Source organism: Nuphar pumila, chromosome 4 (assembly GCF_984573655.1).
Source record: "Nuphar pumila chromosome 4, dmNupPumi1.hap1.1, whole genome shotgun sequence".
Lineage (NCBI taxonomy): Eukaryota > Viridiplantae > Streptophyta > Magnoliopsida > Nymphaeales > Nymphaeaceae > Nuphar > Nuphar pumila.
In genome coordinates this window covers 29,367,138-29,439,226 of record NC_143252.1, presented here as the reverse complement: position 1 = coordinate 29,439,226, position 72,089 = coordinate 29,367,138, and the positions used below count along the sequence as shown (strand labels likewise).

Below are 72,089 nucleotides of genomic sequence, written 5' to 3'. Positions count from 1 at the left end.
CCAGTTGTTTTTTGTTTTGATTATTTTTCAATAAATTTTTTTTTATTTTTTCAGCATTTTCTTTGAATTTCATGTTTTCTCAAGATAATTCATGATAGGCTATATTTTCTCATAAATAGGGCTCTATCATTTTTTCATCAATTTGGTATCAGAGCAAGATTCATCATCTCAATTTCATTCGAGAGACGATCCTGTTGGTTTCTTCAGTCTCTAAGCATTCAATTCATGCTAATGGCAGAAACAAGTTCGGAGTTATTCGCACAAGTATGTAAATCGCGACAAAGAGAGGCAACATTGGAAGAGTTGATTGAAGAAGTAATGTGGCATGCAAAGTATTGAAAACGCCGTTCAAAAAAGTTGTGTTAAGTTGTGTTCTGCATCACCGCCGCCATGTACTATTCCGCCACCAGCCAACCCAACACCACCACCCTTGGCCGAACTAGGAGTATTCCCCCACCATCGCCATCCCCCTCTCTACCCCCATCTAACAATTTTCCACAAAACTAAGTGAAATGTATCTCATATTTCAAGTTGGAACTAGTTTGACTGGAACGACCATCCAATCGACCTGCTGGGTAATGCAACCATACTGACTTGTTGGACCCTGTTTGGGCAGATCAGTAGGTTCAAGATCGGACCCATGGACAGCGACCAGTTGGATCTTCAGTATACTTTTCCAACCGGATCAAGTGGGTAGCTTTCTCACTTCCTTCAGTCAGAGGGCAAAAATTATGCCTGCTAGTCTGTTTGGACCCACATTGACCAAGACTCTAGACCCAGTCCTCTCCAAATTCTAAAATAATTGGTGGTTATTGTCATTGTCTAGGACCAATAAATGAGTCAAAAAAACCGATCTTGACCTCTTCAAACTACACTCTTTTAGCCGCGCTCAACCTCCGAGCTAGATGAGCCAAGCTAGACCTGTTCAAGCTACACTCTTTTAGCCGGGCTCAAACTCGTACCAGCCGAGCTAGATGAGCTAAGCTAAAGTCAGCAAACAGCCTTAAGAGATTTGATGCATATACAAATTTTTAAAAAGAACCTATTAATGAGCAACTCATAATACCAATAATCTGAAGAAAAAAACAAAATTTGCATCAAAACAATTAGATCAGTTATACATTTTCTTACCCATCATCAACCCTATTGGTTGGTAGGAACCGTCAGTGCACGTCTCCCTGCGGTGGGACGTTGCAGGTTCAAAACCCCAGTGGTACGATTGAATGATAACTGGTGGGGGTCTGCCTAACCTCAGCTTACCTTTCAAAAAAAAAAAAATATATATATATATATATATATATATATATATACGTTTTCTTATTAAACAAACAATGGGTACACAGTCTGCTTCGTTAAATAATAACTGTAACAATGACTTTACAGTAGCTAGTACATATGTGCAGGTTTAAACTTAATGTTGTCGATAAATTGTACTTTCTAGTAGTCTCGTCAATTTTCTATCCATTGAATATATAACTTAAGGCTGCTCTTTATATATTCTTAACCATGAGTTTGAGTTTGGCCAACTCAAATTTTACTATGGTTAACTTGATATCATCATCCAAGTCATTTGTAACAATTTTTTTTTTTTTAAATAGAAGATGGTGTGTGTGTTAAGTGTTAAAACTGTAGGGTATAATATCCCACAAGGGCTCCGCCCATATGGTAGGGATTACTTGTGAATGTCACCAAGTTGAAGTGATTTCATAATTTTTCTTGTTTTTTTAGGATTATCAAGAGATTTCAGAGAAAAAGTCTTTCTTGTTTGGAAGAGTTGAAAGAACCATACAATTTTCTCACCTTGTATGACTTATATATTTTTCACTTTCAAATGTGTCTTTATGGGCATGTTTGGATAAGTGATACAAAATGAAAATTTTGTACTAATTTTCTGACCCTTCCAAACGAGGCTGAGAGAGTTATTCTAAAGAGCACTCTTTGATAGAAAACATTCTTTAATGGAAGAAGGTCAAGAAATGTTTTCAAAAAAACATTTGTGAGTCATCTCTCCGGTTCACCATTATCACCACCCACTACCATCCATCTTCACCACCACCATCCATCTCACCACCAACCACTCACCCACCTCTTGAAAAACCGTGCTCACCCCCGAACCGGCCCGCCCCATCCAATTTTTCATCATCGATCACCCCCACTACTACCACTCACCTCTTAGAAAACGGTATCGGAGAAGCTCCACCACCACCACCTTATGAAGATTTTTCATGACTATCATCGTCAACTACCACCACTCATTATCACCTACCTTTCAAAAAAACCGCCTTTTTACTATCTATCACCAGCCACTATCACCTATATCTTGAAAAACCGATGCCTAGAGAAACTCCACCACCACCACCTTATGATGATTTTTCACCATCATCATCCGTCTTACCATTACCACCCACTATCATCCACCTTCCAAAAAAGTGTGTGGGAGAAGCTTCACTATCACCTCCTCTTCCTCTCACATTTTTTTGAGATTTTTTTTCCTTTTCATGCTATCAAAACAAGTGAAATTTTTTTATTTTAGAAAATATGTCATAGACAAGTTTTTTTCCTATAAGAGTTTATTTTTTCTATGAATGGTGGGGGAGTTGAGTTCTCCATTTTTTCTTGGTAGAAAACATATGAGATGAATGTTTTCTATCAAAAAAGAGTCCATTTTAGAAAAAACTCTGAAAAAGAAAAAAAAATATTTAAATGGGTCTGTCATAATTTTCTTATATCTTTTTCACTTCCAAACGTTCCATGAGGATTTCGGGTCCATGTGCTTGCGAGCAAGTGCCGTGGTTTTCCAAAAACAGAAAAACCCAATAATAAAAATATATGTCAATTCTTGAAGATTAAAAAGGGAAAAGGAAAAAAAAAATGAAAGAAGCAAAATAAATCACACCCAATTTTTTTTTTTCCTTCCCCTTTTTTTCTCCATTGGCCTCTCTCTCCCTCTCTTGCTTCTGTGGGTGCTTTTACTTTCCCTCTCACCTCTCCTCCTTTCCGCGCTCTCGTGGGCGGCCAGGGATCGAGTCTCGTGATCTGAATGCGGCCCTCATAAAAGCCATCAACCCAAAGCGCAACCCTTTTTCCCCTCCACCCTACACCTACTTCCTCGATCCTTCATTTTCTTCTTCTTCATCTTCTTCTTCTTCTCCCCCCTCTTTTTCTTCCTCCCCTTCTCCCCCCTCTTTTTCTTCCTCCCCTTCTCCCCTCTTCTTTTCTTTTATGGTTCCCCTCTTTCCTTCTTCTTCCACCCGACGATGCGGTCGCCGGAGTTCTTGAGGAACGGGGAGGTTCAGGTGAGCCCGAGCCCCAGAGGGGGTAGCGGTTCGTCCGGCGGGAGGAGAGGGTTCGGGCATCCTTCGGGCTTCCACTCGACGGTGTCACTGCAGAAGCTCCGGCGGTTCAACACCCTCCTTCTGGTCTTCCGCGTGGTGGCGTTCTGCTTCATCCTCGCCTCCACCGTCTTCATGGCCTTGAACTCCCACGGCGCCTTTTCCACCAGATGGTTCAACTACGACGCCTTCAGGTCTCTCTCTGTCTCTCTCTCTCTCTTGATTCTGTGAGATGACCATCGGGTCCCTGAAGGTGGCACCGCGTGGTTTCCACTTCTCTTCGTTTCTCTTTCGGTGTGGCAGAGAGAATGACTTCTGGGTCCCTGAGATTCCGTCAGATGACCATGGGGTTCCTGAAGGAGGGAACTGCATAGTTTCGAGTTCCCTTCGTTTCTCGCTCGGTGTGAATGAGAATGACTTCTAGGTCCCTTCGATTCTGTGTCATGACCATGGGATCCTTGAAAGAGGGGCCGCATGGTTTCGAGTTCTCTTCCTTTCTCTCACTCGGTGCGACAGAGAGAATGACTTCTAGGTCCCTTCGATTCTGTGTCATGACCATGGGATCCCTGAAAGAGGAACCCCATGGTTTCGAGTTCTCTTCCTTTTTCTCTCGGCGTGACAGAGAATGACTTGTGGGTCCCTGCGATTTCGTCAGATGGACCGTGGGGTCCCTGAATGAGAGGCCGCATGGTTTCGAATTCTCTGGTGTAGCTTGTTTCAGGGAATGGCTTTCGGGACTTTTGGGCCCCTGTTAATGTGTTGAATGACATTGTCGTCCCCGGTTGAGGGACGAGAATAGGCTGCGAATGACCAACATGTCCCTGAGTGGACACAAAAGGGTGGGTGCTTGGTTGCTTTGGTTCCGGGTCGGTTCTGATGTATGTTAGACCCTGGTTCATAATCCGATGAGCATTGTCGTATGTGGATTTTAACATGGATTTTAATGTGGTATTCGGATCTGATTTCTTTGGATTTGGGGTTCAATTTGGATTCAAGTCAATGTTTTTTGGTAAATCTGGATCTGGACGTGCATTGAATCCTAATTGTTTTCAATTTTTAGATATAAAACCCTTGCTTTCAAGTTTCAACCTTTTCTCATCGGATTACCAGATTCAATTCTGCAATGTCGGATCCAATTCAAATACGAAGTTGGACTCGGATGTATTTCTTAAAATTGAGATTGGATTCGAATTTATTGGGGCCCAGCCTATGTCGACTTTGCACCCCTAGAGACTGGAACACCTCGACTGACAAAGCTGTTCTTGTGCATGTTTGGTTCCATCTCATGTAATTTGGAGTCGTGATTTCAAATCACATATTCCAACGTGAGATCCGCTCCAAATGTTATTTCAAGTCACATTTTCCCCTCTCATCTTCCTTTTCTGGTGTTTGTTTAGCTGTGTAAATGAGATTCATTCACTCATTTGCATGAGATTCTAAATCTCATGAGAGGTTACCAAACATGGGCTTTATCGGGAATCGTAAAAAAATATTGAAAAGCTACTACATGGTTTGTACCGAGGAAAAGCTACTACATGGATTTTAACCTTCGTCCCCGCCTCGATCCCCGTTTCATACCCTTCATCCCGGTCCAAACGGTCCCCCAGTCCACTGCCATCCCTATTGCCATGTAAAAGTTCAGCAATTGAAACTGCCGGTAAAGATCGTTGTAAGAAAGTTTGACAAATCCAAAGGTCAGTTGTACCTATGGCCGCTGCTGTTCCTACTACACTTTATTTGTGTGTACCATAGTTACCTAAAGTTTCTTGCTATATGGGAAAGCTCATTTTTTTTATAATCTTGCTTCTAAAGCCAGAAACAAAAGGAGGGTAAGCTTTGAGAAACTGCTTTCAAAGTATGGGTATCACAGTTCCTTTTAGTGAGAAGCCCACCTCCTCTTTGTTTCTCAAATCAATTTCCTTTCACTTAACGTTTCCTTCTGGCTTCTTGTCACTTTTCACTAGCTTTCCCTCACTTCTTACATTTTCATATTATAAAATTTTATTTTTTTCAACAAACTTGCATGTTGGTTTTATATGTATTTATATTTGTGCTTATGTTACTTCTTATCAACTTCTACCCACACTTATATTTCTTTCCATGTGTTTTCTTTTAGTTTTTTCATGCATTTACCTTCACAACCGCTTCCTGCTTCATATTACTTTTTAACACTAGCTTCCCCTCTTCCACTTCACAGCATCGCTTCTTGTATCCATTTTGTTTCCTGGTAACTATGGTGTGGACAACAGACTAGGGTAGCAAAACAATTTCTTCTATATCACATACACCAATCTGGTGATCCACACCATTGAATGTGACACAAGAGGCTTACGCAAATGCAATCTTGTCTTTGATTCCCAAGCACTAGAATTAAGAAAATTACAGTTTCTTCCAAACATCACCAAGTGGAAAACCTTTTCAGATACGTTGTCGCGGCAAGTGCGATAATTGGACTCTACTCTTTCTTTGAGATGGGTGCTGCACTCTGGGAGATCCTCAACGGCAGCACCATCATGCCTGAAACGATCCAGTTGTGGTTTGACTTCACCCATGATCAGGTAAAAATAAGAACACACAGTATCCAGAACTTTTTTTATTTGCATTCTTTGGCTGCAATCAGTTCCTGACTTTGGGAGGATTCCTCACTTTCCAGGCATTTGCTTACCTGCTTTTCTCAGCGAACTCCTCTGCAACAACACTAATTCAGGCCTTGAGGAGTGACCAGGTGTGTCCCGGATTGGATGCGCCATGCAGAGGCACCAACACCTTCTGTATCCAATCCTACATCTCCGTCGCCCTCGGCTTCGCCGGATTCCTGTTCCTTGCTGCATCCGCCATGCTGTCCGGCTTCCGGGTTGCGTGTTTTATTATTACCGGCTCTCGGTTTCATATGTAATTAAGGGACTGTCAAACACAGCAAGAAAACTAGTTTTCTGCATTTCTCTCCTGCTAGGATTTGAATTCTTTTTTGTTTTCCCTTTTCTCTGATTGGGTTTTTTGGGGGTAGTTTTTTAATCTGGTGATGGTTTGTTTGAGCTGCTTGCAAGCTTATCCATTCCTGAACCATATATGGCAGTGCAGAGGATTGTGGTAGGTAGATCAGTCTATGTGTGCAGATTATGGAGATATATTCTGGTATTTATTGATCCATAAAATTTCCATTTAAGTGACATCACATGAAGTCGGTGCTCTATAAATGTTCAGAATCAGAAGGATAATAAAAATTAGCAGTAGAAGAATTCCTTATTCGGCCAATAAGAAAGCAAAGTGTCAGTGAATATCACCAAGCTGAAGGGGCGTCACAAGCATAGTGACACGTTTTTTTTTTTCGCAAAATCTCTTAAGTCAAAAATTTGCGAGAAATAAAAAAAAAACATAAATCTCGCATTTTTTTGGGCAAAATCTTGGCAATAAAAAAATAAATTTAAAATTGTAAAAAATAATTTTATAAGAAAATATTAATAAATTTAAAAAAAAATAAAATACATGGTTTTTTATGATAAATAGCCGTTTAAAATGTAAACATCGCGTTTAAATTGCAGTATTTATGTTTTTTTTCATAAATCTTGCAAGAAATTGCTGTTTTAAACTTTCAGGCAATTTCTTGCAATATTATGACGATGGTGATATTTGTTACAGAGGTCAAAAGTTAGAAACCCATGGGTGTGTGTCTCTTGCCAAGATATCATAGCTGGGTATAATCCTTAGCGGGCAAGAGGACCTGAGTTTTTACACTAATGACCTCGTGAATGAATGAGGCAGTTTTCGCCAGTTTTCCCAAGAAAAAAATGTCAACCATTGATGGAAGCTCCAAATGCCTGGAATCTTATATTCTTAATATCAAGGATATGCTGAAATTGCCCCAAGTGGTGGTGGTGGTTGTGGTGGTGGTTGTGGGGGGGGGGGGGGGGGGGGGGGGGGCTTGGCTGCTGGACAGGCAGTCAAGGTTCGATTTCCATGGGTGTCGCCTCTCTGCTCAAGCCAACGCGTAGCATAGGCTCCGGAGGCAGTGGTACTAGTCTTAGAGTTTTACTCTGCTGACACAACAACCGTAGGTATGGCAGGTTGAGCCAGCGTGACCAGGTCATTGTGCAGGGTGTGATTTCTTTAGGTTATAAATCCAAAAAAAAGGATATGCTGAAATTAAAAATCAATGGCTACAAAATGATTTTTCCTTCTTTTGTTTTTTTGCTAGGTCATGGGAAAATCTCTCCATCACCTATGGCACACTGGCAGGCCTTCGATTGGTAAAACCCTTGAGGTCCCCCAAGAACCATAATAATTGCAGTCATATAAAGTCTTGTAAAGTTGACATCCCCAACAACTAGCCAAAGTCCAAGAATAGTGCCTACAAAATCACCATCTACCTGATGGCGCGGGACTGTCCCTAGGGCCTACTTAATATTTACCCACCCATAAATCATCCTTATTTATTAAAAAGTTATTGGATTTTTTATTTTTATTTAGATTAAACTTAAGAACTGACTCATTTATATATAACACCATAGAATGTGATACATATTTCATTCAAAAAATGATATGATAAAAATGATACATTTTCAAAAATGCCCCACAATTTTATCAAATTTGTTAAATGGACAATTCTACAGGTTCTCAATTTTTTTAAGACCTTTTTACCTTTCTCATGTGCGAACCTCATGAATTTTGCAACTCCACGTGAATTTTCTCAAAAATCTACTGTTCTCAAATCTATATCTCAGTCATCCTACATTGAAAACCCACAATTTTTATAGTCGTTGGAAAGCTTGACACAAAAATCTTGAACTTTTTTGTTTTGAGACAAAATCGAAAACTCCTATAGGGTTCTCATTTCAGATATCTAAAACTGGAATAGAAAATTGTTTTGCAGACTGTTACAACCAAATAGTCTGAGTTCCAGAAGACATTTTTTCCAACCGTTTATCAAATCAATGTGATCTTAATGGTATTGGAAAATTAATGTCTTGATCTTCCTCTATTATTTTTTCTATTTTCCAAATTCTTGGCATAACTAGCCATAAAATAGCATATAATCATCGGGATGGGTGCAATCACACATGTTAACGTTCTTGAGATTGTATCTCAGTACATGTTCATTATTTTTTCAGTGAATAAAATATTATTGAAAAGATATTTTCTTCTAAAATCTCTGTTATTTTTTGTATTTTTATGGATTCCCTCATTTTTTGGGTAAAAATCAATGATAAGATGAAGTATCGTCGAAGTGTTGTCGATTTGTATTTCACTGGAAAAGAAACATCACATTTAATGTGGCAGTAATTTTGCATGCTGAAAAGATATTTCACATCATCATATGCAAAATTTCATGAATTCCAAAAACATTTCAAGAATTCTGCAATTTTTTTAGGAATTTCGCAACCAACAATGCAAAACTCTTAACGAACAAGCAGTGTCAATTTTTGTACTATAGATGCAAAATTATGAGGAATTTTGAAACTCCCTTGCGAAATTCAGAATTTTGCATGGGGTTTGCAAAATTCTTTTTTCTCGCAAAATTTTTTATTCGCCTCCACCATTCGTAAGAGATTCACCAAAAAAATTATTGAAGGATGGACGAAATTCAGGGTTTTGCGAAAATAGGGCATTCGAATGCAAAAAAGGGGTTGAGAAACGAAGATTCATTTTTTTCACAAAATAAAGTCGCTCATATATTGCATTCATTTCATTCTTTTACAAAATGAAATTGCTCATACATTGCATTCATTTCATTATTTTACAAAATGAAGTCGCTCGTACATTGCATTCATTTCATTCTTTCACAAAATAAAGTGGCACATACACTGCATTCATTACATTCTTTTACAAAATGAAGTTGCTCATACATTACATGGGGAGAAGACATCATCATCGTCTAACACATCTTAGTGGCTTTCATAATTCATTAGAGTGGAGGCCCTCCATCAATTCTACATCATCACCCTTCACATTGTCTATGATGAGAACAAATTTTTAGCTGATCAACTTTTGCACTTATGAACAACTCACGTACTTTTGGTTTTTTATCCCACTCATACCATAAGAACTCATTGTTGATGCTTTTATCAAAAGAACTCACCATAGATGAAGTGTCATCGATCTTCTCACAACCCATACTTTTACAGGAAAAACTCATCGTCGATAAAGTGTCGCCCATGCTTTTATAGAAAAACCTCATTGTCGATGAAGTGACACACATGCTTTCAGGATTTTCCACTATCAGTGAACAACTGTCGATGAGGGATTTTCGCAAAGTGGAATGTCATCAGAAGGATTATAGTTGGGGACCAAAAGAACCCTAGGGCTGCAAAAATAGAGCATCTGCGTGCAAATAAGGGTTTGAGAAACAAAGCATCATTTATATGGATAGAAATTTCACAAAAAAAAAAAAGAAATTTCATAATACCATTATTTTAGACTGCCATGTTTTCAGCTTTTTGTTTCTGATGTATATACCTCTTTGGCACTCTCTAGTGCTTGTATATAGCCTTTTGGATTAAGAACCCCGTGTATCGGGTCCCTCTCTCCCCTCTTTATGTGTTTTGTTTACAAGTTGCTATAAAAAAGTTTTATGCATCCTTGCCTCCTTTCTTTCTTTCTTTGTACTTGTGCATATGCGTACTCTTGCTTTTGCTCCTTCGCGTGTGTTGCGAGTTTATTTGTGCGCTTAAAAGACCTGCTTTCGGTGTTTGTGACTACCTAAAGCTACGTCGTGGGAGGGGCCTTCACTTCTAAGTCTGTGATAAGTTGCTACCAGAGCCTTGTCGACGTTGGAATTGACAATGGTGCCAAAGAAACATATCATGACTCCTTCAAGTAGTATGGTTCCTTCTGAAGAAGAGTTCATGATTGATGATCATGTGTCAGTTATTGTGCATGATGTCATTGAGCTGACGGGGACAATGACCTACATAGAGAAGTTGGTTAATGAGACTTGTGTTGCTTTTACGGATCACAACCTCGAGATCAAGACTGTAATAGAGAGTGTGAAGGACTTTGTGAAAAGTCTTGCTACTAGATTTGGGGATTCGATGGATGATCTTGACACCAAGTTTGATGATCTCCTAGGACAGTTCAACATCATGGCTGCAAAAATGGATGTTGTCCGATGAAAGAATGATCAATTGGAGCGACAATTGAGGATTGCTCCAATTGGTAGGGCTGCAACGCATGTGGATAGGCCGTGTATGAAGCTACCTAAGCTTGTAAAGTATAGGGGTACTCGGAGCTTGAGAGACCTCGAGAACTTCATTTATTAGATGAAGCAGCATCTTGATGTTGCTAGGGTGGAGGAAGACGCAAATAGGTTATGCACCGTAATGATGTACTTTATGGATGAAGCGACTCTTTGGTGGAGACATTGTTTAGGCGATGTTCCGCATGGGCTTGTCATGGTAGACTCATGGGAGGACCTTAAGAAAGATCTACATGACTTTTTTTTGCCCAAAAATGAAGAAAGATTGGCCTACAATAGGTTGTTGGCACTGAAACAGACAAGGTATGTTCATGACTATATCAAAGCATTCACTTCAATGATGTTGGAAAACGAGGACATGGGCCACACATATCGGTTATTCTACTTTAGGCATGGATTGCAGGGGTGGGCAGCCACAAAACTCATTTGGCATGATCTTCCAACTCTAATTGTGGTGCCTACTATTGCGGAGAAGCTTGACGAGCTTGATAGGTATAACACAAAATTTTAAGGTAGTCAGCATAGAAATGACTGTAACAATAATAATCGAAGGGATAATTGAATGAATGACAATGAGCATAATGCTGACTATGAAAACCAGCAAAATCAGAGCCGACAGGATGGTCATAATAATAATAACAATAGTCAGAGCATGAATAACTTTCAGGGGGTCAACTATTGTCTTCATGATTGTCGTATCCGCCATGGTGATTATTGGGCCGATGCGTGTCCCAAAAGGAATCACGGTCAAGAGAATGAAGATAATCGCATGCCTCAAGTTATGAATGTTGTTCAGGGTGAGGAAGTTCATCAACTTGCAGAAGCGCCAACTGTTGGAGCAATGCAAATAATGAATACAGTGAAGGTGACAATTACCGCGGAACCACCTGTATGAAAAGAACTGATGTACTTGGAACTTTTGCTCAATGAAAGACTCACCAAGGTGTTGGTAGATAGAGGTATTACGCATAACTTCATCTCACATGAAGAAGCAAAACGTTTGGAATTACAGTGAGAAAAGAAGGAAAGTCACATGAAAGCGATTAACTCCAAAGCAAGACCCATTTGCGGTGTTATCCATAACACGCCAGTGAGAATCCATAACTAGTCAGAAGGAACCACATTTTTAGTCGCATCGATGGATGATTTCAAAGTCATCCATGTGATAAAATTTTTTAGAAGTAACAAGGCAGTGTCAATGCCTCACCTTAACGTTGTCAGCGTTGAGGGTGAGAATAGCCTTGCATGGTTATCATGCTACTTACAGAGAAGTGTCACAAGCGCTTAATGTCCGCGCTCCAACTGAAGAGAGGCATGAAAACTGGTCATGAGACTTTTCTTGTCACAATCTGAGCAACGGATGAAGCGAGAGAAGCCGTTGATGTCCCAGGAGCCAGAGTGCCTATATTGAAGGAGTTTTGTCATGTTATGTCTATCAAACTATTAAAGAAGCTAATTTTGAGGTGTGAGGTAGACCATCAAATTGAGTTAGTGTTGGGTGCATGGACACTCAACATGGCTCTATACTGTATGGCAATTCCTAAGTTGCAAGGACTGCACAAGCAATTGGATAACATATACAAATTAGGGATCATCCAACCATCCAAAGCTTCCTTTGAAGTGTCCATGCTATTTCAAGCAAAGCACGGTGGGTCGAAGTGTCTGTGTGTCAACTACAGTGCATTGAATAAATTGACAGTGAAGAACAAGCATCCACTTTGTTTGACCAGTGCGGAAAGGTTAAGGTCTTCTCTAAGTTGGACTTGAGATTAGGTTAATGGCAAGTAAGAGTTGTTGAAGGGGACGAGGCGAAGACCACTTATGTAATGCATTATGGGATGTTCAAAATTCTTGTTATGCTATTTGGCCTAACGAATGCGCTTGTAACCTTCTTAACCTTGGTGAACATGATTTTCTATATGCACCTTGATAAGTTTGTCGTTGTTTACTTGAACAACATAGTAGTGTACATCGACTCTATGCAGGATTATATTCAACACCTTTAGATTGTATTTCAGACTCTAAAGAATCATGAGTTGTATGTCAAGTGGGAAAAGTGCCTATTTGTCAAGGAGAAAGTTCGCTTTCTTGGCTATATTGTGGGAAGAGGCAGATTAAAAATGGACCACAAGAAGGTTGAAGTTATTTAAGCATGAAAGTCGCCTGCTAAGGTTCTTGAATTATATTCTTTATTGGGACTTGCCAATTACTATAAGTGATTCATCAAAGGGTAGTCTCAGATCATCGCTCTGCTCATTGATCTGCTAAAGAATGACAGACCATGACTATGGTTTGATGTATTTCAAGAAGCTTTTCAGAAGTTAAAGTGCACTCTGACAGAAGAACCTATGTTAAGGTTGCAAGATTGTCAACAACCATTTGAAGTGCAGACTGATGTGCCTAACTTCGCGATTGGAGGGGTGTTGCTCTAGGAGGGATATCCCATTGCATTTGAGAGTTGTAAGTTGAATGGCGTCGAGCATCAATACACTGTGCACGAGCATGAAATGTTAGCAGTTGTGTATTATCCCTGCACATGGAGACACTATCTTTTGAGGTCGCAAATTGTTGTACACACTGACAACATTGCGACAAGTTACTTTCAGACTCAGAAGAAGTTGAGTCCAAAACAAGCCCACTGGCAAGATTTTTTGGCAGAATTTGATATGGACCTTGAGTACAAGCCTGTCAAGACCAATGTTGTTGCCGACGCCTTGAGTCGGAAGGCAAAACTTGCAACACTACTCACTTGGGATGATAACGTTAGCCAACCAACAAGCAATCTTCTCAAGCAAGTTTGAGAAGCTTTGAGGAATGATCCGACGATCAATACCTGATCACATTGGTAAAAGAAGAAAAGACACGAAAATTTTGGTAAAGAATGATTTGCTCTGCTCCATGGGAGATCGTCTGTATATTCTGCGACAAGATACTTTACGAAGGTGCTTAATGCATGAGTGTCATGATACCATCTTGGTGGGCCACTTAGCAATAGAGGACTTTGGCGTTGTTGGAATGTGCATTTTGTTAGCATGCAAAAGTGGACTTGCTTGATCTGCCAGTAAGACAAGCTCATAAACCAGTGACTTGGAGGATTATTCGATCCTCTACCAATGCCAAGTCGCTTATGGGAGTGCATCACCATAAACATCATCATAAGCTTGCTAAAAGCTCAAGATTACAGTTCAATCTACATGGTTGTCGATTGGTTTTCAAAGTATGTTATCTTCGTGACTGCCCCTGCCACCTGCTTAGTTGTCGATACTGAAAAATTATTTATGCGGAATGCGATTAAGTATTGAGGAATTCTCGAGAGCATCGTCAGCGATCATGATGCCTGCTTTACCGATAATTTTTGGCAAAAAGTATTTCGCATGATGGGGATAGACTTGCATTTCAGCACAAGTTTTCACCAACAAACTGATGGGCAAACAGAGAGGAACAATGGCATGCTAGAGCATTATTTGCGATATTTTGTTAGTGCCAATTAAAGAGATTGGGTTGATTTACTTGATGTTGCTTAATTCTGCTATAACCTCCAAAAAAGTGAGTTATTCGAGCTTAGTCCATTTGAAGTTACAACAGAACAACAACCCATAGACTCCACGCTCTCTTGCTGCATGAGCACGTGGCAAAGTGCCTTATGCATACTAGTTCGTCAGGAACTAGCAGGATAGGTCAGAGTTGGCAAAGGCGTATCTGAACAAGGCGACCAAGAGCATGAAAAAATAGGTGGACAAGAAACGTCGGCCAATAGAATTTTGTATTGGAGATAAGGTGTTAGCGAATCTCTTTCTCATCCGCACAACTATCTTTGAGGGCCACCATCGAGGCCTCATTCGCTTTCACCTTTTAGTTTTTTTTATGTATATACCTCTTTGGCACTTTTCGATGTCTATATATGTCATTTTGGCTTATGAACCCCATGTATCGGGCCCCTCTCTCCCTCTCTCTATATACTTTGCTTACAAGTAGCTATAAATAAGTTTTATGCATCCTTACCTCCTTGCTCTTTTTGTGCTTGTGCATACATGCACTTTTGCTTTCGCTCTTGCGCGTGTGTTGCAAGTTTGCTTGTGCACTTAAAAGACCTGCTTTTAGTGTTTGTGTCGGCCCGAAGCTACATCGCGAGGGGGGGAGGGGGAGCTTTGCTTCTAAGCTCGTGACAGTGATACTCCTTGAGAATTTTGTAATATAGGACTTTTGCAAGTTTTTAGAAATTTTGCAATACTTCTTGTGATTCTCCTTGAGAATTTTGTAAGGTAAAGGATTTTCACAATAATTTTTAGAACATCACAATATCGGTTGCAATTTTGTTGATGAGTTTGGCAAGTCTATTAACTTTTAGCATTGTGACTTGCAAAAATCAGAAATTCGCAGTTGTGAGGGGTAAAAACATCCAAGAAAAATTGAGAAGCTGAGAAATTGTCCATTTGGCAAATTTAGTAAATTATGGGGTATTTTAGGAAATGCATCAAATTTGTCGTACAGTACGGTCATTTTCATATTTTATTTAGTGGAACTGGTTTTTGAATTGTTAGAATTCGATCTGTATACAGGGTTTTTTTGGGGATCCAAAAATCAATGGCTATGAATGTATTGATGTTTTAGATTCATAAAAACATGTTTTTTCATAAAAAAAAAGATCCAAGAGTGTACTACTAAATGGAGAATGTTGAACACATTTATGGGACAACACTGTCATCATGAGGTTTCAACTTTATTGCAAGTACAATTGATAGCAGCATGCATATGTATATATATATATATATAGGGTTAATCTAATATTAAACTAGTCTTGTTTAACATTAGATAAATTCAACCATATTAAAATGAATAAATAACCTTAAAAATAGCTTTTTGAAAATGTATAATTACTTTTTGAGGTTAAAAATGGTTAATTTAATGAATTCATAAAGTTACTTTTTTGAAAAAGGTATTTGACTTTTCAATTTACTTCAAGTTCAAAAAGACTTGTAATACCAAAAAAAGTAGCCCTAAATTTCTAAAAGTATCATTTTTTAAAGGTATTTTAGTTATTTTCATAAGGTTGAATCTATCTAATGTTAAATACAACTAGTTTAATGCTAGATTAACCTATATTTATAATAAATAAAAAATTTACAAAAACAAGCTTAGGTTACAAAAATAATTCCCAAACACACACCTTTAACTGATGTGGGGTTACCATGATCAAACCATAGTTATCTATGTGCAAATGACCATATTACCCTCCCTTTTGAGGGTTATTTCTTTCATTTCGCTGGAGCAAATCGTCGGAGGTCATCCTCACCCCAGCCCACTTCTCGCCCCTTTTGTTACATTTAGTTTGCAATCACCAACTTGGTTCATCTCTCTCTCTCTCTCTCTCTCTCTCTCTCTTTGAAGCAATGAGACTCCCCTCCCTTTCAAAATGTGAAGACCTGCTCTATGGAGAAGCTTCCAAGAGTCCTCATGATGTACAATCCAAATATATAGAGCCTTTATGTAATGAGTTTATATTTATTCAAAACTCTTGTAATCAAGAGAATCTCAACCAATGTAGGAAGATAAAGTTCGTTGTGAGTCATCATCTGAGTTATAAATATAACTCTCCTCTCTCAAAAGAGCATGAATAGAGAGAGAGATACCTTCATTGTGGATGTAGGCACAACTAACCGAACCACATTAAATTTGGTGCATTGTGTGTCGTGCAATACGTTTGTTCATTATCGCTTAATTATATGTGTCTTGCAATGCTCACATGGTATCAAAGCATGTTTGTGTTTAATGTGGAGGATCCTGGTTAATTATGGTGGACATCCTGACAATGTTGGTCGGCTTTCCTATGTTGGTTGATTATGCAAGTGGTGCACATCAGGTTCGTAATTTCTTGTTTTAATGGCAAGTCAATCATTTGCACCTTTAATGACTCCAAATATAGGCATTTAATGGAATGCCTTTGCAAGTTTAGTATTGATCAAGTTAGATCGCAACAATTATTTGGTATGGCAGTCACAGATAGAGCATGTGATGTACAATCATGATCTTATTAAATTTGTTGATGGATCTCATGTTGCACCACCATAATATGTAGTTGAAGGGAACAATACTTCTCCTAATCCCGAGTTCATGATCGAAAAAGGATCAGATCAATTAGCCTTAAGTTGAATAAAGACTACTATTATTGAGTTAGTGTTGGCTCATATCATTTGTATTCTCTCTGCTCATGAGGCACAGGTAGCTTTTGAGCGTTCCTATGCCTCATAATCAAATCTACAAATCCTTCAACTAAAAAGGGATTTACAAAGCATTAAGAAGGAAGAGTCAAACATGGTTCATTATTTAAATAAAGTAAAAAATTTGGTTGATTCTTTAAGTGTTATGGAAGAGGAAATTTCTGATAGTGACCTTGTTCAAAACATGTTAAATGTGTTGCCCTGTGAATATGAAAGTTTTGTGATTATGGTCACCACGTTTAGGAAACTCCTCGATTTTATTAAAATTTATGAGATGCTTCTGAACCAAGAGAAGCGACTCCAAATTCTTGCCCCAAAATCCAGTTAGCAAAGTGAAAGTTCCAATGTTGCCTTCTTCACTCAAAGAGGAAGGGGGCATGGACAAAATTTCAAAGATTGTAGATATAGTAGAAACAAAAACCTTGGTCATCGGTTTGGTCAGAACGAGGGATACAAAAATGATAAAGTCTCTCACAATCAAAATGATAATCAAGTCATATGTCAGTTTTGTGGTAGAAGGAATCATACTGCTAACTAGTGCTATGATATTCATAAGGCATTTGTGGCCATAGCATTGAACTCTGACAAGGACGCCAACTGGTACCCATATAGTGGGGCATCCCATCATATGACCTCTAATGACTCTAGTGTGATACAAAAATTGGAGTACCAAGGGACATACAATATCATGGTCGGCAATGGAGCCGGTCTTTCGATTGAAAATGTTGGTAATGTGACTCTAAACTCGAAAGAAAATAGTTTTGCTCTTAAGAATGTTTTGGATGTGCCTCAAATTAAGTGGAATTTGATTTCAATAGCTAAGTTTATTAGAGACGGCAATTGTTTTGTTGTTTCACACAAATAGCTTTATGTTATATCATCCCACTTCAACTCTAAAGTCTCTAGATGTTATAACAAACCACATGGCCTTTAGTGTTCTATCTTCACCTTCTGTCAGGTGAGGCATCTGGCTATAAACTCAACGACATCACGCTTCCTTTCATTCCACCAGAAAATATGTTGCAAATCTTTGAACATCTTTGTTCTTCTCGGATGGAAATAGTACTTGGATTTTTGTGTCTCTGTAAGTAACTCTTCTCGCAAGGCCTGATCGCTCGGGATCCACCATCTTCCCATGAACTTAAAAGTTCTATCCTTATCATAGACGAACTAGGATTTAGGATTTTGCATATCAATCAAAAACTTCTCGAACTCTACGTCTGACTTCTGTAATTGGGTGACTCAATCAAACAACTCTGATTGTACACTTAAATTTGAACACTAGATTCGTCTTGACCCTTCCACAAATGGCTGTCAAGCTATGAATTCCTAAACTAGTTCCAACTCTGGCTGATCAAACATGAGGTCATAGCTTTCTTGCTTAAGGCATCTGCGACTACATTTGCCTTCTCTGGGTGATAGGTGATGGAGAAATCATAGTCTTTCAGAAACTTCAATCATCTTGACTGCCTCATGTTTAGCTCCTTTTGAGAAAACATGTACTTAAGGCTCTTGTGATCAGAGAAAACCTCAAACTTCTCATCATAAAGGTATTGGCGTCAAATCTTTAGAGCGAACACCATGACGGCTAACTCAAGGTCGTGGGTGAGATAATTTCGCTAATGGATTCTCAACTGTCTTGAGACGTATGCAATTACCTTACCATCTTGTATCAATAAGTAGCCTAATCGGGTACCTGAGACATCGTTGTACATGATGAAGCCTCTCAATCTGCTAACAATGCTAACACTGACACTATGGTCAACTTCCTCTTCAATTCCTAGAAACTCTCCTCACATTAAGGATTCCACGCAAACTTGACTCTCTTTTTCAATAGCTTTGTAATTGAAGCCGCTATCTTTGTGAAATCTTGGATAAACTGACGATAATACTCGACTAATCCTAAGAAACTATGAATCTCATAGACAGTCTTGGGTTGTTCCCATGACAACACTACCTCCATCTTGGTTGAATCTACTTTCATGCCTTTATCAGAAATGAGGTGTTCCAAAAATATAATGTAATTTAGACAAAACTCGCACTTCGAGAACTTAGCATATAATTGGTGTTCTCTTAGTGTCTTTAGCATGATTCAAAGATAGACTCTATGTTGCGCTTCATTTTCAAAATATATCAACATGTCATCGATGAATACTATGACAAACTGATTAAAAAAGCTCCTAAAAGTATGGTTAATTAGATCCATGAAGGTTGTTGGTGTATTTGTGAGTCCGAAAGGCATCACTAAGGACTCGTAATGACCATATTTAGTCATGATACACAACTGATAATAGTCTAACCTCAAATCAATCTTCGAGAACGCCTTGGTTGACCTCAACTTATCGGACAAGTCTTCAATCTTTGGCAGAGAATACTTATTCATTAGCGTAGCCTGTTTTAATATACGATAGTCAACACACAACTGCATTGAACTGTCCTTCACAAATAGGATTGATGCACTCCATGGTGACACATTGGGTCTAATGAATCTCTTATCCATTAACTCCTACAACTTCTTTTTTAGCTCGACCAACTCAACTAGAGTCATATAGTAAGACAATTTTGAGACAAGAGCTATCTCAAGCACCAAGTCAATGAAGAATTCAATTTTGCGCACAAGTGACAATCCTGGCAAGTGTGCGAGAAATACATCATCAAATTCTTGAACCACTTTTAAACCTTCTATCGCTGCCACCTCACCATTTAAGTCAATTATGCTTGCAAGAAAAAACTGACATCCCTGTTGAACGTAGTTTCGTACATTGAGTGCAAAGATTCTATTTTCACCCTTAGAGTGACTCACTGTGCTAAACTCTATTATTGAGTGATTGAGTCGCTCTAACAAGACCCTCCTTACTCAGTACTTCAAACTGGGAAAGTGCTCATGCAACCAATCCATCTCGAGTATAACATCATAACATGTCATCTGCAGTAGGATAAGATTAACTAACAAATTGTGTCCTTTAATAGACACTACATACTAGGAATATATTCCACACATACACTTGGCAAACTTATTACATCACAGTTTATATCTAACTTTTTTGTTGTTAGACAGAGGAGTTTCACAAACATAACAGAAACAAATGAATGGGAAGCACCCGAATCAAATAATACACGAGCAGAGTGATCGATGACAAAAAATATACATTCAATGACTCTACCACTCAGGCTCACTTCCTCTATTGTGGCCACATAAACTTGGCCAGCCATCCGCTTATGTTGTAGGTTCTTTCAGGGCGGTAGATATCGTAATGACTGTGATTACGGTAGGTATTGTTGTTGCTGTTATGGTGCCCTGTTCTTTAGGCACACCTGAGCGAAATGTCCCATCTCTCCACAGTTGAGACATACTCAAGTGTGACGAAGGCAAAGATGCCCCTACCTTTACACTTCGGGCATACATTCCTAGTAGATTGATCCTGCTTATACCCCTCGTACCATGCACACTACACTTTATGCTACGATGCATTTCCTTTTTCTTTGAAGGAAGTCCCTCTTCTGTCCATCCTTCATTCTGACAGTTCAGGATGCTTATGAGCCCTCTTGGTTAGATCTCAACCATCCTCTAAAGTAGTGGCCACTTTGATAGCCTCAATTAGGATTTGAGGATGACTGGTAAGGACTCGCCCTCTGAATCTATCATTCAAACCATGAGCATATTTCACTGCTTATGTATGCTCGGTCGGATAGGTATTTGGGCAGTAATGCTTCAAATTTCTGAATTTGGTGGTATAGTCGACCAATGTCTTGTTGCTTTATTTAAGATCCATAAAGTCCTGCATCTTTTTCTCACTGACGAATATAGGGAAGTATGTTTCGTTGAACACTTCTCGAAACTCTTTCTAAGGTACAATAGTCACTATCGTGAATCGTACCTTCTTAGTGGTATTCCACCATTTTCGGCACCCTCTATCAATCGGTAGGACCTGAATATTGTCTTCTTTTCCTTTAGCACCTCGAGGATCAAGAATACCATAGAATGCCTATTTATTGGGATGATGTTGACAATCACAATGTTGAGTCATCTATAGCAGTTCAGCATTATACAGATCAAGTGTGAATTATTCATGATTATTTGCGTACAACACAGAACCATCAGAAGAGCTATGCAGATCGTCATCATAGGGAGCTTACCTTCGAGGTATATGACTTTGTGTTCGTCAAAATCTCCCTTAACAAAAGTGTATTTCGTTTTGGCAATAAGGGTAAACTTAATCCAAGGTATGTTGGTTCTTTCAGGATCTTAGAAAAGATTGGCAAGGCAGCCTATCACATGAATACATGAATTCCTCTCATACTTAGTTGGTTATGGTATTTTTTGGTAACACACACACACACACACATATATATATATATAATGTAGGGTAATACATATCTATGTTAAATGAAACATGCTAAATATATATTTCAGATTTTTTGTTATTTTTTCCCCATCAATGTGTTGGGTGTGGTTGATTTATTAGGAATCCACACTTGAATCATGTGTTTTCGATGAAAAAAATGATATTTGGAGGTTGAAAATTGTACTACGATTTTGAACAGTTGATTTTTTTAACCTTATAAAAACCCACTCATGTGTTGGAATCAAACACTTCAATAGCTGATCCCTATAAAATCAAGTACAAAGATCACATGATCAGAATTTAAAAATAAAATGAAAAATCTCAAAAAAATATTTAGCATATTTCATTATATATATAGCGACTTTTAACTAGCTGTTTGTGAGAATATTTTATTTTTTCTAAGTTAGATCAAACATATTAGCTTGAACACATTCAAACACCAAAAAAAACCATATAAATAATTTAAAGCTTAATGACTACTAATCATGTAAAACAGTAAGTATACATGTAGTTCCTTTTGCTTATTCTAATATGTGTTTGATCTAATTTAAACATAGATTTCAATATACATTTGGTTTTCTTTCTTTTGACTTTTCAAAGATATTTGTTATGACATATTTCGTGGGATTTTAACTTGAACAAATGGATTTAATATGGTGTCGTCTTATTGCTATCCCATTTATCATGTTTAGCTATATCCGTTTTTTTCAATATTCTTTTAAAAATAAAAAAAGGTCACGGTGCCATTCCACTTAGGATATTTTTGCAAATTGGTCTCCCCTTGTAGCAGATTTACAAAATAGTTCCTGCCTTATGCTATTATGTAAATCATCCATGCCACATTAGCCTTTGCAAATTCCTTAAAGTTAAGGGCTGTTAGCTTTACTTAGGGTGACTGTTTTTTCAAAGGCAAGCTGGGGTTAGGCAGACCCAAACAACATGCCATTGGGTTTCGAGCTTGCAACGTTCCACACATGGTGATGTGTGCACTGACGGCCTACCAAACACGCAGAGCGCCCATTGCTCTTAGTGTAACTGTTAAAGGGCGGATTACAATTTTGCCCTAAGAGTGAATTTGCAAAATGTGAATAAAGTAGTGACTAATTTGCAAAAGGTTAGTAAACTAACAATTATTTGATGAGGGGCATTTTGGTGGCCAGTTAATCATGGTCAGTGTTTGACCATTGTCAAACTAAGAGAAGAACCAATTTGCAATAATGGTAAGTAGGGTGAGGATCGATTCACAAAATGACAAAAGGTAGGGATTATTTTATAAAATGATTATAAGGCAGGGACCAATTTGCAAAAAAATCTTTTCACTTGTTTGTCACGATCATAAAGACAAATATCACGAGATTTATGAAAATCCTCGCAATAATATGGCGAGAAATTGCCTGAAAGTTTAAAACTGTAATTTCCTGCGAGATTTTCAAAATATCATGAGATTTATGAAAAAACATAAATACTACGATTTAAACGCGATATTTACTTTTTAAATGGCTATTTATCATGAAAAAACCATGTATTTTTATTTTTAAATAAATTTTATTAATATTTTTTATATTTCTTAATTTATTTTTTATTGCTGAAAAAAATGTGAGATTTAATGAAATTTTTTCAATGTCTTGTGAGTTTTTAGAACCAGACCTAGACCTGATTTGAGATGCTGCATTCAATCGGACTCACCATACGTCAGATCCTTTGAGAATTACATGAACCAGACCAGGACCATGCCAGGTAAAAATAATATTTTTTTATCTTTTTTATATTGAAAAATTACGGATCGTAGACATAACTCGGGTCGACGCCCGAGTTTAGTATAAAAATTCACAGATTCGACCCTTTGAGGTCCGATACGGAATTTAATCGGACCTTCTTGTCAATGAGATCAAGCGTACTTAAAGGGGAACAAATTTCCACCGTGCCGTTTCCAACTTCAAGAGGGTTCTCCCGAACCTCTCCTGTATCAGCCTCTCCGACTCCGGTCCCGTCCGGCGGTCTTATAGCAGTGACACCAGCGTCCGCGTCACCAGAACGCCGGAGAATATCACGCCCGTCACGACAACGGCGACTATCCGGTAATTGGCGTCAAACCAAGAAGAAAACGGGCAGATTATATTGCCGGAGAGCGATCGGCAGCCGACCGGACCCCTCCGGTGGCCGATCTACCACAGATCAGAGCAGTAAGAACCCTCAGTTCTCTCTCTGGTGTTTCCCCTTCTTTTTCTTTCTTTTTTCGAGGGTTTCACGCACAAAAACGATTGGTGACCAGCTTGAAGGGTTCCGGTTTTGATGAAGAATTAGGCTAAGTAGGCCCTTGAAGCCCTACCTAAACCTGACCTAATTCGCGCTAATATGCACCTGTGTAATAGCGAGTGTGCATCGGTTGGTGAGTGAGATTGTTGTTATTCAAGATGCGGTGATATCGTCTATTCAGATCCAAATTCACGTCCTCGTCCGATCAGTCATTTCTCTCCGAGTCTCATACTCTGGGATGAATGATTTTATCACAGAAGAAAAGATTATGACTAGAAACCTTATTTCTTTCAAGTGAAAGGTTAATTGACTACTTTCTGCAGCATAAAATGCGTGGCAGTTCATTTGACAATCTCTAAAAGATGTATCTTCCTTTGTATCGAGGGAAAACTGTTTCTAATATCTTTCTAGATTTCAATATGTTCTTATTGCTAGCAATTTGGTGTCTTTCTTGCTTTCATTATGTTGTTATTGTAAGATTTTGGTTTTTTAAAATATTTTTTCTTAGTTTTGTTTATGTATTGTGTTAGAATTTTGCTTACATTTTTTTTTATATATTTCATGCTATTTTGATTAAAAACTTTATGCAAGCCAGAACCTTGATTTTTAAGACTTGAATCAACCTGCTACATCCCAATTAAATTAGTTATAATTATGGCGTTACCGTGTTAGTTTCGTTTACATGAATCAGGCAACATGACGGTACAATTCAGTCTATACAATCATAGGTTTGTAACAAATAAATTTGGAAGCAGCTGGGCGGATATTTTTTGCATGCCCAACAAAGATAAGCTGTGCTTAGGAAGGTGGCTCAAGGCTTAAAACAAGGGATTCAGGGATGGGTATTGATGCCAATGTCTTGGCTAGGTTGCACCTACCTGTCCTGGTTCAGTTGTAGCTGTCAGACTTTGGGGAGCAAGAGGGTTAGATATATAGATGAGGAATTTGTGCGCATTTGTTGGTCACAATTTCAGCTTGATCCTGTGAGTATCTGATGCATATGAATATTTTGAATTTGAAGAATTGGTGCATAATATGTGATAGGAGAGGAAAGGGAGCACACTTAGGCAGCTGTAGCGAGTGGGAGCTGTAAGTTTGAGACTATTGGGTTTCCATTCAATGAGCTTCTGAATTTTTATGTTTGAAGTTTATTGTTTGCCTTCCTCTTTGTTCACTCTTGAATTTATAAGATTCAACAAAGACTTTGCTCAATGCATGTTTTACAGTATTCTATTGCATGGTCCTATCTCTAGTCAATTTTAGTTTTTTTTTTTTAAAATTTTAATGGGCTTTGATGCAATCCATTTACTACTCAGGAAAAAGGTCAATACTTCAGTACTTTAGGATTTCCCAAACTAGCTTTCTCATAAGTGACTTTGTTATTCATCCTAAAATATTTAAACTGTAAAGCAGAGCTATGTTTATTTTGTTTAATCTTTGTTTGTGAGTTAAGTTGTTCTCATAATTCATGTTTGGATCTAGTATTCCAACTGACACAAACTACTGCATACTACAGGTTAAGGTTCACACGAAGCATCACTCAAGCTCAACTTTGTTCCTAACTATTTCCTGGATTCTGATAAGCAGCGCAAGTTGATAGTTGATACACAGGCTTTACCGGATTACATGGAATCTTCTCTGGACATACTTCAGATCTTTGTTGCCATTAATGGGACAGTTGTTTGTTACCGAACCAATTGTTTGAGAATGTGAATTCAGGCATCTAATGTTGGTTATGGAAGATTCTTTGAACATGTCTGGAAATAGGAACTTGGAAATGTCAAATTCTTTGAGGAATAAAAGGGTCTCCAAGCAATGTTTAGTTGCCTCTCCTCCAAAGGCACTGCTGCCCAGTACCTTTAAGCATTTGATGTCATGGAACCATGCTAAATTTGGAAAAGAATCTGCTATCCAGTTGGGTTTATTTTTGTTGAAACTTGCAGCACTGGAGGTGGTTAGAAGAATATCTAAAGCAAGGTGCCCACTCCTTTGGCGAGCTATAGAAGGACTACAATTGCTGACCTATCCTCCACTTCGATATCTGCAACGATGGAAACCTTTCCATTTTTTGGTTGAAGGTTCACAGGTTGGTCATGCACTGGAAAATGTGACAGTTGACAACCAGAATTTACTTTGTTGTATGACTGGTTTTAGTGCCTGACAATCTAACTCCTATTTGCATGCATTCATGTGAACCAATGCACATGCAGAAAGGAAAAATATTTGAAGATGTGCTTTGTGCAATGGCTCTGAATAATGTTTACAAGCTCAACATATGGTCTTGAACTACGATCATATAATTTCACCGGAGAAATGGTCATAGTTTAATTTGTTTTTCTTGTTTTCCTGAAGTTGTAGTTAGCCTTTCTTTCTAAGATGTAAATTGATCTCTTTAGTTGAGAAAAATGATGTACCTAAATCACTGAAGAACACAAAAATAAGAAAACAAATCTGCAGATGACAAGTTGTCCCAATGTCAATCAAAATGGTCAAGCTACAGTGCTTAAGAGTTAAGGCACAATCTACAGTTACTTTGACAGGAAAGGCAGATGGTTTAAGGGACACAAGGTTTTAATTGGTGGGTCCTGAAGAGCATGAAACCCTTTTAGAACTATAATTATAACTGTTTCTTGGCATTGGTTGACATTATCCATTGTTGATAATATTTGTCTTTGCCAAGATTTACACTAAAGCTAACATATAAAAGGCACATTGATCCTCATTATTTTTCTCTTTTTTAACAATATATTGCTTCATGACACTGCTGATTTGCAGTTTTGGGGTTTGTTTTTTCATTTTCTTAAATCTTTGACTGCCTAATCACTGGTCTGCTGAATCTTTGACTGTTGCCTTAACTTCAATGGGTACACTTTTTACTTGCTTTTTGTGTATTCATTCCACTTGTTGTTTTACTTACCAACGTGATAGCTAATATATTAGCTTGAAATGAATACACTGATTGGTCTCCTCCTTTATTTGTTGTGTATTCATTGATTTCGTGCCTACTAGTAATGACTGGATTGTTGTCCTATAGGATGTAATAAATATGTATGGTTATTATCTGTACGTTGTTAATTCTGAGCATCCCTTCAAAGTCATACATGATTTCCTAGCTTGTTTATCAATAAAAAACCATTCAAATTTTTACTTTATATTGTTTTCCTTCATACCATGGGCTTGCGTGTCTTATATGCAAACTACGGAATAGTGTCAGTAAATAAAGGTTTCTAGGTAAGAAAATATAATAAGAGAACCGGAATACCATTAAAGGATCCAAAAATAGTCCATGCATCTCAAAACTGGAAGATGGAATTGGAGCACATTCTGTTTGCTGAGAATAGGTGCCTCTTAGTTGTGACATACTCGTGAGCTCATGGTACAACACCCTTCACTTTGGGTCATAACCATGGTCACCAATATCATTCTCGGCAATTTCTCTGGATTTTTTTAAAGTTCTTTTTCCCAGAAAAATCTCAAGAAAATATTGAAAGTTTTAAAATTAGAAAAACTATGAATAATAATAATAAAAATAAGAAATAATATGTTTTATAGTATTTTCTTGCAAACATATAAAGAAACAATTAGAAAAGTTTTAAAATATTGAAGAAAAAAAAAGAAAACAAAAATATAAAAGTTTTAAAAATTCTCGGGAAAATATCGTGATATTTTATGTTTTGACGATATTTTGAAAATATCATGAAAGTATTGGGAAAATATTGGCTGACCTTGAAATACTGATAATATTCAATATTTTCAAAATATCGGTGATATCGGTGACTGGTCACAACTCGTGAGCTCTCACACCTCCCATCCTGGATTTTGAGTCTTTAGTGTAGTTTGTATCTGAAGAATTTCTTTACCTGCGATGTAAATGCTGAACAAGCAATGTAGAAGAAAACTGGATTAGGACTAGCCCAGTCAAATTAAGTGAGCTGGGCACCAGAAAGGAACTGGGTGATGATCACTTACCACACTATTAGACCTAGGCATGAGGTTAACCAGTGCAATTATTTTCCAAGTTTTTATTAATATTTTTCTCACATTGTTTTTCTGGTTGGTGCCTAGCCTAGTCCAAATTTGTAGGCATCTGTGTAACACAGCGTGGGATGCTTCTAGGTGCTGCCACATATAGACATATTTCATAATATGTAGGGTACACTAAATATGTCCTTTTTGTATTTTTTTTAATATTTTAGTGGATTTTCCATTTCACTGATACGTGTGTGTAGCATGTAAAACCCAGAGCAGTACTTGTACCACGTACCAGCATCCCTACCTATGTAACATGGTTATGCATCACCTCATTTGACTGCATAATAAACAAGTATATTGAGGCATCAAACTGAAGTTGTAATAGGACCTGCAATGATTTGAATACTGTGAATAAATTGTGTCGACAAGGGCTGTTCTTCTTGATTTCAGATCTCTATATTTACCATAAAATCTCAATTCTCGACTTGTAGCTGGTATGGTTGCCCTTATTCTTCCTCATCAAGTACGGAAATTTGTTTGAATGTGTAATTTCTCAGCAAGATTGTAAATAAGCAAGAAAAGCTTAACAGAATGCAAATGTACTATTGCAATTATCCTTAAATTTTGGATGTGTATATGATAACATCATAGCATAAGTGTGGTCTGAAATAGAATTGTCCTTGTATATGGATGACTCTTCCCAGTTACCTCACAGCAATAAATTCCAATTCTTAGGTGGCTGTTTATGATATTTGCTTGGTGCATATGGCATATAGTTGACATAATATCCTTTGTGAGTACTATGCAGTTTTAAAGTTATGAATTGGTCCTTGTTTCAACTGCACTTTGTTTTCCTTGATTGGAAATTACATTGTTGTCTCCTAACTTCTGCTTTACCAAGAAGCTTTATCCATGTGAACAATAGACTCTGAAGATAGCTTCATATAACTATTTTGTGATTCTTATACTTATACGATGATCAAAAGCAATGTTGTAAATATTGTATTCGAACCCATATTGGATGGGCTCGGTATACAAGTTTATTGTACTATATCGTAAGATACTAAAAAGCTGATTTTAAAAATCATCAAAAAATAAAAAAATACACAAAAATAAGAAAAATCTCCAAAGATATATTCAGGAAAAATCATAGAATGCAATATAAAAAAACATAAATCAAATATAAGTATTATGAATAGTTAAACATACACATGCACTAGTAAAACAGTCGAAGCGAAACTGATAACACTACTAACCAATGTTGTCCGTAACATATTGATGCAAGAGATCGATACGAGACACACCCGTATCTCAATACGGGTGTGTCTCGTAGGTGTGTCACATGTATCATCCGATACAGTGCCTGCAGACTTAAAAATGGGCAAAACCATGCTTTTATGTTTTTGGGTTTTAAAGAGCTTTTGAGGGCCAAAACCCTCATTCTTATAGAACATACTGGACAGCTTCTCACCCACCTTAGGAGCCATGAGACCGTTTTGGGAGCCGATCTTTGCGCCAAGGAGAGGGCTTTCATGATTTTTTCAAGAATGCATTTTCACTTTTTTTCACCCAAAGAAGTGGGTTAAGAACTTAAGGTAAAAAAGTGCATTTTTGCCATTTTTTCACTCAAGAAAATGAGTTAAGGTAAAAAAAACTTTATTTTGACTAAAATTACAAAGCTCCTCTCCAAAAAGTTTCCGCCTCGGGGGCGCTTCTCCCTACACCCCCGCCAACTTACCGCAATCCGCAAAAATTAAAGATTTATATCAAGTTAGAAATCAGGCTCCACACTCTCTCCAACAAAGATGACATCAGATGATCCGTCATGACAATGATGCACTCAAGTAATGAGTGAAAATCGATTGAAAATCGAGTGCAAGTATTGCTGTAATATTTTTGTTTATGTAATATGAAAGTATAAGTCTTGTGGCATGTTCTTAATTGCAAGATATTTAATATTTTGCATTGTTCTTGTGAGATAGTTAATGTTTGATTACGTCTTATGTAGCATATAGAGACATAAACACTTCGTATGTGATTTCATGGTCGCATTTTGTGCATTTCATCATTGTTTCGTGTGTTATGATTTTTTAGATTTTTTTTTCTGTTTTTTATAGATTTTTTAATATTTTTTTAAATTTATGATTTTTTACTATACGATACGTATCTTATTTTGGGCTTGACTGATACGGGTTACAATATGATACATACAACCTTGCTATTAACAACTAACAAAAGTAACACGCATGATTATTTACTATTAAAGAGTTACATATTACATAACAAAATAAAAGAGAAAACATCCTAATCTATCTACTCCAATCATGACAAAAAAGATAGTAAAATGATGGATCCTCTTTTTTTGAGTCGTCTCCTCCCTCCTTATTTAACTTTGGGCTAGCATAATCATTATTTTTATCCTCCACCTCAGCCTCCATCTCTGTCTCCAGTTGCCTCTAGTCTTCATCATCGTTCAGGACCCCTGGCTTTTATTCTATGCACCCATCCAATATGTCAAGGTCATCAATGCTAATTGAGTCGTAGCTGCTCCTATGGTGTCTTCTCGACTCTTTTTGTATTTGTTTGCAACATTCAAATATTAATTATAATACATGTTATATAAATTAAATCTAATAACATATATTTTGATGTTACTTTTGCCTCAATCTCACATTATAGGCAACAAATACAAGATCATTCAATCTTGAGTACTCCAACCTATTCATTTTGTTTATGTGGATGTGCTAAAAAAATCTTTAATTTCTCTTGCATACACTCATTTTGCATCTCTGGCTCAATATACGGCAAACATACATCTCCTTCAAATATTCTGCCATTGGACCAAAAAAAGAAAGAAACATATCATGAGAATGAGCCCCTACAACACAAAATATATAATTAAATACAATAAAAATGAATTTCAAATGCATATCTGGCTGCAATGAGCTACACAATTGGATTGCTTTCCCCCTGCTTTGGGTATACTTATTTAACTTTAGATGAATGTTTGCCTGCACACTATGGTCATTATTTAGAGTTTTAATAGAATTTATGATGCCTTTCCTCATTTATCTTCTACGAATGTGGGGGAGAATCTGATGTTGGGTTTAAGTCATAGACAACAACATGAATGTCTTGATGGAGTTGACTAATCCATCTCTTATCAATCACCTTCCAAACTGACATAATATTTTTTTCTTATCCTTAAAGTTCTCTCAAATATGCTTTTCCCCTGTCCTTGTCATTACGCAAATAGGGCTCATTGTCCTCTGTTCTTAACAGTTTCACAAGTGGCATAGTCATCCTTAAAAATATACTGCACCCATTCCAAAACTCTGCAGAGAATATGTCAATCTCAATCAATTTGTTCGCAAACTTCGTTGCTTTCCACTCATCTGAAGCAAACATCTGCTTCATTTTATTTTAATGAATGGCAAGGCTATGTACAGTCACAACGTTCGTAACAAACCGTGTCAATACACAGGACATGTCAACTTGACACCTTTGGTAAACCTCCTTATCAAGTTTAGTATTCTGAAATGATTATGGATGAATTTTGTTACTTTATTGAACATCTTAATGATCTCAGAAATGGCATCCATTTCACCAATGCCTTTAAGCATGAGATCAGTGCATATAGACACCAAACATAACTTTTATATTCATCCTGCTACATTCTTCCAGTATTTCTGAAGTTTACAGAATTTCAGTAATGAATTGGACCACATTATGAGGTTTAATATCCCCCACCTCCTTAAAGATAACAAACAACTCATCTGTCATCTTCGTCCTATCTAACATGTCAACATATTTGAAAACCATTACACCTTTAGGATAAAAAACCAAAATGTTTACCAGATTTCATTGTTTCCTATGCATCCATCCAGCTGCCATGTTGGTGCGACCTGTAGTTTTTCATGACTCTTTGAACTCACCACATCACTGTTTTACTTCTGCGATAACTTGAGAATCTTGCCGGTCAATGCATGATAAGAGGGCATCTTATAACCAGCCCTTATACTAGCCTGAAAATTATATGAGTTTACAACATTAAAGGGCGTGCAAGTCTCCTTAAAAAGACGCCATGGCAGAACGTATATCTGGCTGGGCTCCTAGGGTCGATCTAGGTAGGAAATAAATGCAAATCCCGCATCCTGAACTTGTAAAGCCCCTCCTTCCTTTTTTTCTTTCTCTTATTGCAATTGCCAAGGGGTGATGCACACCCATTACCATTGCTGTTTGTCCCCACTGCCACGCCTTTGCCCTTCTGTTACCGTAGGATCTCTAGCTCTTCTTCAGTAGGGCCACTTGAGCTTAAGCTGTCGGTTACCTCTGCAAACTCTTCAAGAGGAACTTCTAGATCTTCCCATGGCTGACACATATGCCAACTCCCAATTTCTGCCTACTTTTGTTTTCTCATTTTCTTCATTTGGTTCTCCTGCAATAGCTCATTCATCTCTCATTTCATAATGTCTGACAATTGGCTAGAAGTGCATGCAGCCACTTTTTGCTTCGTGTCGGCTGAATGATGCTTGTCCCTATGAATCTTTCTTTTACAGTAATTACATCGGTTAAGCAACCTATTCCTTTCATAAACTGGTGTGCAATGGTCCCATATCGAGTCTCTTGATGTAACCATGCCTAAACACCTTTAATCAAACCCTTAGGGCTCAAATTTGAGGGTAGAAGGCAAAAGAGAGTTGTCTAGGATGAAAATAGGCAGATTAAGTGAAATCATGGTTGGCAAACTTGTGACTCAGGCTCGGATCGCCCAACCCTTGACTTGCGAGTCAGCGGGTTGACTCAGTGACTCAGACGAGTTAGGACACTATATTTTATAGTGTAAGCACATGAATAAGACTTGAAAATAACTAAACTTCAAGCTGTAATATGTCAACAGTTAAGCTACAAAAACATATAAATATCCATGATCATTAACATTTTTCGTTGAACAATATTAAATTCTTCATAACAAGTGCCTTTGTATAAGAATTGTGCATTAAAATCATAAAATGCATGATCAAAAGTTTATAATAGGCATTAGGATTAGTAACCTGAATCAGTGACCCATTTGGGGTCCAATCCGAGTTGACTCGGGCGATTCCCTAGTCGACTCGCCGGGTTTGCCAACTATGGGTGAAATCTCACTTCTAGGGCTCGAAGTTGGCAAAAGCCTTGAATTTTGGGGGAGATTTGATCTCAAAACACAAAGGGTTTGCTTGAAAACGAGGTTTGGGGAGGAGATTGCAAAAAAAATGGGTCAAAATGACCCTTGGGGCCTTAAAAATTAGCCCCTATGAACGGCTGATCACCACTTTTTTTGGTGCTAAAAAACTTATAAAAAAAGAGTTGATTCATACGATATAGGGTGTATCATATCTGACAATACGGTACACCCCTGTATCGTAGGATACAGACTGATAATAGTAGTATTAACAATACAGGGGTATATCTTATCAGTTCAAGAACCGATATTGCGATACAACACATTGTATTGTATGATATGATATGATACTGATAACACTGATCAAAAGCTTTTGTTCTACCTAAAAGAAAAGCTATTCTAGTGCTCATCTAATGCTCATTCTGTTCTATGGAGTCATTCCTTTTTGTTAAGGCTGTCTTATCCTTTGGGAACAATATCTCAAATTATGTTTAATAAATAGAGACAGTCAATGCGTCTTGTCTAAGCACTACAGATTGAAAAACCTCTCTGTTAAACTCATTGGCTTTCAGTGCCTATTAAGTTGTTTGAGAAAGGAAACCATAAAACTTGATAAATTTTTTTTCTAATAATAATTTTCGTGAACTTTTGGAGGTAAGCCTCCTGTAGAAGGTGTAAAAGTATCTTCAACAAGATACTATAATCAAGACCAAATATTCGTGACGAAAGATAAGTGCACACATGCACAATAAGAACACTAACAACACTTGTGCACAAAAGCACAAATCAATCAATCTCACAAATGCACACTAAAAATGAATATGACCTTTATTGAACACCTGGGCTTTGTCCCAAAGCCATGAAGATACAAGGGGGGGGAATGTCCCTATTTATACAATGAGGAGGACCTTGGAGGGGCCAACTCATAGATGTTGGAGCCCCTCCAGCGGTCACAATTGTGAGCGTTGGAGGGGCCCAACGTCTATGAGAGTGGGCCCCCCAAGGTGCATTGACTTGAGTCAAAAAGAAAAGAAAAGATAAAAATAAAAAGAAAATAAAAAACTAAAATTACAAGCATATTCGTAAATTGAATATGCGTAAGAATAGAGAAATGACTAAACTACCCCTACGGCTAATAATAAATAAATATATATTATATATATATATATAATTAGGTAGATACATATATGTATATGTATCACCTTATATATATATATAAATATATATGAGATTACAATATTTGATACATAATTTAACAGAAGGCAGCAAAGAAATGAAGTTTTTTTTATGTTTTTCCCTCTATGCATTTTTTTATAATTTTGAAACATGGAAGCTGTATTGACCTGGTCCTTTATTTTTTCTTCTTCATTTGGTACCAACCTGATTTAGATGATTTACATGTCAGTGCACTCGGGGTTGGTTCAAGTATCTATGCGCAATATGTTTTATTTCTCTCATATTTGTTCACCTATTTTGCCGATTTTGGATATTTAATGACCATTCTGTGCTTTTGTCAGAAAATATCACGACCGTTGTTGTTCCTTTCAATTGCGACAGTTTTTACGGGTCAATCTGATGATTGTATTGAAACTTCAAACAGTGTGGAACCTGTGGATACTTCTCTGCCAACTGAGTCTGCCGATGAACTAGTTTCTCCCTCTGTGAGGTACATTTGCTAACGGATTGCCTGTTTGCTAGGTCCACTATATTGACTGTTTGGACATGAATGATCATCTGGATTCACAAATGTATCCTCTGTTTATCTTCCAAGTAACCTTAATGAACTCCACGGTAAAGTATGCCAGTTATAGTGTACACCTTGGCTTAATCCCATTTGTTGTTACCATCTGGGAAATGTAGGTGTCAGAATTGAAGCTTTTTCATGATCTGGTGGAACTGTGTTTCTCTTTGGCTGCAGCAGCAACACATAAGAGAAGATGGAAGTGACGAGAAAAAGGGAGATAGAGGCCAAGTTTTTGGAAGAGCCCCAAGATGATTCTCTTTGGGAATTCGTTTCTTATTTATAATGAACTTTTAACTGCCCCTCGGCCTGATTAAAAAACCACTTTATGGGTTAAATAAAATACTAATACAGCATTACAGAAAAGAATGATAAAATTACAATATGGGAGAACAAGTGTGGTGCCCTGGAAAAATTATGATTATGGCCCTGGTCAATTCCTCAAGTATTTCTCACAGTAGGATCCCAGACTGTTCTTTTTTTTTGCTCCTGTTATCAGCTTTTCAGCATGGGTACTGGAAACAGATGCGAGCTCCATAATATTTTTCAAGAATGGAACTTCTGGGTCTTACACATGTTTAAATGTGGTGTAAAAGCATGTTTTTATTGTTTGACCATAGTGGCATTTGGTCATTATGCTTGAATCCGATCTATCTATCTATCTATCTGTGTATGAAACAGTGTGAAATTATGCGAAATGCTAATAAATTGATAGATTTAAGAAGAAAACTTTTAGAAAATGAAGATTGCAATCAATAACTATATCATTTTACTAGAAAAAATAAAAGAAAATCTAGATATCCTAACATAATGACATTGTAACTCACTCACATACATTCAACAAAAGTACCAAATAATAAAAGCAACATCTTAAATCTAGGAAACTTCAATTAAGCCTAACAGCATAAGTCAACAATCAACATTGTATAATACTTTTTAACAATGAGAGAGAGAGAGAGAGAGAGAGAGAGAGAGAGAGAGAGAGAGAGAGACCAACTCTCAAGTAGTCCAACAAAGGAGAGGGAGGGAGAGAGGGACAAAATAGAGGAAGGAGAGGATAAACTTGCCCATGAAGCTATGAACAACGCCCCTCTTCATTGCTTTTTAGAAAGGGCATGTTTATCCTTCCTTTTTAAATGATTCACATGGGAGAAGAAAAGATAGAAGCAGAAAATGTTATTTTAGTTACGCTCTTAATGATTTTAATTTAGCACATGCTAAAGTAGTTCATCTAAACTTTAGGGGTTGGAATTCCCATTTATAAGGAATTCAAATTCATCAACAAGGGAAATGGAGTTCCCTTATTTTTTTACCCTAGGAATAAAACTCCTGTCAACCATTCCCATAGTGGGGAATCACAATTTCTATGTTGGGGAATTGGGAATCTCCCGTTTGGGAATTGTGATCCCTGACATGGGAATTATGAATCCCCACCGTTTCCGGTTCCCGCTTCCTGGGAATCACGGTCCCATGTTGCCCAAGCGATTCTGGTATATATGGTATGTATGTATCAGTGTCACCAATATTCTGATATTTTGAAATATTCTGATATTATCGACAAATTCAGGTCAGTCGATAATATCAGAAAAATGTCATGATATTTACAAAACATCACCAGAAATAAAAATATCATGACAATATCACAATATATTCTCATGATATTTTTGTCATATTTTTTGTAAAAATCTTATTTTTATATATTTTAATCCCATTTTTTGTATTTTTCGTTGCTTTTTGTATTTTAATTCTTTTTAAAGTTGTTTCCTTATATTTTTCCAAGAATACCTTTTATTTTCTTATATTTATTATTCTTTTTTATATCTTTATATTTTTAAAACTCCTGAGATTTTCCTGAGAAAAACCAATTATTTAAAATCTCTTAGGGAAAAACTCTGACCGAGAAATTACCTTGAATGATACAGGTGACTGTGGTATGTATGTATGCATGCACACAATTTTACTATAAATTTCCTTTCCATTGAGTATATTTTTGTGTATTGTCTGCTTTCTTTTCTTTTGAAGGCTGTCCTTGTTGGTGTTCTGTAGGACTCCTGAAGGCAACCATGAAATTGTTGGACCAGAGAATTGGTTATCTCAACTTAAAGAAGAACTTCAAAAGCAGGGAGTTGCTATACCAGAAAGGTTATTACTTGTACCTAGTTGAATCTTAATAAGTTGTTATATTCCAATTTTAAATGAGATCCATAGCCATTTGCAGAGAAAGTACCATAATGCGGCAGACTGACATTGGACTTTTATCTCCAATATTTATTTGAATACTAGATAAATGGTCCGTCCTTACAGATGGGTGAAAGACAAAGAAAACATGTTATGGTTTAATTATATAAAACAATAACTAAGTCGTAATATGGATTATGTTGCGAATTCTTAGGTACCACATAATCAATTTAAAAAAAATACAAAACACTTGTTTCTCCATTGTGTGCTATCACATAGAAGTACACCAAAAACGTTTTGGCTGGTAGAGAAATAGGATATATAAGAATGATTTGCAGATGCCAATTTTTCCTCGCTTTAAAAATGGTAATAAATTATTACATTATTGCTAGCTTTTTGCCTTCTTCCCAATGTGAGAGAATGGACCTGGACCCTTCCCCATCTCCTAAATCAAGTAGGATCTCTCTGCAAAACGAAAACAAAAGCACAATTTCTAGACTTGCAAAAGTGAGCCAAAGTTCATAACACATAGAAGAATGGAAAAGATAACCACAAGTGATTACTCCTCCAGGGGAGTAATCACTTGTGGCCCGTTCATCTAAAAAAAATCCTTTTGTAGCTAATCACTTATTAAGTAAAATTGAGAAGCTCAACGTGGAGGAGGAAAAAAGGATAATAGTAACTTGGTCCCGGGCATCCACCATTATACCTGCAATGGTCGGTCATACAATTGCTATTCATAACGGAAAGGAGCATTTACCTATTTATATAATGGATCGTATGGTGGGTCGAAAATTGGGAGAATTTGCACCTACTCTGACTTTCCAGGGACACGCGAAAAACGATAATAGATCTCGGCGGTAATGGTAATATAGTTAATATAGTAATGTAGCAATTCAATAACAGATCTCGGATCTAATCGATATTGATATACCAAGTATCTGTTGATAGGAAGTATTCAAGCGATTCCCACGATCTGAGTCTGAGCTGTTGGAATAGGTTCGGCGTTCGGCAGCGGATCACGAAATCTTGGCGATCTTCTCTATCTAATGAATGGAGGAGCCCATTTTGAAATCGTCCACCCTGCACCCCCCCCGAGTATATGCTTCAACAGGAATCACACAGGGTAGATTGATACGATAGAAACTTCTGGTAAAATGCCCGCCCGTAACCTAGCAGATAAAGTACATTACATAGTCAGTTTTAGGTTAGGGATTGGCGACTTACCCATTCAGTGACTTTGGCACTGGACATTCCCAAAATGGGTACTATCGTGTCGGGTGAATTAGATATGTTGGCATTCCAGGCTTCCTTCTCCTTTCAGGGAGGGCCTATCCGAAAGAGAATCCAGTGCCTCTTGGTCGTGCTGAATAGGACGAACCGGCCTCCGTTGATATCTTTGCTTCGGAACAAAACAATTAGAAGGTCAACTGGAATGTGTATTATCCATATAAGAGATATTCCAATTGAGAAGATCTATCGACCTGAGACGAAGAGAAAGATCTATCTATTTTATTTAGTTATTCAGTTAAATCAATGATTCGTTATTGGAGCATATAGCAACAACCATTTCATCGGACATGCACATTTTTTATTTTCCAATGGATTTACATGTTTCATTAATGGAAATTGTTTGATGTAGTGAGTAATAGGTTCTGGAGATACCATTGTTTCTGGTACAGAAGTTCCTATATCAATGGGAAATGCCCTACCTTTGAGTGCGGTTTGAACCATTGTCCGAGCTGTTGGATCTGACCATTTCTACATCTCTCTTTCTCAGTTTTCTTCTTTTCTTCCCCCTTTGAACTTTCTTTCAGTTTCTTAGTTATAATAGGTGATGGCATTCTTCCTAGATAGCAGACACCTTTAGCATGGCGCGAACAATTGTATAGTATTTTGTGACAAAAAGTGCAAGAATGATTCAGGTAATGGGGTGAAATTAATTACAGTATGACATTATTATCAAGTTATAGCTACATGATATAAGAGGTTTCATGTCTCCAAGTATGACTTATGAGGCTACATAATCATTGTCAATATTTTCTATGGGTTGCTTGTCCTTCATAAACAAAACATTGAGGTGAAAAGAAGGGGAAAGAAAAAGAACTGAAATGTTAGTGCAAGATTATTTGCATTAGATGACTTGTGTCCAATAAGAAATCAGTGGTTGGGTTGCAACCTTAGGAAAATAGAGTTCAGTATTTACAACCATTGACCAATCTATGAATCTCCATACTCATTGTAGATTATGATTTGGATATGAGCCAACAAGTGCTTTTATAACTACGCTAATATTGTAAAACATCATCCAAATTAAGGTTTTACTTTTGAATCCTTGCCCGTCGTGAGGCTTTCCGTATATTTGACAGATATGCAACATTATTGTGAAGGTGATAATTTTTTATAGGATCATTTTGGACACCCAAAGCTGGTGGTTCTTTATCTTGATACAAGGATTTGGCACAACCACACTTCAGTTCTATGCGTATCACTGTAGATTTCAAGAGTATTTCCTATCAGAGCAAGTAGAGAGAGATAAAGATACTATGCAATAGTTGATTATGTCAAGCTTGATAGTTATTTTGGAAAGTACAAGAATATGCACATTGAAGCTGTGCATGGCTATTTTAATTTTTTGAACTAAACCTTTACCATTACAAGAAGTCTATTTATAATTGGATGAAATCTTAACGAAGACCAAAGGGTTAGCCTGAACTCTCAACCACATTTTGATTTTAACCAAGGACCAAAAGAAGAAGAAATTAGAATAAAGAGGTCTTCTAGAAATAATTAGCTGAGATGAGCTTAGCTTAATTTCATTGCTGTTAAGGACAGTTTCTGCTGGAAACTATTACATGTTAACCCCTGCTATTCTTTCTTTTTTGATCTCATGCACACATGTCTGGTTGCATGTTGTAGGTCTCATGCAGAACAGCCTGCAACTCCTGGGTTGTCCATCGTCAGCAAGGGTTTCATGGCTGGTTGCATGTGTTGTAGCTCTCATGCAAAACAACCTGCAAGTCCTGGGTTGACCATCGTCAGCAAGGGTTTCTTTTTTAATCAAGACACAACGACCATTCAGAACCTATTTTGGAAACCAATGCTTTTCTCATCAGCCTGAATCCCTACAACTTGCTACTCACAAAACAAACAGGTATACATGAATATCACTATCACTTTGATGGATCAAGACTACATGGTGGCAGAGAGAATGCCAAATTGTTTCAAGATAAGCATCCTTCATTTGGTGAAATGGTCCATCTGTTAGAAAGTGACTTGGAATACATTGGGTTCAATAATGAACCCATACTTATGCACGTGGAGTGCAAATATACCCATTAAAGGGAAACAACATAAGCACATAATGTGCTAACACATAAAACCCATAAAAAGGGAAAAATATGACATAAAGTCATAAGTTGCATATCATTGAAGAATAATGGAGAAGGGGTAAAAACCCCATTACAATGGAGCATAAGCTCCCTCTAGGATTAAGAAATACAAAGGGGGAGACCCCTATTTATAACACAAGAAAGGAGCCACCTAGGGGGCTCCCAAAGGAGTCGTTGGGAGCCCCCAACGGTCACATTTGTGACCGTTGGGGGCTCCCCAACGACTCTTTGGGGAGCCACCCAAGGTTGCGCAAACCACGAAAAAGGAAAAAATAAAAAATAAATTTAAAAGGAAAATTACAAACATATTCCCAATAGAATATGCGTAAAATAGTGAAATGTCTAAACTACCCCTATGCCTATAAATAGAAAAATATATATTTTATATATATAATTAGGATAATACATATGCATATATACCATATATGAATATGTATTATGCTTTATATATATAAAATATATATATATTACAAATGTTGAATGATACATTTTAACACCCCCCCTCAAGCTTTCCGTGGGGGAACAAAAAGATTGAAGACGGCAAGAAGGAGAATCTCAAAGCTTCAAGAGCCTTCAGTACGAATGCCATTGTAAATGTCTTCCTCCAATGTCTTTATCGATGAGCACCTTCTATCCAAGGTACTTCTTTTCCTCTTATCTTCAGGATCCTGAGAAAAAATAACAAAAGAACAAGTAAACAATATCTTTGCACTTTACTCAAAAAAGAACATTCCTAACAAGGTGCAAAAATTTATGCATAATAAGATGGTTACTTTAGCATGAACCGAAGAAATTTAGAAAACCAAAAGTTTCTAAATCATACATCATGTTAAAACAAAATGAGCGGAAGCAAAAAATATGTAAAAGTAAATTGCAAGAATGCATAATGCATTCATAAGGTCCACCATTGGACAAATATAACCCCATAATGGGGAATAACAAAATGGTCCACTAAGGGACACCACAATAAGCCTACGAAGATGCATGATATACATAAACATTATTGAATGAGGGCCCAAAAAAGCCATAAAGAGCATATGCATATACTTATCATGAAATGAATTAATACTCAAAGAACTCATTAATGATCATGCTTCAAACATGTAATGAAGTGCCAAACAAGAGAAACAAAGTCTCCAAGCATACTTTAGGCAAAATAAACCCAAGAGTTCACAAGGTTTTAAAATCATTTATGAAAGACATACTTAATACACATTTTGCATATAAGGGTGGCAAAAACAATAAGCACTTAATATATAGATTAAATGCTAAGAAATCAACTTGATATGCATATCAAAAATATGATTTGCTTGAAAAACACAAGTCATGAATGAAATTTTGCAAATTTCAACAATAGTTTATCCATTACAAACATCTTCCTCATTAGTCCTCCAAAACCCATAAATCAAGTGTATAAGCTACTAGATCAAGAATATAAAGCCATTAAAGGCCAAAGACACACACAAAGGTGTATAAAAGAACCTCTTGTCTACATATAATAATACTTGAAATAAGTGCATCTACGACAAGAGCAAGAGAATACATGCCAACATGGACTAAAAAGTATCTCTTGTCTACGTAAAAATACACTTAAAACCAAGTATGTTCAGCTACTAGAACAAGAGTAATAAGCCAACCATGGGCTAAAACACAATGCATATCTTGTCTACATAAGATGACACTTGAAATGAGTGAAATAAGCCAACCATGGGCATACATCTAAGCGACTAGAACAAGGACACAAACGCCAACATAGGCTAAAAATCACACACCATGGTGTGAATCAACGTGCCTTGTCTACATATAAAAACACTCAAGTCAAGTGTGTTCAGCTACTAGACCAAGAGAGCAAAAGCCAACAAAGGGCTAAAAACACACGAAGGTGTAATAAAATTCTTGTCTACATATGATGACACTTAGATAATGGGCATAAAAGGAAAAGACTTTTGAGGTAATAAACTTGTAATGAAAATAAACCTCGAATGAAACAATATTCCTTTTAAAAAAAGAATACTCATAATAACATTTTGGAATAAATGCAAGTAAAACGTATCTTCAACAAGATACTACAACCGATAAAATAATATTCTTTAGAACAAATGTGTGAACATACACACCAAGAACACTTGTGAAAAAACACAAGAACACATGTGCACAACGAGTACAAAATACGGAATCACAAATGTGCAAATGCACTCATAAGATTCATAAACAAATAAAAGGTTGGGCTATAATCCCAAAACATCTTGATTTTAAATGTACCTTAAAACATTTAAGGTTTCAAATACCATATGTCCATCACATTTACATAGAAGCATCCATAATATCAATGGCACAAGAGAAAAAATGAGTGTCATACTCATAATTAGAGATCAAATAACAAATCATTTTAGAGTCCCAAGGTGCCCATAACTCACCTTAACAACCATCTATAATATGGAAGGTGGACAATCTAAAAATGATACAACACGAGGTGCCCATAACTCACCTCGACAAACATCTCTAATATAACAATACTAAGGCCAAATAAATGATGCATTAAATAACATGTGATGGACAAACATAAATGCCACAAAAGGGCAATAAACACATAAGGAATCATTTTCCAAATAAAAGTTTTTACAAAGAGGACCGATTAACCAATTGAATCAAAGGTCCAATATAATCCATCAAAACAATTTTGCATAAACACGAATTATGCTTAATCTTCAAAAGAAGTCTTGTACCAAAAAAGACTTATTAAGCAACAAACACAACAACATAAAGAATTCATCAAGACAATCAAGCTTTTAATCAAAGAAATCATAAGAACCGTAATGGTTCACAAAGAAGGCTTTAACACAATACTCAAGGAAAGAATATTCAAAAAACACTTGAAAATTTATAGATTTGGAATTAAATCCCATACAACAATTTTAAAATATTCTTTGATTGTGATGAGATATGCGGACACATACAAAGTGCTATAAGCACTTACAATGATTTAACAAGAACTCAATATCTAAATTCATTATATTTTTCACAAAAAGAAATGTGCATAAAGGCTCCATAATGCAAAAAATGTCTACGAAGAGACAATACACATGTAAGCACACAAGACTTTATAAAAGATGTGCACGAAGGCACTCATACAATACTTGAACAAATACACACCAAGGTGTAAACAAACATGCACTAAGGCATGTATATCATAAAAAAGAGGGAATGCATACAAGCGCAAAATATTTGAGAAACAAATGTGCACAAAATACAAAAATACACAAAAGTGAGTAAGTATGCACTTTATAAAAAGAGCAATGCTTGAAATTCTCAAATTTTAATTATGTAATTACATGCTTGATAAGTGCAATTGAGGACAAAGAAAACCATATTATGGCCAATGTAGGCATCTTTAAAGATATTATTAAGAGGTTTCGAAACCTTATGAAAAATACAAACCAACAAGTTTATAAGGATGAAAAATGAAATCATTTATACCAAAAAGGATGTAATAGATGAACTATGCACTCTATGTGGGAAATTCCTTTTAAAACAATCTTTCCTAATGGTTTATCATAGATAATTTTTCAAAAAAAGAAACATTGAAAAACTTTTTAGGAGTTCTTATAAGTCATCATTAAAAAGAACTACTTTAGGATTCAACAAAGATTTTAGATGTGAGAGATTCTCATATAATGATTATATCAAATTTTTCAAAAATGCACTAAAATCCATAATCAAGAGGGGAACTCGAATCAAATTAGGGTTCATATGAGAGTTAAAAAATTTTAAGCAAAGATCATTATTTTAGCAAGAAATCATATATATAATTTTTAAAAGTTAACTTATAGGTCAATCATGAAATATTTATATAAGAACTATAAATCTCACATAATTGAAGGTAATTTTTAAAAACATAAATTACTATTATATGCGATGAGTAGTTCGAAAAACACGAATTTTATATTTGGACAACAAACGATTTCACCAAATTTAAAAGGAGATATTTTCAAAATATATGAGCACACGAAATGTGAAAAGAAATAATTCAACTATCATGACCATTAAATGAACAAACTATATGCAAGAAACATATTTTCAAATGCATAATACTTTTAAGAAAAGGGATACATACCGAATAACTTCAAAAGCATAATACTTTAGGAAGAGCAATGAATACTTCACCATTTCTTGAGCGACACGCTTTCCGTTGCACCAAAGGACAACCCCATCGTGACCTCGCTCTGATACCATGTTAGAAAGTGACTTGGAATACATTGGGTTCAATAATGAACCCATACTTATGCACGTGGAGTGCAAATATACCCATTAAAGGGAAACAACATAAGCACATAATGTGCTAACACATAAAACCCATAAAAAGGGAAAAATATGACATAAAGTCATAAGTTGCATATCATTGAAGAATAATGGAGAAGGGGTAAAAACCCCATTACAATGGAGCATAAGCTCCCTCTAGGATTAAGAAATACAAAGGGGGAGACCCCTATTTATAACACAAGAAAGGAGCCACCTAGGGGGCTCCCAAAGGAGTCGTTGGGAGCCCCCAACGGTCACATTTGTGACCGTTGGGGGCTCCCCAACGACTCTTTGGGGAGCCACCCAAGGTTGCGCAAACCACGAAAAAGGAAAAAATAAAAAATAAATTTAAAAGGAAAATTACAAACATATTCCCAATAGAATATGCGTAAAATAGTGAAATGTCTAAACTACCCCTATGCCTATAAATAGAAAAATATATATTTTATATATATAATTAGGATAATACATATGCATATATACCATATATGAATATGTATTATGCTTTATATATATAAAATATATATATATTACAAATGTTGAATGATACATTTTTAACACCATCATAGGATCAAAAGTGTTGTACTTGAAGAATCTCCTGCTTATTTAGTAGGCTAAAATTTGGGTTGGGTGTGGCATAATCTAATGTGTTACTGATTTCTCATATATGATGACTCCTTGCCCACACCCACACCTTGTCTTGCTTCTCTTTGTTGTTGATTGCATTTTAGCGTTTTGCAATAATACAAGGAATTAGAGAGAGATAATCACATTAACTATCTGAACTTGACCTTCCCCTAAAACATCATATGGCTGCACCTCTCAACTATTATGCAATTTCATTAGTTATGATTCTATAACCAAATTCTGCAGTGCCTTCTTTTCAAAATTTGTCCCTATTGATTCTAAAACCTTGAAGGATGTTTAGACAGTCCGTAAGCTCTGTTTGGGATCCGTCATTGGGAGCACTGACGAGTTGGGAGACGAAATCAGCAGATTTTTCGCAACATCCTCGTGCAGATGTTGAAATCCGTCTATTTCTACTGCATCACCCATCTTAACTCCTCTCCCATCTCCTTGCCCTTCCCAAAAACATGAAAACAAAAGATGGAGACGGAAGGGGGAGTAGGTGAATCCCTGTCACAGCTCCTGTCATGGGCTTCCAACAAAACCTTAGTGGAAATGGCAATGGAGAAAGAGATGAAGGGAATTGAAAAGAGTGGCTCATGGGAATTAACTTATTTTTTCCCAGGAAAAGAGTTTTTAGGAATAAGTGGATCAGTGCTTAAAATCAGCATTTCCATACAGATTTCTTAGCATAAGGAATCACAAGGTCAAGTAGGAATGTGATATTACAAGATAATTCTTTTTTACTCAAAGGGGCTGGAGTGATGGATGCAGAGGCATAAAGAGTCTGATGTTAAAATCACAAATTTGGAGATGAAAAGGATGACCCACTTGATGATTTTAAGGAGATATCAGAGGTTGTTTGGCAATCTCATTGATTTAACCATCACTAAATGCATAACAACTGTGTTATAGCATACTCTTTGCATCTCCCACTTGAAAACAAGTCCTGATGTACCAAATGCATTGATTAAAGAAACATATATCAAGGTCAAAAGGATATATGGTATTGTCATCATCTTGACAGTAGATAGCTTGAGTCCTCTACATGGGGTCTAGCATAGAATAGATTGAGGACAATTGGAGCTAGTATAAACAAACAAATATTTATAGTTTGTGCCAAAATGGTAAAAGAAGCACCGGTTCACGAGAGGAATCACAAGGTAGAAACAGAAGTTAAGCAAACAATAACAATGGACGTGCAGGGATTAATAGACAGATATTAGAAGAAACGAGATCCAATGTACTTCCTTGCTAAAGCTTTCTTGTGAAAATTGAGAATAAGGTGGGTGAGTGACTATCAAATTCATTAGTGAAATTCTCTCAGATGTTGAATAGAACCAACTTAATCAACACGAGGCTAAAACCTAGACAAAAACAACCAATATACAATGTCAAAAAGGTAAAAGAAAGCAAAGAAATTAGGGATCCATCTAGACTTCTCATTAAAACAATGCAATAGCTCATGCAACACAAAAACCTATGGCCTATGAAGAAACCTATGAACAAACTTGATACTCCCAAGAATATCACATAGACTATGAAGAAACCTTTACCCTAGTTGCTAAGATAACTATAGTTAGAACCTTAGTAGCCCTAGCCTCTGTTAGAAGATGTCCTATATATCAGATGTACGTTAAAAATGCATTTTTTAATGGAAAACTGGTTGAAGAAATTTATATGGAAGCACCAATTGGTGTAACTATTCTTGAAGGAAAAGATTTTCGTTTGGACAAAGCCTTTTATGGTCTTAAACAAGCACTGAAAGCCTGGTATGATAGGTTTAATCAAGTTATGCTTGATATTGATTTTCAATCTTATTTGACTGACACGACATTGCTTGTTAAGATTTCTGATGTAGGTATTCTTCTTCTTCTCCTCTATGTGGATGACATGATCATCACCGGAGGGGACAAACAAAGAGTTGAAAACATTAAAAAACTTCTCAAGAAACATTTTAAAATGACTAATTTAGGTTTTTAAAATATTTTTTTTTGAATTGAAATTGCTTATTCTCTTAGAGGTTATCTATTGTGTCCGTCTAAATTTGATCTAGATATTGTTTCTAGGTCTGGAATCACAAATGATAAGAAGGCTATCAATGTCAATACTAAGATGAGAATCGATGACAGAGGACCACTTGAAAATACAACTCCATACAAACAACTTATCAGAGCACTTTTTTATCTTTAAATTACGAGAGCTGATATAGCGCGTGCAGTTCACACAACCAACCAATTTTAGCATGCTTCTATTTCTATTCACATGGGAACTGTCTTGCATATTATTAGATATGTTAAGACTTTATTTATCAAGGCATTTTCTTATTTGCTTCTTCCACATTAGATTTAATTGCTTATATTGATGCTGACTGAGGATGTGATCCTAATAACAGACACTCAACCACGATTTTTTGTCTTTTTGGGTGAATCATTGATCTCATGGTTGTGTAAGAAATAATAGAACAACACTATACGTATCGTATGATACAATACTATACATATCATTACTCTAAGGAATATTGATATGATACAGACCAATATCGAATGATACGGGGTGTATCGTATGATACAGGGTCGACACACTTAAAAAAGTGCTGAAGCATAAATTTTCAGTTTTGGGTTTTAAAGGCCTCTTGAGGTCCGACTCCTCTCATTTGTGTAGAAGTCATTAGAGAGCTTAGTTGTCAAAGGCGGAGCCTAGGCACCTTCTAGGTGGCCTAGGCGAGGTAGGCGCAACCCCACCGCTTGGGTGACTAGGTATGGGCACCTAGGTTTGGACTACCTAGGCTTAAGCCTAGGTCGGTCCAAATATATATTTTTATTACGCTGAGTATAGATTGTATAAAAGGGGGAAACCTTTTCCCCCTTTTTCTCGTTGTCTCTCGCTTGGTTCTCTCTCCTCTCTCGATAGAGCAGAAGAAGTATGTACCTCTCTCTCTCTCTCGTTCTCTCTCACTCGATTCTCTCTCCTCTCTCGCTAGGTCAGAAGAAGTACATACCTCTCTCTCTCTCTCTCTCTGTCTTGGTCTCTCACGCCTCTCGTCTCCTCTATCTCTCTCTCTCTCTCCTGATCTCTGTATCTCTCTCTCTCTCGCCTCTCTGTCTCCACTTGTCTCTCGCTCGTCTCTCGTCTTTCGGTCTCCTCGCGTCTCTTGATCTCTTGACTGCTAATTTTTTATTTGACTGTATTTGAGTTATATATAATTTGTTTATATATTGCTTGTGTTGTACTTTTGGTTAATATTTATGAGTTATGTTTTTTTCTTTGTGAGCTATATTTTCAAGTTATATATTTGTGTGGCTGTGCGTAGTTCATATGATTTGTTTTATTGTTCTTTTTCAAAATTCACACTTCACAAGTTCACATGCACCCACAGTCCACACACACATAATTCACACTTTACAGTGTTTGACGACATGTTATTATTTGTCTATTGCTTATTGTTGATTGATTTTATGTTGTATTTGTTATTAATTTTATTATATTTTTTAATTTGGAGTATCGCCTAGGCCCTGCCACCTAGTCTTTTTAAGGGTTCACCACCTAGGCTCTGCATAGCGCCTTTGACAACTAAGTCATGCACCCTAGGACTCGTGAGAGCGATTCAAGGGCCTATCTGTGCGGAAGGGAGAGGGATTTTGTGGTTTGCTAAAGTAAAAGTGCATTTCCACAAAATTTTCACTCAAGGAAGTGCGTTAATGTAAACATATTTATTATAAGTAAAATTATAAAGCTACCCTCCATTTTTTTTTTGCCTTAGGGGCGTTGCTCCCGTGTAACTCCCGCCAACTTAGCGCGAAGTTGGATCGGCAAAAATTAGAGATTTATATTAAGGTAGAAATCAGGCTACACACTCCAATAAATATGACATCAGATGATCCGGCATGACAATGGGGCACTCAAGTAATGATTGAAAATCGAGTGCAACTATTGTCACAATATTTTTGTTTATGTAATATGAAAGTACGAGTCTTGTGGCATGTTCTTAATTGCAAGATATTTAATATTTTGCATTGTTCTTGTGAGATAGTTGATGTTTGATGATGTCTTATGCAATTCATAGAGACATAAATGCTTCATATGTGATTATTTGGTTGTATTTTGTGCAATTCATCATTGTTTCATGTGTTATGATTTTTTTAAATTTTTTTGCTAGTTTTCTCTGATTTTCATGATTTTTTTTAGAATTTTTTAAAATATTTATTAAAAAAATATGATTTTTTTACGATATGATACAATACAATACATATCTTATTTTGGGCCCAACTGATACAGATAACGATACGATAGTTACAACCTTGCAACATATGGTCTCTCTCTTCAACTGAAGTTGAATACCGAGTCTTAGCTACAACCACTATGAAAGTGGTCTGATATGGAAGTTCAAATAAAAGAAGCCTCACGAATATGTTGTGACAACAACAAAAGTTTCATCTACATTGCCAGCAACCAGACCTTTTATGAGCGCACCAAACATATTGAGATGGACTGTCACTATGTACGAGGAGTATTTACATGATACTATCGATCTGCCCTATGTTACCTGAGAATACCAGTTGATGGATTTCTTCACCAAACCTCACAGTACTCCTAGATTTAACTGTCTCTTAGGCAAACTTTCGGTCATCCAACTGTAAGTTTGAGAGGGAGTGTTAAATTGTATATATCCGTACATATATTGTAGATATATATAATATATATGTGTGTATATATATATATAAAATGTATTATGTACATATATACATATGTATATATATGTGTACTATATATATATGTGTATATATTCATATTTATTATTGTAACTATCTTTTTTTAATTTTTCTTTTGATTGGTTCTTTTTGAACTAGTCAACATAAAGTTGACTAGTCAATAAAGCCGTTGGACTAGTTCCAACGTCTCTATTGAGTTCTTATATTGTATATAAATAGGGGTGAACCCCCTATCTCAATGTAATACTTCTTTCATATTTTGAACATTAATAAAATATTATTTTTATATTTTGAGAGCTTCTTTTGTGTGCCCTTTTGTAGGTTTTGCGAGTAAGCCTATGTCACATGGGTGCGGGTGCGGCACAATTTCAAAATTTTTGGACACGGGGACTCTGCTATATATATGTATATATATATTTTAAATATATATATATAACAATAATAAGACTCGGTCAAAGTTGTGCCCATTAGGGGACACGACTATATATATATATAGTCGATTTTTTTTTAGTTTTTTGCCCTAAAAAATGGACAAAAATAGATTCGGTCAAAGTTGATTGAGTCCAAAATGTGGACGGACTCGGCCCCACTGCGTTGACCGAGTCTGACACTTGGTTGACCGTGTCTGCCCCGTGTCCGAAGCCGCACCCGTGTCGGGGCGTGTCGACGCGGGTGCGTCGACCCCCTAGCCGAGTCCGTGTGACATAGGAGTAAGCTCTTTTGTGGCTCCACTTTGGTGCTTTGGTGGACTTTGTTGGTGGCTTTCATTTCCTTTCACCAATCACATGATTCAAAACTCATTTTCAACTAAACAAACCTTCTAAATCGCATTTATAAGGTCCGATAGATAAAAAAATCTAAAAAACATGACAAGGTGATTCATACTCAATAGTTTCGTGCCTTCAGTAGTACCAAACATTAAATCCTATATATATATTCCAAGAGAGAGGGAGAGAGAGAGAGAGTCCATGGTCCGTCCAAACCACCTTCGAACATCATTTCTGGAAGTGTTTTTTGTTAAATCTAACTATATGGTTGTAATCTCCATGGACGAAAATCTAGGAGCAGACTCTTGGATCATATTTTTTGACACGTAAATAAGACTTTATAATGTGCTAAAAATCTCGTTTACGAATCAAAAAAATTTGTTCCAAGTTCCTAGGTTTTTGACCTTGGAGATCACATTTTTATGGTCAGATTACCAGAAAACACTTCAAGAGAGAGAGAGAGAGAGAGAGAGAAAGAGAGAGCTGAACATATTAGTCCCAGTTTCTCGTTCTGCCCCATAGTTTTAAAGTGTCCTATGATAGATCTGAACCGTTAGGATGTGTTTAGCATGCTCGATTTAGTGGGAATCGACTCTTGGATCATGTTTTTTGACAAAAAAACATGTTTTTATGACCTAGGAAAAACTGATACTTTCATAGCCATTGATTTTGGATCACCAGAAAAACCTGTATACAGGTCAGATTCTGGTGATCCAAAAACTGGTTCCCACTAAATAAAACCTATAAATCACATCTATGGTGTTAGATGTGAAAAAAACACCAAAAAGCTGTGATTTTGAGGGGGCAGAACAAGAAAGTGGGCTGAACCAGCGCATTACTCATATATATAATATCCGCAATCCTCCCTACATTTATAAATTTACATGTACGCTTTATAGCCACACCCATACCTATGTGACATGGTTTTTATTCTCTTTCAAAAAAACATTTCCTAAAGTAACTAATATTGGGAGTCTTAAGAAGCTGTTTTTGTTGTAGTGCCTGTCCCCTTGCCTCTGGATAATCCGTTTCTGGTGATTCGTTGATGGTTCCCTAGTCAAGGGTTTGAGCATTAACATTCTCCTTATGAATACTTTGAAAGTGGCATATTTGGTACAATGCATTTGAATTATAAGTAATACTTTGGATTCTGATCATGTGATGAGTTGGCTCATATTTTTTCTTTCTATCTCTTTGAAGATGGAATGCTTTTTGGTGATGTTGATTATTCACTATTTTATTAACTTGTTTCTTTGTATTAATCAACTTGCTAGCTCTGTATTTTACATAATAGATCATGTCAACAGTGGATTAAGATTTTCTGCTCTGGGTTGCCTGTGCATGTTGTTTTAAAACTTACTGTGTTTTTCCCTATGAATAGTTCCTGATAGCTTAAATAGCATGTTTACCCCTTGAATTCTTTAAATATTTGTGAAATATTACGGGACTCTTTTCTGGTGAGCATTAATATGTTCTTAATTGACTTATTTGCAGGATTGATGATGATGAGCTCAAAAGATTCTATGCTGCTGCAAACAGTGACTTTTTATGTTTTCTTTCATCAATAAAAAGAACTATTCGGTGGAGGGAAACATACTATATTCTCTCCAAAGAGGAACTTGAGACGTGGTCACATTTGGTCTTTTGGCATGGATTTGATGCCAAGTTAAGGCCTTGTCTTATTATCCGCCTGGGATTTGCTTGCTTGTCTTTGGATACTTCTGAAAGGCCTCGCTTTGCTCAAGCTGTTGGTATGGTTTTTTCTTGTTGCATTGGGCTGCTGTTAAATTGCATGTTTTTGAAGTTACCTTGAAGTATGAAGCTATGTGCCTGTTTAGCTTCAGGTAGACCTGGATGTGTATATAAACAAATGTTGTTGCCTTTGTTACGTTCTTGTGCCCCTTCGGGGCTATTCTTGTCATTTATTTGTTTACTTCTATCATTCTTTAGTATTTAATGTTCCGTTTCTTTGGGAAACTAATATTTAATTCTCCTGTTCACTTTGCTTGCTATATCGTTAATTATGGTTATTCTTTATGCGTTTTACATTGTTAACACGTGTAATTATCCTTTTTCGGTTTCTGAACTCCTTGCATTTATGTCCAGTGTTTATTTTGAAGATTTCTGTGCCAGAAGCTTTTTTATCCATGTTATCGCCTCATGTTGGTTTTGGATCTTATAAAATTAAGCTCCTGTTCTTTATTGGTGTCTGACAAGCCATGTCAATTCTATCATCAAACGTGAAGTAGAAAATATGAAACTCTGCCTGATAACAAGAGATTTACTTGTGTTGCTGTACTCAGCACAAGCGATATTGAAATTACCTGCGTTTGAGACCATAACAGTTTTTTCTTTATTGACTTTGATTTCTTACAAATTCTATTATTTTAAGATGTGACCATTGGGTGTCACTTTTCATCTTTGAGAAAAGTAGTGTACTTCTCTTCATGTCCTTTTATGCAATCATTAATAAAAATGACATCTGTACATTGCTTTTACAATATGTTTTCTGGACTTTATTACTGTGTTTGTGTATGCAACCATAGATGCCTGTATTTTATGATAAATCACATTCTTATCTAAATTGAGCTTTTATATTCTCTCCCGACTTCAGCAATATCTTTAACTAGTAATTTGTCCCTTAAACTTGATGGTCTTCTTGTAACTGCAGCTCTGAAATTTGCATGTAAGCTTCTCGTGCTATAAAAGTTTGCTTTTTTTGCTTCCTTAGTTTAGTATTATGGCACGAGAATTGGGGGCATCTTATTTGTTTTTCCCTATTTCATTTTCTGTTACAGTTTCCCAGGTAGAATATGGAGTAACGAACTTGGTCAATATAGACGACCCTCGAATTACTGTTGTAATGGATTGTGAAGGGATATCCACACTCAGATTTCCAATGCAAATGATGAAATCGTGTTCAGCTCTTATGCAAGACCATTATCCCAATCGACTTGCTTCCTTGTTTGTGATAAGGCTTCCTCCAGTTGTCCGAGTTTTAGCACAAACTTTTATTCAAGTAAGCTGTTTAATTCAATCAACGCTCTGGGATTCTTATGCTTTCCTTTTCTGTTAAGACATGGTGATTTCATAAGTCTTGTATCATAGCTTGAATCAGAGTCTCCAGAACAGCTTGTTCCTTAGTTACCAGAAACTTCTCTGGTTCCTTAATAATAGAGGTGTAAGTGGGCTTGTTTAACCTTGTTGCTGCAGAGACTGAGTCCCAGTCCCTGGAGTTTGAGTCAGGGTTGCCAGGTCTTGATTATTTGGCCGACCCTATACATTTAATTGGTTCATGTTCTGAAATTGTTTTGGTTTTCTCATCAGATCCTGAAACCAGTGACTCGGCAAAAGTTGCATATTGAAGGGGACCGGTACATTAAGATTCTCTCCGAGCACCTACAGGCAATTCCTTCGATTTTAGGCGGCCAATGTGGATGTGCCAAGTGCTCAAAGCTTACTGTTGGCAATGCCCACCACCGAATTGCAACATCGAGCCATGACTTCCCACCTAGTGGTTCTACAGATGAAGTGGCTGGCGATCCATATATCATTGAGGAGTTGTCTTATGATGGTCACTGTGACAAGGTCCTCAGGACTGCTATATTGAGTGTTCTCATGCTGTCGATCTTCATTGCTCTAATTGCAGGAATCTATGATACTGAAAAGTACATGTTGCCATAAAATTTGTATTTTTAGTTTCGCTTTTTATCTGTTAAGTATACACATATTCACTCCTTGCCGGATGTCTCACGTACTCTTAATGTACAGTTTCTGCCCATTTTATTGCTTGATATTAGTACAGTGTTTGCACAAACGACTCAAAATTCGGCAATTGTCTGAATTGAAAAGGTGATGTGGCCCTTCTCCATACTTTCAAGTAGAGGTGGTTCATCTTGTGAGTGTTGTCTTAGGATGTTTTACTTGGCAACTCCTAGCATGACCATCACACACACACACACACACACACACACACGTGTGTGTGTGCGCGGGCAATCCGGACCTTGACTGTCAATGACACCCACAAATGGACAACCACATGCTTATGTTCATGTATGCATGCATGCATGCATTCGTGCACACACACAGACACAGGCGTACACTGTGAGGGGCCTTGTCTTAGAATCGCTGGTCTGGGAGCTGGTGGTAAAGGTTTTGCACAATGGTAAGTTCATCCTGAAAAGGGTTGGTAGAAAGGCCAGTCTCAGGGAGCAGGGATCCAGAGAGCGGCTAAGTGCCATGATGACCATTTCATGTGGGGCCTCCACTCTAACTGTGAGCCACATACAATGCTGTCATGTGATTGGCTATGGCACTTAGCCGCACCTTCGATCTCAACTGTCTCAGGTGCCATGTAGCAATAACCTGTAATGAGGAGGGCTATTTAGTGTATGCGAATATGAGGTTTTAGAGTTCTTTTTTGCTTCCATTTTCAACTGAAAGTGAAGAAAAAAAAATCCAAAAAAGCGGAGAAAAAAAAGTATTAAAGCAATGTTTGATAAAACAGAATTAATTGCTTCAAGGTGCACGAAAAAGTGCTCATGAATGAACTTGTGTACTTTCTTTGCTTTCTGATATCTTATTGAGGCCAAATTGAGGACTTTTTTTTCTCCCTTTGATTATGTAAAATCAAGATTTTACTGGAGTTTTGTGTGCCTTGCCTCAATGTTGAAGTTGATGGGAAAATATTCTAAAGGTTGAAGTTGATTGGAAAAATATTCTAGGCAGGGAGGAATACTCGGAGTTTTATTTCATGGAAATCCAAACAGGGCTACAGTCAACATGACTCCTCTCGGCTCATAAAGGGAGGTTTGAACCATAATTATGGTTTCTCGATATCAAGGAAAGTCCAAATTTCATACAAGTGATTGACCAAATTTCATATAAGCTTTCAATATCTTCATTGGAAAATCAACTTTTATGTGGGATTTCTTAACACTTTTATCTTCTTTACTAATAGTAAAATTAAAGCATAGTTGCCAGAAATGGGTACGGGTATTGGCACCGATATGTACTGGTGCGGGTACGGGATGGCTTCAAAAGTTTCAGGTATGTTTTTATTTGAAACACATATTGATACAATTCTAAAAAATGTCAATGAGTTCCTAATAAACATTGATCTGGTTTCTAAAAGAATCTATACAAATTTATAACAAGTTGATATAAAATATATATTTTTATAACTATGCCTACAAATTAAAATAATTAAACATAATATGTAGCAATAAGATCAGTTTTTTTTTTTATTAATTTCTTTAGGTAACTGCTTTTTTTTTTTGTCTTCCTGATATTCATATTGTATTATGTTTGGAGGATAAACTGTGTTTTGTTAGGTCTTACCTAAAAACCTTGTTCCTAAAAGATATTTTATGTCTATATATTGCGATATGACTCGAGTAAAAAAGTCTTGATGAAATTTGCCTCTTACCTTATCTAGCATTAACTTTTTAGTGCTTTCAAAGTTTGTGGGTTGACGAAGCAGTGATTTTCTTGGAAGGATGATAATCATGAAAACTTAATAATCAAGAAAGTGAACGTTCCTGATTTTTCTTATTTTTTCTACACTCACCTCTCTCTCTCCCTCTCTCTCGTTTCATACCTTAGTTTTTTTTGATAATTAACTAAACGGAGAAACCACCCCCAGGATCAGATACCTAGACATGCTGGTTGTGCCAGCGGTCGCTGTCCTGGCAGCGTAAAACTCGGTGGGCTTACCCTACACTTTAGCTTGCACAAGGGGTGACACCCATAAGATTTGAACCTAGACCACCTGTCTAGGTTCCTAGGTCCCATCCCACTATGCCAAACCCTTTAGTGCTACAATAGTTTGACCTCAATGGTTGAACCTACGTCCAAAGGCAAACCTTCCAATACTTTTTTCTCTTATCTTTAAATTGTTTTTTTGGTATAAAACATGCTTTCTTGGTTTCTAAGTGGGGAATCTTCTGCTCCCTTTCTTTCTCTCAGTGGTATAAGTTTTTCTCTATGCACGTCACCTTGTGTTGGGTCATTGCAAGTTCAAAACTCAATGGTAGTGTTGTATAACTGGTGGGGTTCTGCCTAACCCCAGTTTGTCTATAAAAAAAAATGAAAATCTTACAATCTTTGTTCCTGCAATTTGGAAATGCGTGTGACAAGGAACTTAGACTTGCCTTATATAAACAACTTTTAATATATCATTTTGTAGACGATATGTAATTAAGCAAGATGTAACTAATATTAGGGCTGGGAAGCTTGTAAAGAGTTCGTTTGAACTGATAAAATAGGCTTGGCAAGCTGAACATAAACAATTGATGCTTGGCTGAACTAAGCTTGTATAAGTTTATTAAAAAATAATAAATATATTTAAGATATATTTTGCATCACATGATAAATAATATAATGTAGAGCAAATGCTTGAAGCATTTGGTTTGCAAGTAATGAGCTCAGAGATAAAATTTTATTGTTTCTAGCTTTGAAGCATTATTTTTTAAAAAATCCTTTTACTTTCAGCTTTGAAACAAGTGTTGAGAAACTCTGTTTTGATGTCACATAATATGATACACTGTCTCATTTGATTTTATATGATATGATAATATGTTCTCTTGAAAAATGTTATATTATGACTGAATATGTTTTGCCATAAATCTAACGAGTATTTGATGCAAGGATATCTCACCCAATAAGGATGGAGACTTCCTGTTCAAGTACAAATATGGTGCAATCATACTCCTTGAAGAAAAAGCTTGATGAGCCATGCATTCCTAAAGTTCAAATGAAGAGATCGGCTACCTCAAGATGAAGACTTCTTTCTTCTTTAGAGTCATATGTAACAGAACCTTCAGGAACTTGCATATTGCATATTACATACTCATTCATAAACACTATATCATAAAAGTATACGATAGTTTTAAAAAGCTCCTTTTTGAAAACCAATAATTGTACCTTCTTACAACCTTTTATGAAAAAGATATTTTGTCATGTAATAATTGTACCTTACACTATATACAAGACAACATGAAAAAAGGAATGTAGGAAAAAGACAAAAACATAAAATCGGCTACATGGAGAAAACAAATATAATATGTTTTTTGAAAAGACTCTAGTTACCTTCTTTAAAGAAATATTTCTAATATAAGAAGAAGACAAAAACATAAATCGGCTACACAAAAGAAAAACAAATAAAATATGTTTTTGAAAGGACTCTAGTTACCTTTTTGCAAAACCATAAAATGTCGACTTACTTGAAGTCATCATTCTCTTTACAAAGCATTAAATACCTCTTGTAACAAATCCTTGTTAATATCCTTCTCAAAGAATGTCGACCTTCTTTTGGTCCTCATTCTCTCTGGAGACTTTGAAAAACACAACATAAAGAAAACACTTGACATGACTATGTACAAATAAATATCTCAAAGCACTCATTGTACTTACACTCATTTAAAGCAAAGAAGTACTAATGTACCTCAAATCATTAATTAGAATAAAGACAAAACTACAACCCAACGTTCAATGTACTATTATAAGAAATAGACTTTTTACATAAAATATGTATTACCTAAAATATTACAACGACTAGTGTACCCTCTATTTTACTTTTATGGAAAAAGACATTCTCGAATTTCTCTAAAAGATATTTTTGTAATGACATAAAATTTCACATTTATAAAAAGTTACAATTCCAAAATGTAACGACTACTTTTTAAAAAAGCTATATAAACACACTCAAATAAACTATTCAAACAATGGAATGGAATAGACGTGTGAGCTTACAACTAGAAAAATTCCTATTCGATATTTGAAAAGAGAGCCTTGAAAAAAGAAAGAGAAAAAGAAAAGAAAGAAAAGAGAAAAAGTCAAGTCCAGCTCTTTGACAAAGAGTATCCTCTGAGTGACAAACAGAACATTCTGAGAATCCTTCATTCGTGCATTCATATCATTCTGAAGGTTCTATAGGAAGTATTGTAACTCTGTTATTCACTGTATTCCTTCTTTGTTGAAAGAAGTAGACCTCTGTGAAATAGGGTGTTGCCCTTCTCTGTTGAGAGAAGAAGACCTCTGTGAAAGAGGGTGTTGTCCTTCTCTGTTGAGAGAAGAAGACCTCTGTGGAAGAGGGTGCGCCCCTTCTCTGTTGAGAGAAGAAGACCTCTGAGGAAGAGGGTGTTGTACTATTTATCCGGTGACTCGGATGTTATAGTGGAAAGCTCAAGTGGTTTGCTTGGGGACTGGATGTAGGTCTGGATACTGACCGAACCAGTATAAATTCTGTGTTTTATGTGTTGTGCCTTATTGCCTGATTATTTTATTTTATCGATCTTTATCGTATTTCACTATTCACCCCTCCTCTAGTGGAATTTTATTTGGTATCAGAGCAGGTTTGCTGGTTTCGACGTAACAAGTCTTCCAGCACAAATGACATCTACCTCCTATGCTCGTGATATTGAAGATCAACACGCATCTCGTCCACCTTTCTTCAATGGCTCCAACTATGGATACTGGAAGTGCAGAATGACTATATTTCTCAAATCCATAGATTTTGCTGTATGGAAAATTGTTGAGCATCCATACACATCTCCATCCGAAGACTATAGCTTATGGTCTGATGAAGAAAAGAAAATGGCAAACCTAAATGCAAAGGCTATGAATGCCTTATATTGTGCCATTGATCAAAACGAATTCAATAGAATATCTATATGTGAATCTGCATATGATATTTGGCATTCTTTGGAAGTTATTCATGAAGGAACCAACAAAGTGAAAGAAGCCAAAATTTCATCTCTTGTTAGAAAATATGAGTTGTTCAAAATGAACAAAGATGAACTCATCACAGAGATGTTTACCAGATTCACCAACATCACCAACGATCTGAAATCTCTGGGTGTAACATATTCCCAGACTGAAAAGGTGAAGAAAATCTTGAGATCTCTCACAACTGATTGGGAGAAAAAGACTACTGCTATTGAAGAAGCTCAAGATTTATCTAAGCTTACTTTGGACGACTTAATAGGCAATCTTATGGCCTATGAAGTCCACATGAAAGAAAGAAGGGAAGAAGAGCAACCAGTAAAGAAAACTCTAGTTTTCCCAGCCCTATCTGAGAATGAAGACTCAGATAAAGAATCAGAAATTGCGCTACTTACCAGAAAATTCCAGCGCTTCATGAGAAGGAACCGGCTTCCAAACAGGCACAAGGAAAGAAAAGATCCTAAAGAAGATCCCATGTGCTTTCAGTGTAATAAGCCAGGCCACTTAAGACGTGACTGTCCCCTTCTCAAAAGAAAGTCCAAGACTGAGGAACCAAAGAAGAGGTTCTTCAAAAAAAAGGCTCTGCATGCTCAATGGGATGATTCAGAACCATCCACTAGTGAAGAGTCAAGTGATGATGAAGCCGAAACTGCAAATATGTGCTTCATGGCAAACGAAAGTTCGGTAAGTGAAATCTCTGATTTTTCCTTTGAAGAACTTCTAGATGCTTTTCAAGAACTATTTGAAGAATCTAGAAAATTGAGTTTCAAAAATAAAGATTTAAAATCTGAAAATCTAAAGCTTTCCCAAGAGAATGAAAAGCTCAGCAGGGAAAATTCTGAGTTGAAAAAGGAAAATCTTATGCTTATGGCTGAAATTTCTTCTACTAGCTCCAAAACTAAAAATCTGCAAGTAGAAATTTCAGAGCTAAAAAGTAAAACTGAGAACCTCATGAAAACGGTTTTCAAGTTTACTAAAGGTAAAGAGAACTTTGATAAACTCTTATCCTCTCAGAAAGTCTCTTTTTACAAGAATGGTATTGGCTACTCTCATTTCAAAAAACCTTCTTGTATGAATCAAAAGACCACGTTTGTGAAAAGTTCATCTGAACCAAATAAGGAGTATTATAATGATAATCTTTTTAACTCCTCTAAAGATATAGACAAACCCAAATCCAAATGGATATGGGTTCCAAAGTCTAACAAAAAAGGACCTGATTGGGTACCAAAAAAGAGATTTACTTAATGTTTTGCAGGCTCCAAAGAAGAAGAACAGATGGATACTAGATAGTGGATGTTCAAAGCACATGACAGGACATCCAAACCTTTTTGCTGTTCTTCATCATAAAGAAGGAGGAACCGTCACCTTTGGAGATAACAACAAAGGTTTGATAATTGGTATTGGAAATATTGGTAACATAGATAAACCTCTTATCAAAGACGTTCTCCTTGTTAAAGGCTTAAAACATAACCTACTAAGTATCAGTCAAATGTGTGACACAGGTTATAATGTTAGCTTTAATCATGATGCATGCCTCATAGCAGACACCAATGAAAACATCATCTTAAAAGGTATAAGAAAGAATAATATATATGAACTATACCTAGAAAACATCACAGAACATTGTCTTATAGCTAATAATGACTCTCAACATTTATGGCACTTGAGAATGGGTCATGTAAACTCTAAGTACATGTCTAAATTAGCTAAAAATAAGTTAGTACGTGGGTTACCCAAAATTTCTTTTAAAAAGGATTACTTTTGTGGTGCATGTCAATTAGGAAAATTATCAAAATCATCTTTCAAATAAAAAAATATCATTTCAAGTAAAAGACCTTTAGAGCTTCTCCACCTGGATCTTTTTGGTCATTCTAGAGTAGCTAGTCATAATCACAATAAATACGTTTTTGTTATTGTAGATGACTACTCAAGATTTACTTGGGTAATATTTTTGAAAAACAAAAGTGACACGTTTTGTCAATTTGAAATCTTATGTAAAAAATTACAAAACGAAAAATCTTGTTCTATTGTTAAAATCCGTAGTGACCATGGAGGAGAATTTGAAAATGAACTTTTTGAAAATTTTTGTAACTTGCATGGTATTTCTCATAACTTTGCCTTTCCTAGAGCTGCACCTCAAAATGGTGTAGTAGAAAGAAAGAATAGAACCCTTCAGGAATCTGCCAGGACTATGCTCCAACACAATAATCTTGCTAAATCTTTTTGGGCAGAAGCTGTTAATACTGCATGCTACATAACAAATAGAGTTCTCATTAGACCCTTATTAAATAAAACTCCCTATGAACTATTCTATGACAAAACTCCAAGAATAGACTATTTCAAAGTCTTTGGATGTAAATGCTTCATCCTAAACACAAAAGATAGCCTGGATAAGTTTGATGCTAAATCTGTTGAAGGCATATTCTTAGGATATTCGAGTCATAGTAAAGCATACAGAGTTTTCAATAAGAGTCATGATACTATTGAAGAATCTATGCATGTTAGTTTTTGTGAATCTATTGATCAATCTGTTCATAAACAAACTAATGATGATGATGTTGAAAGTACAGATTTATTTTTAGATAACACAGCTAAGTCTAATGAAGATGATCATCAAAGAACCTTTCTCGATATCAAAGATCATCCTCAAAAGCAGATTTTGGGAGAACTAACAAAGGGGGTTCAAACTAGAGCTCAGCTAGAACAGATTGCAAGCATGGCATTCATTTCTCAACTTGAACCAAAGAAGATTGATGAAGCCATCATTGATGAGTTCTGGATGCTAGCCATGACTGAAAAACTGAATCAATTCCAAAGAAATGATGTTTGGGATCTTGTACCTAGACCAAAGGATCATCCAATCATTGGGACAAGATGGATCTTCAGAAACAAGCTAGACGAAACAGGTAATGTTATAAGAAACAAGGCCAGACTAGTAGCTCAAGGATACAACCAGAAGGAAGGTATTGATTTTGATGAAACATTTGCTCCTGTTGCTAGACTTGAATCTATTAGAATGTTTTTAGCATATGCAAGCTATATGGATTTCAAATTATATCAAATGGATGTTAAAAGTGCTTTCTTAAATGGTTTTATAAATGAAGAAGTTTATGTAAAACAACCTCCAGGATTTGAAAATGAACAATACCCAGATCATGTTTTTAAACTCAAACGTGCTTTATATGGTTTAAAACAAGCACCTCGTGCTTGGTATGATAGACTTAAAACCTTTCTATTAAAAACTGTTTTTTCTGTTGGCAAAGTAGACTCTACATTATTTGTTAAAGTAGTGAATAATCATACCCTAATTGTTCAAATATATGTCGACGATATCATCTTTGGATCTTCTAACAACACTCTTTGTGAAGAGTTTTCTAAGTCCATGCAGAAAGAATTTGAAATGAGTATGATGGGAGAACTCACCTACTTTCTTGGACTGCATATTAAGCAAACCAAGGATGGAGTTTTCATCAATCAATCTAAGTATGCTCGTGAACTTCTGAAGAGGTTCAACATGAACTCAATTGCTTCAAAATCTACTCCTATGAGCACTACTACTGTTTTGGACAAAGATGAAGATGGTAAGTCTGTTGATACAAAGGTATACCGAGGTATGATAGGATCACTTCTTTATTTAACTGCTAGCCGTCCAGATATTATGTTCAGTGTTTGCTTGTGTGCTAAATTTCAGTCAAATCCAAAAGAATCACATCTTAAAGCTGTAAAAAGAATAATGAGATATTTAAAAGACACAGTTGATTTTGGATTATTCTATTCAAAATCCTCTACATTTGATCTAATCTCATACAGCGATGCTGACTTTGCTGGAAGTAAATCTGACAGAAAAAGCACAAGTGGAACATGTCATATGCTAGGGCACTCATTAGTATCATGGTTCAGTAAGAAACAAAACTGTGTATCCTTATCAACTACTGAAGCCGAATACATTGCTGCTAGCCTAACTTGTACTCAAGTTATCTGGATGAAACAAACCTTAAAAGATTTTGGTTTAAATTTTGAAAATACAACTATTTTCTGTGATAATACAAGTGCTATAAACTTATCTAAGAATCCTATTTTACACTCACGAACTAAGCACATTCAAATAAGACACCACTTCTTAAGAGAACAAGTCTTAAACAACATAATCAAACTAGAATTCATACCCACTAATCAACAGTTAGCAGACATATTCACTAAACCATTGAAACATGAAGACTTTATACGAATTAGAAGAGAACTAGGAATATGCAAACTAAGTGACTTATAAATTAATCACACTTATTATAATACTTCTTATAAGTTTTGTTAAAAATCTTATTTTAAATAGCTTTTCTTCTTATTGATTTTTGTTAGTCAAACTAGGTTTCCATATTCACGTATACATTAAACTCTTATAAGACACATGCTTTATGTCTTTCAACTTGTCATCTTTCAAGTACACATCCATTATGACTCCTTGTCCTATCTCCTTTCACTCATATCCATAAAAACTAATTATATTAAAAGCTATCATAACAATGTTCACATCACTCATCTCATAACTCCTTTATTATTTTTGTCCTTTTGTGAAAACTTTTCTTACGATAAATTGTTTCACTTTTCTACTTAGTTTATGAGAACTCATACTTTTCATTAGTTAAAATCGAATGACTATTTTTTTGGTTCTTTTTAAAAGATCTAGTTGCTATATTCTCACGTAAATTTTTACTATATCATTTGATGTATCATAGATTACGTACACTCTATTATATCTCACGTAAAACTTTACTATATCATCTGTTATATCATAGCCTGACGAACTATCTATTATCATCTCTTCATGCTTTACATCTTTTACAAAAAGTATCATAAAAACACTTGTACTTCATATTTTTTATTCTCATTAGTACCTTTAGTACTTTCTCTCTCTCATACGAATTGAGCCTCCATTCTTGTCAAATTCTTGTTTGTAACTCCTTCACTAGTTTAAAACTTAACTTTATTCTCTAATAACTATGAACTTCCTCAAATCGAGTTTCTTTAAGAATATGTTTATCAAATAAACAATAATTCATATCAATCATAACTTTATGTCTTTCATCAATCATGTTTTTTTTATTACTTCTTTATCCTACACAAAAATCCATATATGGCATCTCACTTCTCTCTATGACAACTCACACTCCTTCCACGCATATCCACAAAAATGATTCTTATATAAGCAATTATTACTCTTCACTCATAAATATTTCTTTGTCTCCTCATTTCATCTCTCGAATACATTTTTTTATTATTATATATTTTAGATTTTTGAATCCGACTCCTCCATGTCTATTCTTATTTTTTAATCTATCATTTATCAATTCTTATATACTTTTGACTCTTTCTCCTTTTTGTCTCATCATCTCTCTTACCACTAGTCAAAGTCAAAGTGTGTCCTCATATCTACGTATACTCATAAAAATTACAAATATGAAAACACATTAATCATGAAACATTTTTTAAGGCATTCTTTTCTTTCAAAATGTCATATCTTTCAAAGTACACATCATATGATCACCCTATGACCTATTTCCATAAAAACTATTTCTATATTAAATAAGCAATCATGACATTTCTTTCCATCCGTGACCATGCCTCTCTCTCTTACATTGTATATCTCTCTAAAATCGAGAATCATTAAAGTCTTGTATCCAAGCAAAACTTTATTTATTCTAATTCTACTCTATATCATATCTAAATCAAGTAAATGTTGTCCTTTATAACCTTTCTCTCTTCTCTACATATTCGTATCATCTTTTTATATCTTTCACTCTCCTTTCACGCTTATCCATATATATAAATAAAAAACTATTATTGCCTCTCACTCATACCCCATGGGTTGTCCTATTCTAAACTCTCCATTCACGAATTTAGAATACCTCCAAATAAAGTAAAAAGTTGCTTGTTTTATTAGTCCATTATTTTCAAAAATCATTCACTCTTTTTACTTCAACATGACACCCCATACTCTATTAATGGCTTCTCTCACTAGTCGATAAACTCACCCATAGTAAAATCTATATATATATACTATATATTTCAATACTATGTCCTTCTCAACCTAATATAATACACTATCCTCAAACATTGATTTGATTTGTCATTCACAAGTCTCTTAACTTAATCCTCACGGATTTCCTTATTTGACTAAAATATAAAAATCACTCACTTCCAATGTCATTCAAAACCTATCAAAATTATTTTCATTTCCTCTATTTAATGGATTGGTTCATCACACACCAATTCCACTCGTATCTATCTATCATCCTACAAACTATTACCCACTTCAAACTCGCCCTTCTTAGTCCTCCTTTTTCCTTACAAACTCTTGCAATGGCCTCTTCCTCCTCTAACAATGTGATTACCGCAGCAGATCTAAGGTATCTAGATTTGTTTCACAATTACAACTTACTATGCTCTCGCCCCATTCATGAAGGTAAATTGGTTAACTTTGACGACTTCATGCTCTTTGACTTAGACACCTATCTCCCTGAACTCAAACCTCTACTAGGATTTTCATCCCCAACTGCCTATTATCCCGAACTAGTTCGACTGTTTTATACCAACTTCTCTACTGATCATGAACAAACCACCATCACCAGTAAAGTCTTCGGAAAACTGATGTTTTTTGATGCTTCCGACCTAGGTAGAATTCTAAACCTACCTTCCACCGGTACCGACCTTAACACCATCGTACCAATCGAACGATCAGTACTTCGAAAAATACTTCTCTGCACCAACTGCTACCAACTTCCATGGCACATGAGGAATCTCCAACCTCATTCTCAACTACTTGCCCAGATTCTTCTCCACAACATCTATCCCAAGCTTCCCCGCCAGGGATTAGTTCCTCGAAAAATCTCTCTTCTTATCTACACAATCTTTTCTTCTCTTCCGATAAACTGGTCATCCATTCTTTTTGACCTTTTTATTCGTTATAAAAAATTCGAGCCTCTTCTTTTTGGGTGTTTCATAACTCCCATTCTCAAATACTTCAAAGTACCCCTTCACAACGAAGTCATCCTCCGTCCCTCTCAAGTCCTCGATGATACCACCTTCAATCTAAGGACCCTGCACATACCCGACTCTGATGAAGCAGATCCAACATCCTCCTTCAATTACTTTTCTGCTATGATGGATATCGAGCACTCTCAGGATCGTATCATTCGTAATCAAGCCCTGTTGCAGCAGACTCGCAAGCGGAATCGTGCCGACCGAACACATTCACCTCCTCCACCTTCGAGATAAACTCATTTTTTTTGGTCTGTAATAACTTTTAATTACTTTTAGACTGTAATATTTGGTCTGTAATAACTTTTAATTACTTTTAGACTGTAATATTTGGTCTGTAATAACTCTCTTACTCTGATCCCTTCCTTTTTGTCCATGACAAATGGAGAGAAAACCTGTCTCCATTATTGGAGAAATACTCTCTTTAAACCTTTTTTCAAATATTTTATCATCTATTATTTCTATGCATAATGTCTTTTTGACAGGGGGAGCATATTTTGTCATCATCAAAAAGGGGGAGAATGTTGAGAAACTCTGTTTTGATGTCACATAATATGATACACTGTCTCATTTGATTTTATATGATATGATAATATGTCCTCTTGAAAAATGTTATATTATGACTGAATATGTTTTGCCATAAATCTAACGAGTATTTGATGCAAGGATATCTCACCCAATAAGGATGGAGACTTCCTGTTCAAGTACAAATATGGTGCAATCATACTCCTTGAAGAAAAAGCTTGATGAGCCATGCATTCCTAAAGTTCAAATGAAGAGATCAGCTACCTCAAGATGAAGACTTCTTTCTTCTTTAGAGTCATATGTAACAGAACCTTCAGGAACTTGCATATTGCATATTACATACTCATTCATAAACACTATATCATAAAAGTATACGATAGTTTTAAAAAGCTCCTTTTTGAAAACCAATAATTGTACCTTCTTACAACCTTTTATGAAAAAGATATTTTGTCATGTAATAATTGTACCTTACACTATATACAAGACAACATGAAAAAAGGAATGTAGGAAAAAGACAAAAACATAAAATCGGCTACATGGAGAAAACAAATATAATATGTTTTTTGAAAAGACTCTAGTTACCTTCTTTAAAGAAATATTTCTAATATAAGAAGAAGACAAAAACATAAATCAGCTACACAAAAGAAAAACAAATAAAATATGTTTTTGAAAGGACTCTAGTTACCTTTTTGCAAAACCATAAAATGTCGACTTACTTGAAGTCATCATTCTCTTTACAAAGCATTAAATACCTCCTGTAACAAATCCTTGTTAATATCCTTCTCAAAGAATGTCGACCTTCTTTTGGTCCTCATTCTCTCTGGAGACTTTGAAAAACACAACATAAAGAAAACACTTGACATGACTATGTACAAATAAATATCTCAAAGCACTCATTGTACTTACACTCATTTAAAGCAAAGAAGTACTAATGTACCTCAAATCATTAATTAGAATAAAGACAAAACTACAACCCAACGTTCAATGTACTATTATAAGAAATAGACTTTTTACATAAAATATGTATTACCTAAAATATTACAACGACTAGTGTACCCTCTATTTTACTTTTATGGAAAAAGACATTCTCGAATTTCTCTAAAAGATATTTTTGTAATGACATAAAATTTCACATTTATAAAAAGTTACAATTCCAAAATGTAACGACTACTTTTTAAAAAAGCTATATAAACACACTCAAATAAACTATTCAAACAATGGAATGGAATAGACGTGTGAGCTTACAACTAGAAAAATTCCTATTCGATATTTGAAAAGAGAGCCTTGAAAAAAGAAAGAGAAAAAGAAAAGAAAGAAAAGAGAAAAAGTCAAGTCCAGCTCTTTGACAAAGAGTATCCTCTGAGTGACAAACAGAACATTCTGAGAATCCTTCATTCGTGCATTCATATCATTCTGAAGGTTCTATAGGAAGTATTGTAACTCTGTTATTCACTGTATTCCTTCTTTGTTGAAAGAAGTAGACCTCTGTGAAAGAGGGTGTTGCCCTTCTCTGTTGAGAGAAGAAGACCTCTGTGAAAGAGGGTGTTGTCCTTCTCTGTTGAGAGAAGAAGACCTCTATGGAAGAGGGTGTGCCCCTTCTCTGTTGAGAGAAGAAGACCTCTGAGGAAGAGGGTGTTGTACTATTTATCCGGTGACTCGGATGTTATAGTGGAAAGCTCAAGTGGTTTGCTTGGGGACTGGATGTAGGTCTGGATACTGACCGAACCAGTATAAATTCTGTGTTTTATGTGTTGTGCCTTATTGCCTGATTATTTTATTTTATCGATCTTTATCGTATTTCACTATTCACCCCTCCTTTAGTGGAATTTCAACAAGAATATATATATATATATATATATATATATATATATATATATATATATATATATATATATATATAGTCACTAGAATATGAGAACTAATGTGTGAACCATGATTTTCATGGATTTTTTATTCTTTTCTCTTGAATTTAACCATACAGATGTGATCTACATATTTGGTTTTATAAGTACCCGCTCTTGAATCATCAAATTTTGATGCATAAACAAGATTTTTTAAGGCTTTAAAATCAATGGCTTATAATCTTCATATATATTTAAGCATTCAAAATTAAAATCACATCTTTTTCATCGAAAATGCACGATCCAATGTTTGATTCCTAGCAAATTCACCATGACAAGGACATCCACATGGTTGGATTTGCAGAAAAAGTGTTGAAAATGGCCATATTTCTAGTTCTCATATGTTAGCTCTCTCTCTCTCTCTCTCTCGATATATATATATATATATATATATATATATATATATATATATATATATATGGTGGTTCACACTCTTATTTGTATAAATTTAGCCACCAAATGGTAAATCTAATTAACCACACAGGTGTGTTTAGCAGTGTTTAGCATGGTTTATTTACTATATTAAAAGGTTTCATCATGTCTAATAACCATAAAGATATCCATGCATATAAGAGCGTTTAAAAATGATATAAAACATGGTATTAGAGTCAACTTTAACACTTGAACATAACAAACAGAACCTGTTAAACAAGATTGAATGCTTAGATTTTGCTTTTGGGGCTTAGATCTATATAAATCAAATGTGTACCACCTATGATGAAACAATACCACCGTAGAAGAGCTATATATATATATATATATATATATATATATATGGAAAACTGAAATATGTTTACCAACAAAATATGTTTGATGGTATGAATTGAGATTTTCAGTGTTTTTTGCAAATCTAATTCTGCAGATGCATTTGATCCATTTGCTAGGAATCCACTGTTGAATCATCGTAATCTGACCTGTATACAGGTTTTTCTAGTGATTCAAAATCAATGGCTACGGAAACATCATCGTATCTATTTTGCAAGAATAAATATGATCCAAGAGTCAATTCCCACTAAATCGAACCTGCTAAACACGTCTAACAGTTCAGATCTATCATAAAATACTTCAAAACTATGAGACAGAACCAGAAATGAGACCTAATACGTTCAGCTCTCATATATATATATATATATATATATATATATACTGTAATGAAGCCATCTCAAGCATAGTACAAGCTCGAACTCGACTGGATACATGAATGACAAGATTGAAACACTTAAAGCTCCACTCATTTGCTAGCTCTAGCTGACACGCAATATAAATGCAAGTTGCAGATATGTTGACTTGTGACCATGAAGGGGACACGTTGGTTGTCTCGACATCACGCCCTTAGTCAGCATGCAAGGAAGGGGAATGAATGATATAAGAAGGTTGGTAATGAAAGGTACACTGAACCAAAAGATCTTATCAATGAAAACTAATTGCCTTGGACCACACATCATTTTCCCACTTTTTAGGGAACCAATATTTTCTTTTATCTGAGAATGCCAATCTCTCTTTAAAAAAACAGATAAAAAAAAAGGAGAAAGCCAAGCATCAACAAGAATGCTCCCTATGGGCAGAGAAAAAGGGTCACACCCCACAAATCTTGTCTTGGTTTCTTGCAATTAGTCGATAGACTGCACCATTAAGAGGGTTTTTCTCAGTGTTGCCAGTGCTCTGAATCGTTGGGCCACACATTCAGCTGTATCCGCCGATACTGATACTCAACTGAATCGATTTGTATGGGACCAAAAATAATAAAAAAGTATTACATGTCAATCAAAATGTTAAAATAATTCTAAAAAAGTATTTTTTTGGTATTTTTTATATTTATTAAAAACAGCCGATTCAGGCTTGCAGCGTACCGATGTGTATCGGCCGACACACATCGAATACTCATAACATTGATTTTTCTTGTCCTACTACTTAAGAATCTGTTGTAGGGATGACAGTGGACCCGGGTCGATGCGAGGTCTCCACCCCTGCCCTGTCTCAAAATTCTGCCCTCCATCTCCGCCTTGATCCTTGCACGGATTTTGATTTTAACCTCTATCCCCCTTTCATGTCCATCCTCGGTCCACTGCCATCCTTAAAAAAAGGATGTTGAACCGTCGAAAGGTATTTTAGTTATTTTACTAACAGAGATTGGAGACAAGGCAGCGCATAAGCCATCCCCGCCTCCATCCCTGCACGGATTTTGATTTTAACCTCCATCCCCGGTCCAAACAGGGCGAGGCAGGGCAGGCCTCATCCCCCCCCCCCCCGGTCCACAGCCATCTCTAATCTATTGGCTTCACATCCCGTCACCAAGTACAGTACAGGTAATACACTTATTTATGCACCTGTGCGACTAATCTTTCCAACACTAGTTCCTACTTTCTATAGGTGATGCCCTATAACTGAACAGTTTCTATGTGATTTGATATCAAACACTATTATTTTGTTCTTTTTGGATACTCAAGCTGGGGTTAGGCAGACCCCTACCAGTTTGTTTTGTTATATGATGCTTCATCCCAGGTAAGAATACCAGCAATAATCAAGGGGGCTCAGCTTGTCTGGTAGGAGCAGCAGTGCACGTTACCTTGTGTTGGGACATTGCAGGTTCAAAACCCAATGATATAGTTGTATAACTGGTAGGGGTCAAACTAACCCCAGCTTGCCTTTAAAAAAAAATGAATACCAGCAATAGCTGACAGGTTGCAAACTGGCTTCCTGCTTCTCTTCCTTTAAAAGTGGATAAAAAAACCTTCAAAAAACCTTTTTCCTATAAAATGTATGCTGCACCAAAAATTATGTTCATGAATTATAAAATTTACAAAAGATGACAGAAACAGCAGATCGTGACACCCCCCCTTCTTTCCCTGCATTAAATTTGCTGATATAAAGTGACACTGAGAATTAAAGGTTAAAAGCTTAATTAATTGCATTTTATAAGAAAGGTAGTGATCATGTTTCTTGTGCAATTTTAATAAAAAAATAACTGAACTAAGAGCACATAACAGCTTATCCAGTAATCACTAACCATCCATGTCATCATTTTTAATCTTGTTTCTAAATGAAAAAATAGGCAGTTGCTGAGGGCCCTCCATCACAAAGGTATCCTGGATGGTTTAAAAAAGAACCACTAACATCTTGGGGTTGGGATTAGTAAACCAAACTTCTGTCATTTTCGACGCGGAAGGCCAGAAATATTCCCAGCCGCAAGCGATTTCTCCTAATTGGGCAAGTTTACAGAGAAAAGATCTCTTCTTAAGATAAAAAAAAACTACTTATCCAAACAAGTTAATTAGTGACACTCCCTGTAAACACGCAATTATATGTTTATGGGCCATACTCATATGCTTTAACATATTAAGATTGCCAAAGCACTAACTCATAATCAATGGGGCATGATACTTGTATAAATAAATTGGTTTGGGGCGTGTGGAAACGCTGTTGCGCACACACAGGGTTTGTTTAATATTAAACTACTTATATTTAATTTTAGTTGCATGCAATTAATTAAAATGACCAAAACACTACTGAAAAAGTAATATTTTTTTATAGTCAATATTTTTTTTTTTATTTTGTAATGAAGCAAAACATCACAATTTTCAAATATGTACACTACAAATTTAAATTTGACCATAACAAGTAACAATTGTATTTAAAAAATTAAATGAGATTGTTTTTAATAATGTTTTTAGTTATTTCAATAAGTTAAACACAACTAATGTTAAATAT

At 36.1% G+C, this 72,089-nt stretch overlaps 2 protein-coding genes across 3 annotated transcripts; both read left to right on the top strand.

Annotated features, from left to right (window-relative positions):
- The first annotated feature begins 2,936 nt into the window (after positions 1–2,936).
- On the top strand, positions 2,937–6,499 carry LOC149839780 (CASP-like protein 4C1). Its single transcript, XM_090004228.1, has 3 exons — positions 2,937–3,526; positions 5,755–5,890; positions 5,986–6,499. Exons 1-3 carry the CDS (start codon positions 3,258–3,260, stop codon positions 6,226–6,228), a joined length of 648 nt encoding a protein of 215 aa, XP_089860354.1. The 5' UTR covers positions 2,937–3,257; the 3' UTR covers positions 6,229–6,499.
- Positions 6,500–23,013: 16,514 nt separating this feature from the next.
- LOC149839779 (SEC14 cytosolic factor family protein / phosphoglyceride transfer family protein) lies at positions 23,014–54,013 on the top strand. Of its 2 annotated transcripts, XM_090002820.1 has the most exons (7): positions 23,014–23,271; positions 24,861–25,430; positions 33,998–34,146; positions 36,268–36,363; positions 51,691–51,947; positions 52,995–53,215; positions 53,524–54,013. In XM_090002820.1, exons 2-7 carry the CDS (start codon positions 25,071–25,073, stop codon positions 53,878–53,880), a joined length of 1,440 nt encoding a protein of 479 aa, XP_089858946.1. In that variant the 5' UTR covers positions 23,014–23,271; positions 24,861–25,070; the 3' UTR covers positions 53,881–54,013. The 2 variants fall into 2 exon arrangements, with proteins under 2 accessions (XP_089858946.1, XP_089858947.1); XM_090002821.1 differs by lacking the exon at positions 36,268–36,363 and having other exon boundaries at positions 23,015–23,271.
- Positions 54,014–72,089: the final 18,076 nt, after the last annotated feature.

Coding starts and splice junctions, on each gene's coding strand:
- LOC149839780 (XM_090004228.1), top strand. CDS start 3,258: ATGCGGTCGCCGGAGTTCTTGAGGAACGGGGAGGTTCAGGTGAGCCCG. Junction 3,527..5,754: donor TTCAACTACGACGCCTTCAG/GTCTCTCTCTGT, acceptor AAACCTTTTCAG/ATACGTTGTCGCGGCAAGTG. Junction 5,891..5,985: donor TTGACTTCACCCATGATCAG/GTAAAAATAAGA, acceptor CTCACTTTCCAG/GCATTTGCTTACCTGCTTTT.
- LOC149839779 (XM_090002820.1), top strand. CDS start 25,071: ATGTTGGTTATGGAAGATTCTTTGAACATGTCTGGAAATAGGAACTTG. Junction 51,948..52,994: donor TCGCTTTGCTCAAGCTGTTG/GTATGGTTTTTT, acceptor TTTCTGTTACAG/TTTCCCAGGTAGAATATGGA. Junction 53,216..53,523: donor TAGCACAAACTTTTATTCAA/GTAAGCTGTTTA, acceptor TTTTCTCATCAG/ATCCTGAAACCAGTGACTCG.